The 72089-nt window shown below is 46.1% G+C and overlaps 1 protein-coding gene across 1 annotated transcript; it reads right to left on the bottom strand.

Moving 5' to 3' along the window:
* Positions 1 to 11763: 11763 nt before the first annotated feature.
* LOC115480811 (angiopoietin-related protein 4-like) lies at positions 11764 to 51582 on the bottom strand. Its single transcript, XM_030219734.1, has 7 exons — positions 50988 to 51582; positions 44709 to 44819; positions 41005 to 41104; positions 18040 to 18153; positions 17857 to 17952; positions 13855 to 14130; positions 11764 to 13361 (listed from the first exon to the last, which is right to left on the bottom strand). The coding sequence occupies exons 1-7, from the start codon at positions 51441 to 51443 to the stop codon at positions 13180 to 13182; spliced, it is 1335 nt and encodes a 444-aa protein (XP_030075594.1). The 5' UTR covers positions 51444 to 51582; the 3' UTR covers positions 11764 to 13179.
* Positions 51583 to 72089: the final 20507 nt, after the last annotated feature.

Raw genomic sequence — 72089 nt, 5'->3', positions numbered from 1 at the left:
TGATTACCCCCGTACTAGTGAAATATTCTATTTAGAGATGGCGTTAGATTTGAGGTCAATCCAGCCATCTTGGGGGTTCTCTCTGCCACTGGACAGCTGAGCTCCAGTACCAGACAGAACCTAGGGGTCTCTGAACCCCAAAACAAAACACCCCCAATTGTATTTACCATACATGTTCCTCATTCTACCACAATACCACCCTGTAATTGTTCATACCGGAATCGGCTAACGCCGTTTACGGTCTATGTAAGCCACATTGAGCCTACAAATAGGTGGGAAAATGTGGGATACAAATGTATCAAATAAAATAAATAAATAATGTGGTTTCAGCAGGATTTGTGCTAGTATTTTATAAAGACACATAGGTACATATACATCTTTATAAAATAGGCAAAAAAAAAAACCAAGTAAACAGGAGCTTTCCTGCCCTATTAGGCCTAGGGGCTCCTGCTATAAAGTTATCATCACAGAGCAGGTATAAGTTTATCTAATAGCAGTGATGTACCTACCTTAGTTGCAACCTGGGGCAGAGCACCCCCATCCCAGCAGAGCAGCCTCCTTCTCCAATCAAGGGAGTGCATCAAGCAGGCACATGACTGTCGGCTCTGCTGGCCCCTGCCCTGGAACAGGAAGCTGACATCAGAGGGGTCAGGGGACCGACAGAGCCAACATCTGTGCCTGCTCAGTGCACCCCCTTGCTGCCTGCACCTGGGGCAGACTGCCCTTACCGCCCCGCCCTTGGTACGTTACAGTCTGAGAGAATTTGCGTACTATAAGGGATAGCTCTCAGCACCTATTTTATAAAGACACACAGAGGCATGTTTACTAAAGAGCATAAAGTTTCTCCGCCCGATATTTATCGCTGTTTAGCCGTTCAGGACGGATGCTGACCGGTTAAATAGCGTTTAACCAGCTATCTGCCAATATTCAGTGGTTAGCAGCTGGCAGATAACCAGTTATATCAAGTGATATAACTGTTCTGTCCTCTGACAGCCTTTCACTAGTTTATAAGGTGATTCTAAAATGTGTGTAATGCTTTTACTGTTATTCTCATTTCTAAGGACCTTCACTGTTGTAGTTTCCTCTGCAAAGATATGTGAGCAAGGCATTGTGTGTAATGTAGTTCACAGGCAATGCAACCACACTTGTCTGTATGAATAAGAACGGTTACCACTGGTTGTGAGGCTGTCCAAACCTCTTTTCTCTCTCAGCTAAGCCTGGCTCCTGTGTCTACCTGCTATCATTTCCTGTTCAGTCTTACTATCTCTGTCCTGAGAGGTCAGCCAGGTATGACCTTTCCCTCCAATCGAGAGCCGTCCTCTAGGACCACCCCTTGCTACCCGATGGCAGGCTCTGTCCCCATTGGTCTCTATCTGCTCCTCCCTGAGCCTGTGTGAGGCTCAACACCCCTTTGTCCCGTCAGCCATGAGGCATTCCACCATCTTGCTAGAGACATGGAGTATGCACCATCTTATTCCAGACAGCTCTGTCCTGCTGAAACTCCCTGCAATGAACTTGGTTTTTTACCTTGAAAATATCTCCTCCCTAATGAGATATCGCACATTCCAGTCACCCAGCTTTGAACCACTTCTACCTCTTCAACTATCTTTCTCCCCTGCAATAAAGCTACCTCTCCTCAGATCTCCACCTTCAACAGCTCTCAGATTACGAAGTCTCAGTGCCCTGGAGCAGCACTTCTGAACATCTGTCTGTGAGTAAATTATCTGTGATTTATTCAATAAAAGAGACTTCATAAAAATAATAGACTCCAGGTGTGACTGGTGTGCCAAGGTTATACTCTAAGATATCATGACTTTACAGTAATAAGTCTATGAGAGTCTTAATAATAACAGGCTATCCGCCGATTTTTAAACTGGGTTTGGCGGTCATATTTTGAAAGCAATAGTCAAGGTAAGGTTGCACCATGGAACGATACAGAGGCATTATAATAATCTTGGTCTTATTTACCATCACTTTCCTAATAATTTCTAGCATCCTGTTTGCTTTTTTGGCTGCAGCCGTACACTGGGCAGAAGATTTCAGAGTATTGTCTTCAATGATACCATGATTCGGATTATTCTTTCCAATGTGCATCACTTTGCATTTCTCCACATTAAGAGCCAGATGCACAAAGGCCCCGTTAAGAATCCGTCTGCGTTTCCAAATTGGTAAAAATTGACCAATGTAAAAACACAGAGGGATTCACAAAGAGAATCACATGCAAATGAGCTGCTCATTGCTTTTGCGACCCAGCTCATTTGCATGCGATATCAGGAAAGCCAGTCAGCAAGCTGAGCATGCGCAGAACAGTCAATCGCTATGCGTGACTGCTCTGCGCATGCTACAGGCGGCTCTCATACATGCAGACAAGCTGTGTGTATGAAAGCAGTAGATGTAGCCCTTTTTTTTGGCAATCACATAAGCATGTTTTTTGGGGGGGATGGACAGACCTGTGTTGGGGCTCCCTGCCTTCCCACTGTTGGGTATTGCTTGCTGATGCTCTCACTCTGGGGAATCAGCATCAGAGCTTGGTTCCACCCCCAGCTGTTCCTGCTGCTTCCTTCTATTGGCCGGCTGACATTCTGGAACGCCCATCTCCCTGAACATGGACTCTCATTGGCTGGCTGCTGTCCCAACTCCTCCTCCCTGCAGGGCTTCCCTGATGACATCACTAGAGCTGTGAGCTGATTGGATCCGAACTTCCTGGTGTCCCCCTCCAGTAGTGAGTGGGCGGGACATCCCAGGCTGACACTGTCCAATTGGTTTAGCCCCTCTCTGTTGTGCTTCTAATTATAGGGGGATGCTTTATCCCAGCAGAGGTTGTTTGACCCTTGTCTTCCTTGCATTTTTGGTAAGTCACCATTACTTTTATGCTTTACATTTACTGCCCCTCCCCCCATTTCTTGCCAGTAAAATGTCGTTTGAGAAAAGAATCACGGCACGGCTTTCATACACTCAAAGAAGCTGCGTGTAAGCCGGTGTACATTTTTTTTGTGTGTGTGCTCCAGCTTCCCTGCCTTGTTTCTCCCCTTCGCCTACTTGCGATAATGAAGAACCGTCAGGTCCAGACCTCCTGTTAAACTTTCCACGGTAAAGGTACGGACTGCTTTTGTGCATGGGGTTGGAAACGGTAGTGCATTGCATTGAATGCACATTATAATAGTAATTAGCTCATTATAATAGCTTTGCATTCCATTTTCGTTAGCTGCTACCGTGACTGGAAAATGGTTCAGAGAGCCCTTTTGTGCATGTCCCAGTTTACCACTTGTGTGCTAAACCGGCTAGAACTAGTTTAAAAACCACATTGTTGGCTCGTTTAGTGCATCTGGCCCTAAATTTCATCTGCCATTTGGATGCCCAGTCAATTTCCTATGGTCTTCCTCAGTGGTGTGCTGGTAAAATTTTAACAACAGGCTCTCTCCCCGGTCCACCTCGGCGCCCCCCGTCCACCACTGCACCCCCCCCAATCCACCTCTGCGCCCCCCCCATCCACCTCTGCGCCCCCCCCCCCAAAAATTGCAGAGCTAGCTATAGCCGGGGGGGGGGGGGGGGGGGGGGGGGGCAATGCATTACTCTCTCCAGGAAAAAAAAATTTAAATGATCCCAGGTTCCAATCTAATTCATGTTTAATATGGGATAAAATGCCATAAATAAGTAAATAAATATAAACTTTTAATGTTCAGCACCTGATTCTCAAAGTGGACTTATTCCAAACACTATAATGAAAATAAAATTATTTTTTTTTACCTTTGTTGTCTGGTGACTTTGTTTCTCTGATCATGCTGGCCCAGTATCTGATTCTGCTGCTCTCTATCTGTTCCCTTGACTCTGTTTCCAGGGCTTCCTTTCCATTTATTTCTTTTCTTTCCTCCTTTCTTCTTCATTTCTGGTCCTCTGCAGACTTGACTGTACAGTGGATCCAGCTTCTGCCTATTTTCTCCATCCATGTGCAGTTTCTCTCCTCACTTCTTTTCCCTCATCTAATCTCCTTCCTCTATCTTCCCTCCATGTCCAGCATTTCTTCTCTCTCCCTTCCCTCCCCTCCATCCATGTCCTGAAACTCTCTTCTCTCCCCTGTCCTCCTCTATCCATCCATACCCAGCAATTCTCTTCTCTCCCCTGCCCCCCTACCCATCCATGCCCAGCAATTGTCTTCTCTCTTCTGCCCCCCTCTATCCATCCATGCCCAGCAATTGTTTTCTCTCCCCTGCCCCCCTCTACCCATCCATGCCCAGCGATTCTCCTCCCTCCCCTGCCCTTCCCTCCTGCTCCCATCCATGTCCAGCGATTCTCCTCCCTCCCCTGCCCTTCCCTCCCGCTCCCATCTCATGTCCAGCGATTTTCCTCCCTCCCCTGCCCTCCCATCTATGTCCAATGATTTTCCTTCCTCCCCTGCCCTCCCCTCTCGCTCCCATCCATGTCCAATGATTTTCCTCCCTCCCCTGCCCTCCCCTCCCGCTCCCATCTCATGTCCAGCGATTTTCCTCCCTCCCCTGCCCTCCCCTCCCGCTCCCATCTATGTCCAATGATTTTCCTCCCTCCCCTGCCCTCCCCTCCCGCTCCCATCCATGTCCAATGATTTTCCTCCCTCCCCTGCCCTCCCCTCCCGCTCCGATCTCATGTCCAGCGATTCTCCTCCCTCCCCTGCCCTCCCCTCCCATCTCATGTCCAGCGATTTTCCTCCCTCCCCTGCCCTCCCCTCCCGCTCCGATCTTATGTCCAGCGATTCTCCTCCCTCCCCTGCCCTCCCCTCCCGCTCCCAAACATGCCCAGCGATTGCCCTTCGCCCCCACCGTCCCCTCCCGCTCCCATCCATCTTTTTTAAATACCTCCTCGCCGTTGAAGCGCCGCGTTAAAGTCCTGCTGCCCGTCTCTAGCTTTCCCTCCCTGTTTGCTGCAGTTCGCGTGACCTTCGTGCCCTTAGTCCCGCCTTCTGACGTATGACGTCAGAAGGCGGGACTAAGGGCACGAAGTTCATGCGAACTACAGCAAATGGAGGAAAAGCTTGGGCAGCAGCAGCAGGGCTTTAATGCGGCGCTTCAACGGCGAGGAGGTATTTAAAAAAGATGGATGGGAGCGGGAGGGGATGGTGGGGGCGAAGGGCAATCGCTGGGCATGTTTGGGAGCGGGAGGGGAGGTAAGCATGGCGCCCTCCTGCCATGCTTACCTCCTGCAATGGATCCGGCTCGCCCCAAACAACAACCGGCTCGCAAGAGCTGTCAAAATTTAACAAGCGGCTCTTGCGAGCCGGAGCGAGCCGGCTCCAGCACACCACTGGTCTTCCTGCAATTTTTCACAGTATGCATGTGTTTTAACAAGTTTGAATACTACTACTACTACTAACATTTCTAGAGCGCTACTAGGGTTACGCAGCGCTGTACAGTTTAACAAAAAAGGACAGTCCCTGCTCAAAGGAGCTTACAATCTAATGGGTGAAATGTCAAGTTGGGGCAGTCTAGATTTCCTGAATACAGGTATGGTGGTTAGGTGCCGAAGGTGACATTGAAGAGGTGGGCTTTGAGCAAGGCTTTGAAGATGGGCAGGGAGGGGGCCTGGCGTATGGGCTCAGGGAGTTTATTCCAGGCATGGGGTGAGGCGAGGCATAAAGGGCGGAGCCTGGAGTTGGCGGTGGTGGAGAAGGGTACTGAAAGGAGGGATTAGTCTTGAGAGCGGAGGTTACGGATAGGAATGCAAGGGGAGATGAGGGTAGAGAGGTAAGTTGGGGCTGCAGATCGAGTGTATTTGTAGGTTAATAGGAGAAGCTTAAACTGTATGCGGTACCTGATCGGAAGCCAGTGAAGTGACTTGAGGAGAGGGGTGATATGAGTGTATCGGTCCAGGCGGAAGATAAGACATGCAGCAGAGTTCTGAATGGACTGAAGGGGGGATAGATGGCAAAGTGGGAGGCCAGTGAGGAGTAGGTTGCAGTAAAGGCGAGAGGTAATGAGAGAGTGGATGAGAGTTCGGGTGGTGTGCTCAGAGAGGAAAGGGCGAATTTTTCTGGTTATAGAGGAAGAAGCGACAGATCTTGGCTATCTGCTGGATATGCGCAGAGGAGAGGGAGGAGTCGAAGATGACTCCGAGGTTGCGGGCAGATGAGACAGGGACGATGAGGGTGTTATCAACTGAGATAGAGAGTGGAGGGAGAGAAGTGGGTTTGGGAGGGAAGACAATAAGCTCGGTCTTGGCCATGTTCAGTTTCAAGTTGCGGTTGGACATCCAGGCCGCAATGTTGGATAAGCAGGCCGATACTTTGGCCTGGGTTTCTGCAGTGATGTCTGGTGTCATCTGCAAATTTAATTACCTCACTTGTCATTGTGATCTCCACATCATTTATAAATATGTTACATAGCACCGGTCCCAGTACAGATCCCTGCGTCACTATTCACCCTCCTCCATTGAGAAAAATAGCTATTTAACCTCTGTTTTCTGTCCAATAACCAATTCCTAATCCACAACAGAACATTGCCTTCTATCCCATGACTCTTTAATTTTCTCAGAAGTCTCTCATGAGGAATTTGTTAAAAGCTTTCTGAACATCTAGATACACTACATCAACCAGTTTACCGTTATCAACATGTATATTCACGCCTTCAAAGAAATGAAGCAAATTGGTGAGGCAAGACTTCCCTCAGCTGAAAACATGCTGACTCTGCCCCATTGAACCATGTTTGTCTATGTGTTCCGTAATTTTATTCTTTATAATAGTTTCCACTATTTTGCCTGGCATTGACGTCAGGCTTATCGGTCTGTAATTTCCCGGATCACCCCTGGAACCCTTTTTAAAAATCGGTGTTACATTGGCCACTCTCCAATCTTCCAGTACTACAGACAATTTTATTTATTTATTACATTTGTATCCCACGTTTTCCTACCTATTTGCAGGCTCAAAGTGGCTTACATAGTACTGTAGAGGCATTCGCCAATTCCGGTATGAACAAATACAAAGTGATGTTATGGTAGAATAAGGTTCATATGTAACAGACACATTAGGGAATCGTAGAGAGGAAGAGTTATTATATGTCCACTGTGAGCTTTGGTTTCGTTGTGTTGCAGGGAACAGGCATTTAAGTTGGGTCGGTAGGGTATGCCTTTTTGAACAGGTTAGTTTTTAATGACAGGTTACATATTACTAACAGCAGATCAGCAATTTCATGTAATCCCAGTATCACAGCATCCCATTGATTACCTTCCTTCCATTGAGCCTCTGAGATGCTTGTTATGTCTACATGTTCCTTTACTGTCATACATTATAGCTTAATTCAAGTGTACATATAATTTATCATCAGTTTAGCCATCCATTTATCCCAATGATTTTGTACTAACCATCTTGACCTGTCTATGGGGCTCATTTTCAAAACAGAAAAACATCCAAAAAGCAGCACAAAACTAGATTTGGCCATTTTATTTTTCACACAATGTCCAAATTACTAGTTTTGAAACATATTTTAAGGGGGCATGTTGGGGCGGGATTTGGGCATTCCTAATACTTGGACATTTTTCTGCCCTAATGGAACAAAACAAAAACATCCAGGGCTAAAACCTAGATGCTTTGGGCTAGACCTGCTTTAATAATGACTGTCATAAAAAGGTGCCCCAAATGACCACTGGAGGTAAAGGCATGAATCCCCAGTTCTGTCCATACTGCGATCAAGGACTCGAACAAGTCCTGAGTGGGGTGGGCAACGTACCTCCGCCTGGCCTGTTTTACCCTCCTCTCCATCTGTACCACCCTCTGCGCAATTTGCCGATTCCTCCTGCTGATGTATGCTATCACTTCCCCCCGCATTACTACTTTTGCAGTAGACCAAAAAAGGCCTGCATTGCCCACGTGCTGCACATTATTGGATTGAAAATCTGCCCACTTATTACGTGTTGGCGAACTCAGATATTTGTCCATGAAGTGCTGGACTCTGTCCTATGCTGTTTTGGGGGAAGTTGTAGGCTGATAATCCCAGTTTAAAAGCAAATTAAGGAGCCAGGGCCCAGGAGATCGCGGGACCATGTCTTCCTCTCTTCAGAGCATCACGTGACCCCTTACAGTGTTTTAAAAATGTTTATATTTCTGATACCGTATTATATTAGTCGTATACTAGGCTTCAATTTGCCTTTTCTAAGTTTACCTCACAGATTGTATTTATGCTTGTATTTGATCATTTTACTACTGTAATGCTATTAATAAAATTGTAAATGTTAATGTCAAGCTATACCTGCTGTACACAGATTGGGTGCAATTTCTTCATAAAGGGAAGATAATAAAGTCCAATAAATAAATAAACAAACAGTTCAATCATACTCATGTTGCTTGGAAATTCTTTTGTGCTCTTATTGGACACCTAGTAATAAAGAAGTTGACACTATATATATATATATATATATATATATGTAAAAGATAATTCAGCTTTTATTGAAAGACATCTTTTACAAGAACACTCAGCCTTTAGTGGTATAAAAACAAAATCCATAAAAAACCACAACCAGCTGACACTGCCACAGACAACATCCATAAATTACAATAATATACTTAAATACCAAAACAAATCGCACCAGAAGATTAGTATGTGCAGAATTAAGTAGTTAATGAGTTATTGCAGGTTAAGTCAATGTGACTCAAGTATTGGCAGGATACCCTAGCTCACTCCAACTGTACCCACCCGGGGTAGCTGGTCATGGTTTTATCCCACCAGTGAGCATGGAGATATGGTTCTCATTTCCCCAAGAAAAGCGTAGCTATGCATGCCAAGAGGTAAAATCAAAAGTGAATTATTAGAAAACAAAGCACAGATGGAGCCAGCTGGTACCTTTGGTGCTTTAAATCCCACTCCTCCTATTAAGTTCTCATAAGAATCCGGCCCTGGTTTTCAACTCCTAAATGGACAAACTAGGGCTAGCTCTAGGTTCTGACCTGCCGAAAGGCTCCAGCCCAGCAAGGATGTTTGCCAGTCCTGTGTTTTATCTAGAAGGTGCTGGGATTCACCCTGTATCTGCCAGGCAGTACTTCAAAGCCCAGAGTGCACAGTTGGCACAAGGTTATAAATACACTTGGGATTGCCTTGGCTTCTCAAAAGGGCCTCTCCCAGTGTGGTAATGCCGACAAAGCCTATTCACTTTGAATGGGCTTTGTCGGCATTGCCATGTGATAAAAGAAGCCCAAAGTTTAATGGCAATTTAGCACAGCCATGTGGCTTTCCATTCTATACCTTGCAGAAAAAAAGAGGCAAGCGTGAGCATTAGATTTCCGTGTTCTACTTTTTACATTTTTTATACGCGTGAGCAGCGTATGTGCTGAATGCTTCTCTCACCATTTTACAGGAACTGAACCAATTTAAAGCAGCTTTTGGTTAGCGTTACCATATGGCTCCAGAAAAAGGAGGACACATTGATCCAGTCCGGGTTTTGCTTCCATTGAACGCAATGGAAACAAACTGTAGACTGGCTCAATCTGTCCTCCTTTTTCTGGAGCCATATGTAACCCTACTTTTGGTCATTGAAAAACATTATTTTTGTTTGCTTTGCTTCTTACATAGAGCACACATTAATGAAATCCATGGGAAACCAGACTGTCAAGGCAGTGTGGATAATTTTAATACTCGACCTTTAGGAAAATATTTGCAGTGGTCACAGTAATTAATATTAACAGCTTTGCCAACCTGACTCCCATGTTACCAGAAGCTTCTAATTTGGTCTTGGGTTTCAACTCCCACAGCACAGCAGGACCCTAAAGTCCTGGCAAGATTAGTTGGAAAGTGGAAACTAAGGCTGAATAGGGTTGTCAAGTGGATCCAGATTTGTCTGATAGGGTTGATTCAATCCTGAGTTTACACCACTGAATACAGGGACATTTAGTTCTGATTTCCCCATTGCATTCCTAAGAAAAGCAAGACTACAAGTGCCTGCATGCAGTGGGGTAAACCCAGGACTGGATCATCCCTGTCAGGCAAATCTGAATCCAGTTGGCAACCTTAGGGCTGAAGCAGGATGGGGTTGGCTTGGCAGCGCTGTCATTGCCGAGTCTCCCAAGGACCCACTTTATGAGTTGGTCTTGGGGAAGAAGGGATCCAGCCAGTAAACTGGGATGCGGTTTTAAAAGTCTTTCAACAAAGAAATGTCAACGGTGTCAGTAAACCACACCAGTTTAAAAACTGAGACATTTAAAACAACCTTAAAGCGTACTTTAAAGCCACAAAGCAAACAGCCAATCATCAAGTCTGCTGTAAGAACCTGGGCCATCCAGCCAATTAGACTGCTGGATTCATGGGGGGTTTCACTGCCTTGCTCTCTTAATGGACTGTACCACTATCCCTTCTGCTCTGCTCTCTTACTCTCCCCCTATAAAAGCCAGAAGAGTGGTCAAGTCTAGTAATGATGATACAGAGAAAGCCCAGGGAAGTGGCTTGATCCCCCTCCCAACTTCAGTGCATTTATCAAAATGAGCACCTAAATCACACACACACAAAAAAAAAGAAAAAGGGATAGGCTGAAAAAATTGCTGTAAAGGAAAAACAAAACAAAACCCTGAGATCACAAACCCAGAGCTCTCCCCAGTGAATAGCCCTGCTGTCCCAGAAGCACTGTGAAACAGATTCCAGGCCACTGCTTTGGTCCTGGCTGTTTGCAAGGCTTCTAGTCATTTAGGGACAAGTCAGCCAGCCCTGGTTTCCAGTTTTGACATTTTACTCACACAGAAACTACTTGACTAATATAAAACAGGTTGGTGGTGGTGGTGGTGGGGGGAGGGGGGGGGGGGGGAGAAGATACCAAGACTGGCTCAGTTGTTCTTTCTGACAGAGCCAGGGGGTGGGTGAGTTCCAGCTGGCAGAATCCATAGAAACTGCCCAGCCCTATCTGGTGTGCTTAGCAAAGCCAGGGAGCTTCATTCACACCTGTCTGCAAAACTGCCATGTTATCCAGTTCCAGGAATGAGATTTTAGTATAGTCCTGGATGTCTGACAACCCCATCCTGATTCTGTATGGAATCTGTTAAATCGCAAGAGGATTGTGAAAAATTACAAGAGGACCTTCTGAGACTGGGTGTCTAAATGGCAGATGACGCTTAATGTGAGCAAGTGCAAAGTGATGCATATGGGAGAGAGGAACCTGAATTATAGCTACATAATGCAAGGTTCCATGTTAGCAGTCACGACCAAGAAAGGGATCTAGGTGTCGTCGTTGATATGTTGAAACCTTCTGCTCAGTGTGCAGCGGCGGCTAAGAAAGCAAATAGAATGTTAGGTATTATTAGGAAAGGAATGGAAAACAAAAATGAGGACATTATAATGCCTTTGTACCGCTTCATGGTGCGACCGCATCTCAAAAAAGATATAGTGGAATTAGAAAAGGTGCAGAGAAGGGCGACAAAAATGATAAAGGGGATGGGACGACTTCGACTTCCCTATGAGGAAAGGCTAAAGTGGCTAGGGCTCTTCAGCTTGGAGAAAAGACGGCTGAGGGGAGATATGAGTGGAGCGGGTAGACGTGAAGCGTCTGTTTACTCTTTACAAAATAGTAAATTTAAAATTAATCGGAGAAACTTTTTCTTCACTCAACGTGTAATTAAACTCTGGAATTTGTTGCCAGAGAATGTGGTAAAGGCAGTTAGATTAGCGGCGTTTAAAAAAGGTTTGGACGGCTTCCTAAAGGAAAAGTCCATAGACCATTATTAAATTGAACTTGGGGAAAATCCACTATTTCTGGGATAAACAGTATAAAATGTTTTGTACTTTTTGGGGATCTTGCCAGGTATTTGTGACCTGGATTGGCCACTGTTGGAAACAGGATGCTGGGCTTGATGGACCTTTGGTCTGTCGGCAATACTTATGTACTTATAATTTGAAGGGGTACAATTAGGGACTATTGGATATCATACTGTTTTGGGATGTGTGCAGCAAGCTGTGGTAAGCCTTGGGATCAGTTTCACTTGCTTGTTTAGCATTTTTGTACAAAATGTTTCACATGGTTCCATTGGTTGATACTGTACTTGTATCAGAGCTTCCAAGTAATCTTGTTTCAGGAAGGAGATTTTAGGCCAGTCCTGCATGTCTGACAAACTTATCCTGAAGCATTATGGGCCCTGCAGAACTGATTTCAATGACTAGAATCACGGACTACAAATCCAAAAGCAACTGGACTAAAAGTCTCCCTCTCCTGGAATTGGGTAACTTGGCAGACCTGCTTGTATGTGTATATAAGACTCTCCTTTAAGATGGTATTGGACTAATTTTCCAGAGCTATCTATGTGCTCCTGACGCAGACGGTCATGCCAAAATGTTGGGCTTGTTTTGTACTACTAGTCTCCTGGACCACCTTGGATGATTTTTATAATTTTAATAAATAAATGTTTTAAACCACCTACTAGTTCTGATCTTTGTTGCAGTCGTCGATTTGTGTCTGGAATTGCCTCTTTTAAAAGTTAAGTTCAAAACCAGGACTCACTGATATCTTGCCCCATGAACTGGTGGATAACTTGGCAGCATTGTCTGGGGTATTTCTCCCAGTGATCCCTACCACAGGCTGAGGAAAACGGTTACATTTTACGTAGGAACAATGACACGAGAGTATTTTCACCCCATTAGGTATGCATCACTAATTAACAATACCCAAGACTCCTTCAGTCCTAGTTTACTAAGAAATTAAAAATCCAGACTTAACTTCGTACCCTTCACGGTTTGGAGTTGAAAGAAGGAAAAAAAAAAAATACAAGGCCCAATGGCATCCCTGTATAACTTAACTGGGTGCAGCCTTAGTTCTTTGGTTCAATGTTGTACCTGGGATACATCAAGATGGGATTTAGAACACCCAGGACTGAAGCCCATGTGGGCTGACCCGGAGTAAAACTGGGCACTGTTCCAGTACCCAAGAATGTACTATATATAGTAACAAAAGGTTCTGCTACATGTCTGTGGGAACAGCTCTCTGCTGTGATTTCACAGCCTGCTATATGTGATACCCTTCATGTAGGACAGTGGTGTCATGGAATGGAGACACTGCTCAAAGGCTGTACAAGTCTCTCTGATTTCCACCTTCAGGAGCTTCCTTTGTGGTTTTCTTGTTCTATTTAGAACATTAATTCTTGCATTCCTTCTTGCTGTGTAAACAGTACAGTCCTGGAGCCCACTGGAGTCCTCCATCGTGCCAACAGAAGTCTCTGCCAGGAGCAGCCCAGCGGGCTGGGCACCAGGATTAGGAATCAGACCCAGGCTCCATGGTCCGCATCTTGATGACGGTAGCCTTCAGAGGGTAGTATCTTCCTTTCCAGGTCTTCCAGAAGATTCCCTGCTTCCTCTCATGCCGCTGTCGTGGGATGGAGTGAAAATACCTTCCATTCAAATTGGTGTGACCGCAGGAACTGAACCACCAGCCACCTGCAGAGAAAGAGAGCTCGGCTATTAGTGGAAGCTTGAGAGAGAAGAGACTGTACTGCCCTTATCAGGAGCAGGAAAAACAAAGAGAGAAACAGTTGTCATCATTAAGGAGGGAGGAGAGGCAGCCACACTATTTCACAGAGCAAAAAGGGAACAGACACTGCTCTAATTTCAAAGAGCGAGAACACTAGAGTAGTGAGGAGAGAAAATTTTGGCCATCTTTGGTGGGTACAAAGAGGGAAAACTACAGAGAAGAGACAGCTGCAATCACTGGAAGCAGAGAGAGGAGAGAGAGAATGCTGTCATTCTCAAGATTAAACAGTTGGCTGTTACTCAGAGACAGTGAGGCCTAGCAGAAAAGTTCTTATGGACTGTGAGCTGAATGTGGCTGGTTTGTATTTTATCACAAACTACAAAGAGAAGGTTCTGCGAATATAAGTGTTGTGACAATGGGGATCATGAGCTGTGTGTGGAAGGTCAACTGGAACTCTACCTGAGAGGTGCTTGGCACAGTTGATGTCAGGTTTCAGGTCCTGGTCCCGGTCCCGGGTGGAGAATCGGAGAGGTTCAACCTCTCTCATAGCATTATCCAGATTTCCAGAGACTCTCCCATGGAGATATAGGGTGTAGCCTGTGTCCTGCCCTCCCAGGCTGAAGAGAAACTCAATATACCGAGACTGCCCTTCCCAGTCTTGCAGTTCAATGCGAAGGAGACCTGGTCTCTGCTGTGCAAGATGAAACATCTTCTCTAGGCCCAGCCAGAATTCCCCTGAAAGAACAGTGACACTGCTTAATGTGTGCAAGAATTATCACCCACAAAACACACAGGGCTTAGTGAGACACTCACACAGTGGCCCAGAGTGACAAGGCCATGCAGGAACACCAAAGTACAGAATCACAAGGGCTCAAAGTGACAGAGCCATGCAGGTCTACAGTAACATTACCAAATATTGCCTGTGTTTTGCTCTAGTTAAAGTCAGTCTTCAAAAGCAGCCAATAAGGGCTGGATTCGATATAAGGCATAGCGAGTAGTGTGTGTTACACTGTGGCGTGGCCAATTTATGCGCACTACTCAATTGAGTAACGAGCCAATTAGGGATGATAACTGGCTAATAACAAGCAATTATCACCTCTAATTGGCAATGATTGAAATATATGTGTGCTTCTTTTTAGGCATATTCTAAAAAGAGACGCATGTGGCTCAAAAGGGAGTGTGTATAGTCATGCACAAACGATATATATTCGATTACTGTTATAACAAATCTAAAGGTATCTTCAGACCTTCTGTTGGCGGTACACCGCTATCAATTTGTCATGCGGCAGTAATTTCCACCTTTCTCGTCATCGGTCATGATAAGAAATTCCTTTCAAAACTATTTTTGTAATATTTTTCCTTGAATAGCACCATAGAATTTAAAGTCAGAACTACTGTGTACTTATCTTCTAATGGGTTATTTAAACCTCCTTTAAATCTTGCAAGGCTAGATTTCGGGGCTGCATACCAACACGTGTTTCGCTACTGCTTTATCAAGGTATGCCCCTTTATGTTTCAAGAGATCTTGGCGGAAGGGGTGAAGACTCAGTAATTCTTGAGACATAAAGGGGCATACCTTTTCAATAGCAGGTCAACAAATTTGGAATAATTTGCCAGGTTATTTGAGATTGTGTAGAAACAGGAATCAATTTGAAGACATAGTTGTTCGAACATGCCTGGAGCTGAATTTGTGTTTTTACCCTTTCAGCACCTGTGCTGAGAGCAATGATTGTTGATCTGTTTGATGTGTCAGCTTTCTATTCTATGTTTACTGTGTATGTTGATTTGTAATCCGCCTAATTATAAGCGGAATAGAAATTTTTGAATAAATAAACAAACCCCTGAGTTAGCCCAATAAAAAAGGTATCATCTTCTTTGTTTTGTTTTATTTCTATTTATTATCTTCAAAAGTCTACCACATCGCTTTATCTATTTCATTTATTAAAAACATATTTATTTTGTTGTTCTTTACTTGACTTTAGAGCAACACCTTTCTCAGTAGTAGCTTAAGGTGAGTTGCATTTAGGTACAGGAGGTACTTCCCTGTCCCTGGAAGGCTTACAATTTAAGGGGCCCTTTTACTAAAGCTTAGTCCGACCTAAGGTTTTGTAAAAAAAGCCCCTAAGTTTGTACCTGAGGCAATGAGGGGTTAAGTGACTTGCCCAAGATCACAAGAAGCAGCAGGGGGATTCGAAACGGGCTTTGCTGGTTGTCACTCTGGTGCTCTAACCACTAGGCTACTCCTCTAAAAGTCATTCACAGCAGTTTACAGTATATAAAAACTTTTAACAAATGTAACACTTATTTCACAGGGCTTGCTTGATATACCGCCAAGTGCTAAGTAAGGCCTGTGTTGATTGTAGCCAGATGACAGAGAGGAGGAAGTTGTAGAAGTCTAGTGTTTGTAGAATGGAGTGAGCGAGGGGGAGGTGTAGGGTATGAGCAAACAGGAGAGATAATCTGGAGCCAAGATTTGAAGACTAGAACTAGGAGTCTGAACTGAATCCGTGCTGACAAGGGCAACCAGTATTCTTGATACAGCAGAGGAGTGATATGATCAAACGGCTTAGCCTTAGCGTAGTGGAGAGGGCAAACTGCAGTGGATTGAACTAACTGAAGTCTTTATAATGAACAAAGTGGAAGCCCGGCATTTAATGAGTTACAGTAATCAAGGTGAGTGATTACTAAAGACAGCAGGAGAGATCAAATCGTGGCAAGAGGAAAGAGAGAATGAACAGCGTGTATGCGATACAGTGCAAAGAATGAGGATTTAACCACAGCGTTATCTAGTTTCTGAAGGCGAGTTGATTGGCGAAGACTACCCCAAAGACCGTGACTGATTCTTGAAAGACAAGAGGGCCTTTGGTCAAGAACGGGAAAAGAAGGAGTGGGGGAATGTGGGTTAGGGAAGTGAATGGCCTCACACTTGTCTTTCTGTGAAAATGCTCGACCTCACCTCCTGAAGAAGAATACAAAACAGGGGGGATCCCTGTCCGAGCTGAAAGATGACTGTATAAAGAATTGCTTGTGGTTATTTGGGTGCTTTCAAGTGGTCCTACAGTTGTGAAGATAAGTGTATTGAGCACATGGAGTTTTTTAAACTGTTTTTGGTATTGCGTTTTTGTATGTGGGTAGTGCTTGTCGATATGTTAATTCACCTGTATTAATATGTGGTTGGCTGTTTGGTTTTTTGGAAACACAGTTTTTTCTCTGTTCTTTTTTTCTATTAACACCAATTGAAACCTGTAATAGCAGCCTTGGGGCAGTTGAAATTTTATTTATTTAATTCTGCTAGTTTTTTACAGGGTACTAACATCCATAGGCACTTTGTAGCAATTATTTTTTTGATATTTAGTGTTTGAGGTTTTGCTACCATTTTGTTTTGTACCCAAAGTTAAGTACTAGGAAGCCAGTATTTTGCAAAGGGCGCTGTGCGAGAATGACCTTTATAGAATACCTGCTTAGCACGTATCTCATGCCTAACATTGGGCACATACACCTGCCAAAAGCTGGTGCCTAACTAATGGCAGTTGGGCGGGTAGATGACATTCTTCTAAAAGTGTGCCTAAATCCTGGGAAGGCCCCTGACCTGCCCCCCCAATGGCCATGCCCATGACCTACTCATGCCCCTCCCATGGCCACACGCCTGACCTGCTCATGCCCCTGACCTGCCCATGTTCACACCCCTGACCCACCCATGGCCACACAGAAGTGATAAGTAGTAGTAGTCTTAAATTTCCCATGTGGTATATAGAATACGCTGAGCGCCTCTCCACACAACTAAATTTGGTTATCTGTTTAGGCCATATTTTACTTGGAATAAATCCTGACGCCTAAATTAGGCACAAAGCAGGTGTATTCTATAATAATGAGCATAGGTTTTCAGGATATCCTCCTTGGGATGCCAACCTATCTCATGTATATTCATTGTGGATATCCTGAAAACCTGACTGCCTGGGGTTTCCTGGGACAAATTTAGGAACTGCTGCTGTAGCAACTGTTTATCTGACACAAGCCAAGTAAAGCATGTTGTAATAATCCAATACGCTTTGCACCATCGCCTGCTTGACCGTTCAGAAATCTTGGAAGGGTTTTTTTAACCGAGCACAATCTGCCAAAAACTATTTTAGAAACCTGGCACAAATGCTGTTGTCCTACTCCCTTGATCTTTGCTTCCTGTCCTTGAGGACCACCAACAGATCAGCTTTTCAGGATACCTCTGTTAAATATGCATATCTGCACAAAATGGAGGCAGTAAGCATGCAAATCTCTCTCAGTCATATTTAATAGGGATATCCTGAAAACCTGACCTTGCTGGCAGCCCTCGAGGATTGTAAGTGAAGACTAAGACCCTCCTTTCTCCTGGTCTAGCCAAACACTTAGATCCATCAAGTGGAGCCGAACCAAGGAAGGAAAAAAAATTACATATGAAAAGAGAGAGAGCATAGAACTAATACTAACCATTAAGATTCCCAATTCCCTTCCTGTATGCCTCCCACAGCTGGTCAAAATCGACTGAGCCATTCATCCGCCTCTGGATCACTGTCCACCCACCATCTGTAGAAGAAAAAGGAACAGGGATGAGTTCTCATCCTCACAGGAAATAGGCTTCAGATGCTCAGGCACAGCTGGAGAGGGTTTTACCTGCTGCCATGTCACAGAACACTTCCAGGGGAGGCGACCTGGCAGGCTGCACCCAGGATACACCGCTGCTTCTTTGCCCTGCCAGAAAGAGCTGGTGACAGTCTGCTGAGAGTGCTGCAAAAGAGGAGTGACATGACCCGTCACTGATACGGCAGAAAGGTCAACTATTTAGCTATTGACATAATACTTATTATGCAGTACTGTACAGCAGGGGCGTATCTGCGTGGGGCCTCAGGGGCCTGGGCCCCCGCAGATTTTGCCCTGGACCCCCCTACCGCCATCAACCCTCCCCCGCTGCCGTTCTTACTTTTGCTGGCGGGGGACCCCAACCCCCGCCAGCCGAGGTCTGCTTCCACCTGCCGCTGCCTTCAAAACTTCTTCTTCAGCCGGCGGGGGACCCCAAACCCCCGCCAGCCGCCCCGCGCTGTTTAAAATTCATCTTCGGCCTCCGTGGCCGTGCTGCTGGGATAGGCGGCGCTGTTGAAATCCACTTCGGAGTCTGACGTCGCAGCACGTACAACGTACAACGACGTCAGACTCCGAAGTGGATTTCAACAGCGCCGCCTATCCCAGCAGCACGGCCACGGAGGCCGAAGATGAATTTTAAACAGCGCGGGGCGGCTGGCGGGGGTTTGGGGTCCCCCGCCGGCTGAAGAAGAAGTTTTGAAGGCAGCGGCAGATGGAAGCAGACCTCGGCTGGCGGGGGTTGGGGTCCCCCGCCAGCAAAAGTAAGAACGGCAGCGGGGGAGGGTTGGCGGCGGGAGGGGGGTGGAGAGACTAAGTCATTGGTGGCGGTGGGGGCTCGGCGGTGGGGGCGGCGGCGGCGGCGGCGGCGGGGGGGGGGGGGCGCTAAAATGTGCCCCCTCTCTCTGGCTCTGGCCCCCCCTACCGCCGGAGTCCAGATACGCCCCTGCTGTACAGTGGTGATAAGTATTGAGGTTCAACTATGTTCCTGTCCCAAAGTGCTTAAAATCTAAGTGGCTACCTGAGGTAACGGGAGATAAAGTGATTTGCTCAAGGTTACCAGGACTGTTAGAGGCAGAAGCAGGATTTGAACCCTGGCTTCCTTTAGGACACTGCTCTAAAAAGTAGGTCACTTCCTCTCTCACAGAAAGTCACCAGAAGGGACAGCTCACCTATATCACACAGACAATCAAAATAGACAGTTCATATGTACAGAAGAGAGTCACCTACAGAAAGAAGAGATGGTCAGTCTATTTTACTGCAGAGGGAAACTGTCACCCAATGATCTATGTGCCACCAAAACAGTGACCATCAATCTAAATAATTCAGAGACAGGTAACTTTTTGTTCATTACTGCTAAGATGGTACCCTTATAGCAATGCTTTATTAATTTTCTGTGGCCCATGACTGCAAACAAATAAAACTGTGTGATCCCCCGGAGGTGCAGAATAATGATGCATGTATGGAAAGCCCACACAAGTTTGTGAATAGAGACCTGTACGGGAACAGGGTTTGTGGGAATCCCCTCTGGGGCTGAGTTCCTGCGGGATGGAAATAGTTCCTGCTGGGTTCCCGTGGAAGTGTAAGCTGCACCTGCGCCAGCCTCTCACCTACTAAGTACCAAGTTCTTTGAATGCCACCTCCTCTTCTTTGCTTTTACAGCACAGATGTGGAAAGTCTTCCATTAAGGAGGTGGTAGAAACACAAATGGTGTCGGAATTCAAAAAGGAGTGGTATGAACACAGAGGATCTCTAATTAGATACGCATACGCGGGCGTATTTTTAACTTACCCACTGCGATATGGCAGCATGATTGAGGTCTCTGCGGCTCGATGTAGCCGATGTTTTTAACCCTGATGATGCTCTGGCGAGCGAAACACGGACTGTGTAGGGTCATGTCCTAAATGGATTGATAGTACTGATGGTTCTGGACTCATTTAAACAACAGTTCATTGCGTGTGGTGGGAAGCACTAGTGGAACGCCTTGGGAGAGTGTGTGCTTCTAACAGCAATTCCTGAGGATTGACTTTCACGCTGCTCCACTGACTGGGTTTGCGCCTCGTGGAAGAGTATGATTTGAAGATCTTGGTGATAAAATAATATGGCTACATATTTGACAGTGAGATGGACGATGCTCAAGATAAGTACAGAGATTTCTACACTCCAGTACTGGTTCCACATTGAGGAAGAGGATTTATGTGTTTGTTGTTTTAATGACAGTATGAGTGATGCTGTGTGAATATATGTTTGAATTATGAGCACCAGTGTGTAGAAGGTTTCTAGGTTTTATTCATTTTGTGAAGAATGTTTTGATATAATAAAGATTTACAATTAATCGTAGTTGTTATTATGAGTATAATTAGAAAATGGAAGTTATACAAAATCTAAACTTAAATGGCTGTATGTGTGTCGATGATGGCAGATGGTGACTCCGGCTGTGATCAACTAGGGCCAATACTGGGTAGACTTGTACGGTCTATGTCTCATATATGGCAATCTAGTTTCGGATGGACTGGAAAGGGCTTTGACAGCAACGTCAGTGGCTGGAACCTGAGGACAATGCTAGGCAGGCTTTTACATTTGTGTCCCACAAATGACAAGACAGATAGGCTGGAGTGAGCTTCGATGACAGATCTAGCAGTTGGAACGTAAGGCCAGGGCTGGGCGGACTTCTATGGTCTATGCCCCAGAAATGCCAAAGAAAGACCATAATCAAGTATATAATATCAATGTTCATTGATTGATAAGGAGTGTGATAATTGGGCAAACTGGATGGCCCATTCAGGTCTTTATCTGCCGTCACTTACTATGTTACTATTAATCCGCTCTGCTCTCGGGCTGATGCGCAGACCTCAGCTCTGATGCAGGCATGAGCATCAGAAGTAACTGAATCAGAGACAAGTCTTACATGTGCGCACCAGAGTGTTCCAAGTTCCGTTCCTTCCTTGCCTGCAGTGCTGCGGCTCGAATCCAGAGAAAGACCAGGAGAGGCGACCAGAATTTTTGAATATGTACCATTACATTTTTGCGGGAGTGTTGGGGACAAGTTAAATTCATGCAGGGACAGATGGGGATGGGTAAGATTCCAGCGGGGACGGGTGGGAATGGGTGAGATTCCAGAAGGGACGGGTGAGGACGGGTTAAATTTCTGTCCTCATGCAACTCTCTATTTGGGAAGCTCTGCTACCTTATAGAAAGGTCACATCACTGGTTCACCTCTGCTGCACTGACAGAGATACTGTCAACCAGTGGCCACTGTGTGCACTATAGCTGTATACTTCCTTTTGTTTAATTTTTCCTTTAAAATTACTTCCACAGGTATTGCAAATAAGAAATAGCTACAATAATTCTACCACCAGCAACAGAAAAAACTGTTCCAATTCTTTCTCCACCTACCTCAGAGGTATCTGCTTGTGTGCTGTTAACAGGATACAGCTATCTTAAAACCAGAAGCCTTTGCTAAATCTTCCCTTAAGTACTGCATACCTGCAACTCCCTGCATTATCTACATTAATCCACCCTTAATTTTCACCTCCACAGGGATAAGGTGTTCGGCCCTTCCCACCCAGCTCCCTTCACTCTGTGGCCAGCCAGCATCCCAAGCAGTTCATGGAGCTATTTTTCATATCTTGTCATAGGTTTAAAAAAAAAAAAAAAAAAGGTCAATCTGTCTGCTCTTTGAACCTTGTCCTGCCTTTGCTTGCCAGCATGGCAGCATTTGCACAGGCCAGCTAAAGTCCATTCAGGAAATGACAACAATGAAACTACACTCTCGCAGCTATGCCTCAGACTCTTGTGAGTCCCTGGTTTTATGAATCCATCAGGGGACATCCTCAGAGAACAGAGGGCTTCCAGTATGTTGAGATTTGAGAATATGGGGACAGTGACAAAGTTCGTTCCAGTGTCATTTTCTACTTTGAAGCCTATTAATGAACTGGACTGTTATTTATATTTGAGTGATGCAGACAAAGATATTTTAATTTTTTGGAAAAACAAGCAAACATGCTGGCCACAATTAGCAAAATTTGCATGGGGAATCCTGTACATTACTGATATCAGCACATCTTCTAAGAAGACAAAGTTGCTCTTTTTTTATTGTAGTTTTCCATTTGTGATTTAGAAATAACAGTTGCACAGCATATTGTTCCTTTTTATACCTTAATAAAAAGATTTAAATATAAAATCGTAAGTGTTCAAGGCTTCTGCAGATGAGCAAAGAGCCAGGGGGATGGAGACAGGGACAAACTTTGCCCACATGCCATTCTCTAGCTGAGATTCTTCTTCTGTATTCTCCTATGCAGAGAAGTGGCACCTTGAACTCTGCCTAGGAGAATGATTTGGGGTACCGTGCTCCAAGCTCACTACCCTCAGTTCTGTACGCCCAAGCAATATTTCTGCAAATCCTACTTTCTTACCACCACTCTTGTAATCCTAAGATGTTTATACTGCAGGGAGCATTCGTTGAACGTACCTGCAAATTCCCAGTCTAATTAAAAACAGCCATAGGTTTGTTAAAGTCCCTTTTCTGCCTAAATATAGCTTCTCTCTTTTTTTTAAAGGCGAATCTGAATTCAAACATCATCGTGGGATAGTGAGGAATTTGGGGCTGATGGATTTCTCATTATCTTTTGACAGTCAAGAATGCTACGTTGGTTAAGAGAATGTTTGCTTGGGGCTGGCCCAGCCATTAGGCATGACTGGGCAGTTGCCTAGGGCAGCAGCTGCAGTCAAAGGAAAACAATAGATCCTGACAGCCACATAAATTAAAAGAATGACCAATACTTACTTTTGCCAGCATGAAGAGTAGAAAATGTTTCAAATAGCCAATATATCTGGGTAAACAACTCTTGGAAACTGCCCTCATTATATATTTATTTCCTATTTATTTATTAGGATTTATTTACTGCCTTTTTGAAGGAATTCACTCAAGGCAGTGTACAGTAAGAAATGTGTGTGTTATGTTGTGTGTATGTGCATCACACACACAAGGCCGGTCTTAGGCAGGGGCGACAGGAGCGGTCGCAGAGGGCCTTGCGCCTCCAGGGGCCTCGTGGCGCTTCCTGTCGCTCCCTGCCATTGATCCTCAGCTGCTTCCCTTTCAGCTGCCCTGCGTTTAAAAAGTCGCAGTGGTGGCAACGAAAAAGCAGGCTCGCCTCTAGCCTTTAAGCCTTCCCTTTCTCTCTCAGCGTGCACTGTGCCGCCTTCGCGGAAAATGGAAATTGCATCAGAGAAAGGCGGCACAGTGCACGCTGAGAGAGAAGGGGAAGGCTTAAAGGCTAGAGGTGAGCCTGCTTTTTTGCAGACGCTGCACCTGGCGCCGCTGCGATTTTTTAAACGCAGGGCGGCTGGAAGGAAAGGAGGGCTGTGGAAAACTGAGGGCACAGGTGGGGCTGGGGACTGAAAAGGGGGGTACTTTGGGGCTGGGGCGAGTCACTGGACATGGAGAGGAGGGGAGGGCAGAGGAGAATCGATGGACATGGATGGGATGGGAGGGCAGGGGACTGAGGAGAATCACTGGATGTGGATGAGAGGAGAGGATAGGGGGCAAAGGAGAATTGCTGGACATGGATGGGAGGGGAGGGCAGATGAAAATTGCTGGACATGGATGGATGGAGAGGGCAGGGGTGAGAGGAGAGTTGCTTACTGGACATGGATGGATGGAGGGGAGGGCAGGATAAATGCTGGACATGGATGGAGGTGAGGGAAGACAGGAAGGAGATGCACATGGATGGAGGAGAAGGAAGAAATGCTGGACATGGATGGGAGGGGAGGGCAGGGGACAGAGGAAAATCACTGGATGTGGATGAGAGGGGAGGACAGGGGGCAAAGGAGAATCGCTGGACATAGATGGGAGGGCAGAGGAGAATTGCTGGACATGGATGGGTGGGGAGGGCAGGGAAGAGTTGCTATAGATGGATGGAGGGGAGGGCAGGAGAAATGCTGAACATGGATGGAGGTGAGGGAAGACAGGAAGGAGATGCACATGGATGAAGGGGAGAGGGGAATTTCTGGGCATGGATGGAGGAGAGGGGAGAGTTGAAATGCTGGACATGGATGGAGGGGAGGGAAGATAGAGGAAGGAGATGCACATGGATGAAGGGGAGAGGGGAATTTCTGGGCATGGATGGAGGAGAGGGGAGAGTTGAAATGCTGGACATGGATGAAGGGGAGGGAAGAGAGAGGACGTGAGATGAAGGGGAGGAGAGAGAGGAGAAATGCTGGACATGGATGGAGGAGAGGGAAGATAGAGGAAGGAGATGCATATGGATGGAGGGGAGGGAAGAAAGAGGAAGGAGATGCATACTGATGGAGATGAGGGAAAGGGAAAAGAGGAGAAAAACTGCACATGGATGGAGAAAATGGGCAAAACTGGATCCACTCTATACCTCCTCCAGTCAAGTCCACGGAGGACTCAGGTTTTACCTATGGATGTAGGGCAAGAAATGAAGAAGAAAGTAGGAAAGTAAAGAAATAAATGGAAAGGAAGGCCTGGAAGTGGAGTTAAGGGCGCAGATAGAGAGCAGCAGAATCAGAGATTGGGACCAACGTGATCAGAAAAACAAAGTCAAAACAACAAAGGTAGAAAAATCATTTTATTTTCATTTTAGTGTTTGGAATATGCCCAATTTGAGAATTAACATCTGCTGTCTTATTTTGCAATGTTCTGTTTTTCTGGTATTGTGCTGAATGCAGAATCTGTATGCTAATTTGGTTTATAATGAAAAAACAAGTTATTTTTCTTCTCCTGTACTGGTGTAATATTTTCAATGATAACTGTTTATATGCGCCATGGCTGGTAAAAAGGTGTGGCTAAATGTGCCAGCATTGTCCAGTTCAGCACACTATTAGCAGCCAAGTTCATACAAAGTTAATTATGTTCAGTGGAAAATAAATCTGTTGTCTCAGGCTGCTTGCTATCTGAATATTCAATCACTGTTTTATTGTTGCTACCAAGTATTACATATTAAGGGGATTCGTTTTAATTCATTTATCTAGTCCTTACGTGCACATGGTTTTGCTTTTTAAACCCAAAGGTTTCCTAGTATAGCATTGTTCATGTTTGAATTAGTTTTTGTATACAAGTTTAGCTTGATTTGTCTTTATTTGAAATAAAAGAACATGTTTAAAACATATCTTGTCAACAAGGGGCTGGGTGGGGGGCGGGACTGGGGGGCCCCAGCGAACTGGTCTGCACAGGGCGCCGCAATTGCTAAGACCAGCCCTGCACACACATATACACAGTTCAATATTTAATTAGATTTACTTATATACTGCCTGCAAGCCTAAAAGCTATCGAAGGGATGAACATTCAGGTGCAGCAGGCATTTTTCTGTCCCTGGACGACTCATAATCTAAGTGGCCCTTTACCAAACGTTGGTAAAAAGTGGCTTTAGTGCACCCTTAAGTGGGTCATTCCTGCTTGCTAAGGCCGTTTTTTCCGCTGGGGTAAAATGGCCAGTTTTCCAGTTTTTCGTACTAGTGGCCACACACTCCAGAGCTAAAAAAATAAATTTTATTTTTAGTGCATGGGTAGCATGTGCACATCTCAAAATTATTTCTTTATTAGGATTTATTTACCGCCTTTTTGAAGGAATTCACTCAAGGCGGTGTACAGTACCGTGGGATGCCTTAGCATGCCATGCGGTAAGCCATTTTTTTTACTGTGGGAACCAAATGCTAGTGCTTACCGCAACTTTGTAAAAGGGTCCCTAAGTTTGGCCCTCATGCACTGTGAGACAAATTAGGGTAATAAACAAAAAAAGGAAATCAAACCTTCCATGGATAAAATAATACAGAAACATGACGGCAGACATGGCCATCCAGTCTGCCCATCCTCAGTAACCACTAACCCCTCCTTTTCCTAAGGGATCCCACGTGCCTGTCCCATGCTTTCTTAAATCCTGACACAGCCCTCGTCTCCACGACATCCACTGGGAGGCCATTCCACGCATCCACCACCCTTTCTGAGATTCCTTATAAGTGTATTTCCTCTAAATTTCATCTTATGCCCTCTTATTCCAGAGTTTTCTTTCATTTGACAAAAGGCTCCGCTCCTGCATATTAATGCCACTGAGGAATTTAAGCATCTCTATTATATTCCTTCTCTCCCGCCTCTTTTCTAGTGTATATATGTTGAGATTCATAAGCCTATCCCTATATGTTTTATGCAGAGGTGTACCAAGGGCAGGGCGGTGGGCGTGGTCCGCCCCAGGTGCACGCTGCAAGGGGGTGCAGGGAGCAGCCGTGTGGCTGTCAGCTCTGCCGGTTACCTGCTCCCTCTGATATTACTTCCTGTTCCTGGGCAGGGATCTGGCGGAGCCGACTGCGCCGACAGCTGCACAACTGCTCCCTGTACCCCCAGGAGGTAACAGCGATGCACTTGGAGGGTGGAGGTCGTGATTCTCCGGGGGGGCACAGCGGCGATCCGCCCTGGGTAGCAGCCAACCTAGGAACACCACTGGTTTTAAGACTGAGAGCAAGAGAACAGAAGGCACCAAGAAAACTTGTCAGGATTGCCGAAAAAGGCTCAGTTTATTCAAATAAAACTCCAGTCTTCCAGAGAAAAGTATATGCAAAATACCACTAAAGCAGTATACAGAAGGTACTTCAAATAAAGGAAACCCAACACTGCAGTGTTTTGGCAGGAAGAATTGCCTTCATCAGGGGTCTTTATAGAAGTATATCAAAACCTTACTGTACTGCAGTGGGATATATAAACTCATTTCTCTCTGAACTCTGTAAATTGCAATAACAAGCAGCGTGAATGCTTCATAACAACAGACAGCATCCTCCAGTAACAGAGGTGAGAGAGAAATGAGTTTATATATCCCACTGCAGTACAGTAAGCTTTTGATATACTTCTATGAGGACCCCTGATGTACCTTCTCTATATTGCTTTAGAAATTTTCCTTTGGTGATATTTGTATATACTTAAGATTGAAGTTTTTATTTGAAAAAAACTGAGCCTTTTTGGCCATCCTGACACACTATCTTGATGCCTTCTGCTCTTTTGCTTTCATTTCATGAGACAAATTAGGGGCCAGAAATTTAATTCTGTGTGTTGGAGGAGGGGGAGGGGGGAGCATAAGGTTAAAAGTTTGCGTAGGGTACACTGGCCCTGTATAGATGGAACGGCAATTGACAGCCTGAATTTGGAGAAATGAAATACAGGGGTGTAGACTTTGATCTCGACGCATCTCAATTATTCTAACACACTGTATGTCGAGACTTCCTGGTATGGCACAACATTGCTTGTTCCAGATTATAGGGAGCTTGGTTATGAGAGACAATCAGGCTCATTTTTGAAAGAGATGGACGTCCAAAAAGTGACATAAATCTGCACTTGGACATCAATCTCACAGAAACGTCCAAATCGGTATAATCGAAATTGCATTTTGGACGTCTTTCTCAGAAGTCTGTCAGAAGGACATCCAAATCTCAAGGGGGTACACTGGAGGCTTGTTCAAGGCGGGACTTGGGCGTTCCTAAGACTTGGACGTCATTCAGTCGTAACAGAACAAAGCACAAACGTCCAGCACTAAAACTTGGATGTTTTGAGCTGAACCTGTTTTTGTTATGAATAAGGCACAAAAATGTGCACCAAATGACCAGATGACCACTGGAGGGAACCAGGGATGACCTCCCCTTACTCCCCCAGTGGTCACTAACCCCCTCCCACCTCCAAAAAGTGTGGTGAAGAACATTACTTGCCAGCCTCTAATGTCATATTCAGGTCCATGACAGCAGTATTCAGGTCCCTATTACACTTGTGCAGGAAACTGTGAGCCCTCCAAAACCCACCAGAAACCCACATATAGGTGGCCCCTTCATCCGTAAGGGCTATGGTAGTGGTGTACAGTTGGGGGTAGTGGGTTTGGGGGGGGGGGGGGTTGGGGGGCTCAGCACACAAGGTAAGGGAGCTGTGTACCTGGGAGCATTTTATGAAGTTCAATGCAGTGCCCCCTAAGGTGCCCGACTGCTGTCCTGGCACATCAGGGGGACCAGTCTACTAATAATGCTGGATCCTCCCACGTCCAAATGGCTTGACTTTGGACGTTTTAGACATGGACGTCTTTGTTTCAAAAATGGCCGAAAATCAAAGACATCCACATCGCAAAACATCCAAATTCAAGGATGCCCATGGTATTTTCGAACACAAAAGATGGACTTCCATCTTTTTCGAAAATGACCTTCTCCCCACCTCAGAATTGGACATCTTTGTAAAACGTCCAAATTCTAACTTAGATGTTTCTTTTGAAAATACCCCTCAATGCCTCTCATAAGAACGTAAGAGTAGCCATACTGGGTCAGACCAATGGTCCATCTAGTCCAGTATCCTGTTTTCCAAACAGTGGCGAAGCCAGGTCACAAGTACCTGGCAGAAACCAGCTGCCTATTGTATTTCAAGGAAAGTTTAAGATGCGGAAGGCATTTTCACTCACTGCCTCAACTATTTGGAATCCTTACTTTAAAGTTAAGGGTCAGAAGGACTTGCTGCATTTCTCTAAGCTTGTGTTTTCATCGTGTATAATGATGAGTAACATCGAAGTATCGGGTATTGTAAGATTAGACGGTGTTATTTTATTGGGAAATTATTGGGGGGGGGGGGGGTTACTGTATTCTTATGCTTATATTTGGTCATTTTACTATTATTATGCTGCTAAAACTGTAAGTTTTATGTCAAGCTGCAACTGCTGTACACCACCTTAGGTGACCCTCTTCATACAGGAAGGAAGGAAGGAAATAAATACATTTTTTACATGATTGTGTGTGGTATTATAAAATGGAATTAAATTCATTAATGGAAACTCCTGTGACATGCTTCCTTTGTTTCCCAGGTCTGCAATACCCCACAGCAGGATGGATTCTGGGGCTCTATCCTGAGGCTGTATACAGTCCTTCAGCATAAGCTGACTGCACACTTGGATGTAAACATGAACTATGCCCTACTCCCTTGGGCTGGCTGCTGCATACCAGGCTCAAAGGAATGCTCGACACCTCCCCTGCATTGTGATACTCAAGCCAAGAAACCTCATCCTTCACATGGAGCAAGTTAATGCAGAAGTTGCAACATGTGAGGCCTACACACGGCCTCCTGCCTGCTGTATTATCAATCATAACCAGGGAAGCCTGGCTCAAATCCCACTGTTGCTCCTTGTGATCTTGGGCAAGTCACTTAGCCATCCATTGCCTTAGGTACAAATTTAGATTGAAAGCTCTCTGGGGACAGGTTGATATCTAGTGTACCTGAATGTAACTCATCTTGAGCTACTACTGAAAAACGTGTGAGTGAATCCAAATATATAATATCTGGTGTGCTGTATACAGTTTATCCTATAGAAATCTATATATAATAAAGAAACACCACAGTATAGGGTAGGGCTGTCTTCTGTCCATTCACACATATAAAGTGAGGGTTGCTAGAACAGATTTTGGGGACCATGGGTGCATTTTTTTCTGCCATCAGCAAACCCTACTGGAGGGCTGCAAACCAGTCTAGATTTCGAGATATCACCTAATGAATATGAATGAGATATCTGTATACAAAATACATCTCTTGAAAGGTGAAATTAGGCCTTACCTGCTAATTTTCTTTCCTCTAGACCCTCCAGACCGGTCAAGACGCTTGGGTTATGCTCGCCTACCAGCAGAGGGAGACTGAGAACACTAACTTCAAACTATGTACATATAACCTGTGCCTAGCCTTCTGTCGTCAGTATACACTTAGCAAAGCAGAAACCAAAAAACCTGAAACAATAAAAACAACCCCTGTACCTGGAAAACCCCTAGTCAAACACCAACAGTGTGCCTCCACAGACGGAACGTCAAAACGCCCCGCTCTGTAGAGTCATATAGTCAAAGAAATTCTCTCCGACCACCTAAACTTGAAAGGATAGTCATAGCAGAACACGGCTCAAAATCACTTCTGATAATCCACAGACTTCTGATAATCCACAGGGCGGGCTCTTGACCGGTCTGGAGGGTCTACAGGAAAGAAAATTAGCAGGTAAGGCCTAATTTCACCTTCCTCCTCAACCCTCCAGACCGGTCAAGACGCTTGGGAAGTACCAAAGCAGTAGAAACTTAAGGGTGGGATCCTCGAAAAGCAGAAGACAACACCGCCGCTCCAAACCGAGCATCCTCCTTTGCCTGAACATCAAGTCTGTAATGCTTCACAAAGGAATGGATGGAAGACCACGCCGCTGCCTTACAAATATCCTGCGGAGGACTAAAACTACTTTCCGCCCAAGAAGCAGCTACCCCCCGAGTAGAATGAGCCTTAAGCACCGAGGGCACGGCCCGGCGTTTCAACAAGTACGCCGACGCAATGGTCTCCTTCAACCACCTAGCCAGAGTAGCCTTGGAAGCTGCTGCCCCTTTTTTGGGACCTCCAAACAACACAAACAACCTATCCGATGCTCGAAAATCCTGCGTTCTGCGCAAATAAGACCGTAAAACGCGCCGTATATCCAACTTAGCCAGTCGACGTTGCGTAAGATCCCCAGCGCGATCCCCCAACACAGGCAAGGAAATCACCTGGTTGACATGAAAAGCAGACACCACCTTAGGCACAAAGGAAGGAACCGTCCGTAAAGTCACTTTCTCCTTAGCAAAAGACAAAAAAGGCTCCCTGCAAGACAGAGCCTGAAGCTCTGAAATCCTACGTGCCGAAGAAATGGCCACCAGAAAAACCGCCTTCAAAGTAAGATCCTTACATGTAATGGATGCCAAGGGTTCAAACGGAGGTGCCACCAATGCCTCCAGGACCAAATTTAAATCCCAAGGCGGGACCAACGGACGACGAGGCGGCCGAATCAACTTCACTGCCTTCAGAAACCGCCCCACATCAGGAGAAGCCGCCAAGGAAACTCCCCGAATCTTACCTCTAAAACAAGACAAGGCCGAAACCTGCACTTTCAGGGAAGAGAGCGACAGCCCCCTCTCCAAACCATCCTGCAGAAAATCCAAAACTTCCACCACCGAAGCACGCAAAGGAACATAATCCCGCTCTTGACACCAATTCTCGAAGATGCGCCACACCCGCACATACGCCAAAGAAGTAGACCTCTTGCGAGACCTCAACATCGTATCAACCACCCTGGGCGAAAAACCTTTCTTTCTCAACCGGTGCCTCTCAAGAGCCAAGCCGTAAGCAAGAACGGAGAGGGATCTGCCATCTCTATCGGCCCCTGAACCAGTCGCACCCGAGGCCCCAAGGGAATCGGATCCTGCACCAGCAACCGCATCAGATCTCCGTACCACGGACGCCGGGGCCAATTGGGCGCTATCAGCACCACTAACCCCGAGTGCTGACCGATCCGCTGCACCACGCGACCCACCAGCGGCCACGGCGGAAACACGTAGAGCAACTGCTGAGTTGGCCACGGAAGCACCAACGCGTCGATGCCCTCGGCTCGCGCGTCCCTTCGACGACTGAAAAACCGAGAGACCTGCGCATTGTCGGTCGACGCCATAAGATCCAACACTGGCCGACCCCACTGCAACACTATCCGCTCGAACACGGAGGGATGGAGAGCCCACTCTCCGGGATCCAACGTGTGTCTGCTCAGATAATCCGCACTCACGTTGTCCACCCCTGCCACGTGTCCCGCCGATAGACTCTGCAGATGAACTTCTGCCCAGGACAGCAACTCCGCCGCCTCTACGGCCAACCCGGGACTCTTCGTTCCCCCCTGTCGATTTACATAGGCGACGGCCGTGGCATTGTCTGACAGAATCCTGACTGCCTTGCCGTCCAGAAGACTCTGAAAGGCCCGAAGAGCCAACCGAATAGCTCGCGTCTCCAGGCGATTGATGGACCAACTCGCCTCTTCCAACGTCCAACGCCCTTGGGCCACCTGACCCAGACAATGAGCCCCCCATCCTGACAGACTTGCATCCGTGGTCAGCACCACCCAATCTGGAGTGTCCAACGGCATGCCCTTCACTAGATTCGGAGAGTGGAGCCACCAGCGAAGACTGCACCGAGCCACCTCCGGCAGTGAGAGCCTCTCCTCCAAACTCTGAAACTGAGGAGACCAACGAGACAACAACGCTACCTGCAACGGTCTCATGTGGGCCCTGGCCCAGGGCACCACCTCTATTGATGCCGCCATCAGACCCAGCACCTGAAGATACTCCCGCGCCACTGGCGCCCTCTGAGCTCGGAGGTGCCGAATCTGAGACTGCAGCTTGGAAATGCGGGGAGCTGTCAAAAACACTCGGCCTTTCTTCGTGTCGAAACGTACTCCCAAATATTCTAGAGACTGCGACGGAACGAGGTGACTCTTGGCCAGATTGACCACCCATCCGAGCGACCGCAGAAAAGACACCACCCGGCCGGTGACGTCCTCGCTCTCTGACTTTGATTTGGCTCGGATCAACCAGTCGTCGAGATACGGATGGACCAAAATGCCCTGCAAACGCAGCGCAGCCGCCACCACTACCATGACCTTGGAAAAAGTGCGGGGCGCCGTTGCCAGGCCGAACGGAAGAGCACAAAACTGAAAATGCCTCCCCAACACCACAAAACGAAGAAACCGCTGGTGTGCCTCTTAGATGGGAATGTGCAAATACGCCTCCGTCAGGTCTAAAGACGTTAGAAACTCTCCTTCCTGAACCGCTACAATGACCGAGCGTAACGTCTCCATTCGAAAGGAAGGAACCTTCAGAGCTGCATTGACCCTCTTGAGGTCCAAAATGGGCCGAAAGGCGTCCTCCTTTTTGGGGACCACAAAATAAATGGAATAACAACCCTTTCCTCGCTCTTTTGAAGGAACCGGAACCACTGCTCCTAAATCGACCAGACGCGCCAGAGTCTCCCGCACTGCTCTCGCCTTGCGCCTGGAATGACAAGGGGACACGAGAAAGAAATCTGGCAGAGGACCGTCGAACTCTAACGCGTAGCCGTCTCGCACAATCTGCAGCACCCACTGATCTGAGGTGATCTGGACCCACCTCTGGTAAAACAAGCGCAAACGCGCCCCCACGCGAACCAGAGGTTGGGTCCCCAAACCATCATTGCGAAGGACGGGACACACCGTTCGCTCCCGAAGCGGACCCGCGCCCTCCACGGCGACCACCTCGAAAGGACTGAGTTCTTTGGAAAAACCGACCCCTAGTCCCCCCCGAGGACCTGCCGGGCCGATAACGACGAGCTTCCTGAAACCGACCACGCACCGCGGACCCCCTAGCGGCCTTAGGGCGAAGCTCTGGAAGACGAGGAACCTTAGCATCACCAAGACCCCTCACCAACTTATCCAACTCTTCTCCAAAAAGCAAAGAACCTTTAAACGGCAGCGAACACAGCTTTGCCTTAGAAGCAGCATCAGCCATCCAGCCCCGCAACCACAGGGCCCGACGAGCAGCCACTGCCAGGGTCATGTTCTTAGCCGAAGCCCGTAACAAATCGTACAGCGCATCAGCCATGAAAGACGACCCCATCTCCAACTTTGCCAAATCTTGAACTAAAGAAGCCCTATCCTCCGGTGGGCTATCCAGCAGCCGCTCCGCCCAGCGAAAACACGCCCGGGCCACCAGACCTCCACAAACTGACGCCTGCAGCGCCAAGGCAGACAAATCAAAACTCCGCTTGAGAAACGTCTCCAATTTCCTGTCCTGTGGGTCCCGCAACGCGGCCCCCCCATCCACAGGAATAGCCGTAGCCTTAGTCACAGCCGTCACCACGGCATCCACGGTCGGAGGCCAGAGGGATTCTCTATCCTCCTGCGGGAGCGGGTACAACTTAGCCATGGCTCGAGCCACCTTACACTGATCATCTGGCGAACGCCACTCCTGGGTAATCATTTCCCTCAGATCCGCGTTCATAGGAAAAGTACGTGAAACCTGCCGGATCCCCTTAACCAATGGATCCTGCGTCCCGGCTGTCACTGGAGCTGACGCCTCAAACTTGAGAGTCGACGACACCTGTTCAATCAGTTCCGTCAACTCATCCCGGTGAAAAATGCGAACTACCGAAGGGTCCTCCCCAGGCACCGCAATCTCCTTCTCACAACCAGCCAACGGCCCCTCATCCTCCTCCAGGGGACTAAAATCGCCCTCTGACTCTGGAGGGGAAAAACTGTCCAAGTCCTCCGACCACTCTACACGTGGTCTCTTCACACTAGCCCCCCCCCCCCGTTCCCAGACTAGGGGGCTCCGCTCGCGTCGGCCCTGCCTGCCAGGCCTGGAATAAACTCCAGATGAAATCCGGCGGGAAACCCATCCGACCAGGAACGTCCCCCCCCATAAAAACCTGACAATTGACTGCCCATAGGTCCTCCGACCAACTCCGGGCCTTGCGATGCCGATTCCAAAATGGCGGCGGTTCCCGCCAAAATCGGGACCGCCGCCGCACTGCTACACTGAGACGCTGCCGGCTCTGGGGGGCCAGACGCGGGTACCTCCGCCGCTAGCACCGGCGGAGCGGAGGAAGACGCCTTCGGTTCGCCACAATAACGGCAGGAACCGCCAACCACGTCAACCCCCCGGCGCGCACAAGATTTGCATCGGAGCGGCTTTCCCGACATCGCGCGCCAAACTAACAGCTGACAGCCCGAAACCTCAATCACCCGGAGCCTTCAATAGCAGCGCCCCAAAACAGCTGAACAACTCCGGAACCCCGGAGTGCAGCTCACTTAGCTCTCGACACCGTCTGGGCCTTTGCTCTGAAAGAATCTTTTTTTTTTTACAAACTTTATTGCAGAAATTGAGCCCTGCTGCTGCTAAACTATACGGCACTCAAGGCTGCAGCACAGAACTGCAGCCGAGGCACAAGCTGCCCAAACGGGAGAGCCAGTTAGGGGGAGGGACCCGGCCACCCGGGTGTGACACCCCAAAGGGGACAATGGCAGGCCCCACCGGACCCACCAACCCCCAGCACACTAAGTCTTCCAGGCACAGGGATGAAATCTAAAAACAGATCCAAGAAACTTCTAACAAAATCTCTGAATCCTACCAGACCGGACAAGCTGCACAGGTTGCCTGTCTACCCTCTGCTGAGACTGAGAAAATACTGACGACAGAAGGCTAGGCACAGGTTATATGTACATAGTTTGAAGTTAGTGTTCTCAGTCTCCCTCTGCTGGTAGGCGAGCATAACCCAAGCGTCTTGACCGGTCTGGAGGGTTGAGGAGGAAACTTGGTTTACATTTTAAAAAGCTCATGACTTATGGGCCACTGCTAATCAGGGGCAAAGCCACCATTGAGCGAGCCTGGAAAAATGCCCAGGGATCCAATGATAGGGGCTGCCTGAAGTCATACCTTCCTTCCCTCCCAGAAGTCTGACATCCCTCCCTTTCTCCCCCCGTGCCTGGGTTTGGCATCTCTTCATCAACTCCAACCCCTAGCATCTTTCTAGCTCCTCCCCCCCCCCCCCCCAACTCCTCAAAACCCTGCAGCAAGTTGCTGGCCAAGGGAGCAGTGAACACTGGCTCTCTCTGGACAATGGAGCCTTTGCTCTGCTGCCTCCTGCACTTCTTGTGGGAAAGACACAACAGAGGAAAGGCTCCGCTGGCCAGTTTTCACCACTGCCTCTACCAGCATTTCAGGGAAGAGGCAGTGCTGAATCTCCACAGGAAGAAATGGGATGAGATGCCACACCTGTGGAGAATACAGAGAGATGATGGACTCATGGGGGAGGGAGCAGAAGAGAGAGAAAGGAGATCTGAACTAAAGGGGAGGGGGAAGAGAAGGGGCAGATGCTGGACTAGGGGGGGGATGGAGGAAAGAGAGGCTGGATTGGGGGGGCACAGACCCTAGACCAATGGAGAGAAGCAGAGAGAGATGTCAGACCATGGGGGGGGGGGGGGGGGGCACAGGAAGAAGGGAAGAAAGAGGAAAGAAGCTGGATATGGGGAGAAACAGGGACACAGAGAGAAGAAATGTCAAAAATTGAGGAGACCCTAGAGAGAGTTAAGAAAAAAATCAGAGAAAAGCAGAAGAGACACTAGGACCAAAGCAATGCTCAGACAACAAAGGTAGAAAAAAAAAGTATTTTTTTTAATGAATTTATTAATTGTAATGTGTCAGCTATGGGAAATATGCATCCCCCCAGCCCCCACTCCCTTGGGAGCAATGGTGTTATATTGGGGACCCATCTACATTTTTCTGCCTGGAGCCCTTTCAGTTCTAGCTACGCTGCTAAGAGCAAATTTTCTGAAAAGCTTCTGTTGGTGTTTAAAAATCCATAAAGCAAAGGGTCACCTAGTCTTAATTAAGGTTGCTGCTGCACTGGTCCTTATGAGAGCACAGTGTAGGCATCACATATACAGCTAAAATTAGACCTTAGGTCAGGTCAATGTACAGGGCCAGCCCCACCACCAGGCAAACTATGCATTGGTCCAGGGTGACACAATTTAAGCTGGGGGGGGGGGGGCAAGGGGGACAGTGGTCATAGTGTCTACAAAACAGTAATTGGGGCCAGCACAGGGCCTTTAGCATTTGTGCATGCTCAAGGCCTACCGGTTCTTGCCCCCTCTGAAACAGGAAGTTCAGCGGCAGGTCTGCTGGTCATGGGGGAGAGGAGAGGTGCTGGAGACTCCAGGGGTGGGGGAGGAGTAGGGAAGGAGAGAGATGCTGGCTACTGAAGGGTAGTGGATATCCTAAACGTGGGGGAAGAGCCTTGATTGTAAGCTCTTTTGAGCAGGGACTGTCTTCATGTTCAATTGTAAAGCGCTGCGTACGACTGGTAGCGCAATAGAAATGATTTATAGTAGTAGTAGTAGGGGAGGGTGCAGGCACACAACTGAAGGTTTGCCTAGGATGTCAGAGACCCTTGGGTTAGCCCTGCTAGTGTATAAATACAGCACAAACAGCTGAAGGGAGACCTCAGGAGGGGAGTGACTTGCTTGCCTGCCTTAACTCAAAGTGTTGCAGGCTGGCAGCCTCACTGTTGCTGGGCTAAGCTTAAGGCTCTGTAATTTTGGACCAAATTTCAACCATCAAAGTTCTAAATTTCTCTAAATGGGCTTCAGTTTTGGTTCTTGGAAAATTGAACCTGCTGGGCTGTCCTTCCTAGAGTCCCTGCCTGGTCTGATGCTATTTAACAATGACTCTCCTAAGTAGGGTAAAGGTTAAAATTCAGCAGCCTGAGAACCTGAAGGCAGGGGCTCTGGCAGCCTTCCAGAGCAGATTCATCATAGCCTTGAAATTACAAGAGGTAATATTGTTTTATTTAAGAAATGTTGCCTTTCACCCACTTGGCTTTCACCCAACTGGCTGAGAGAATTCAGTCTCCTCTCTGGGATACTGTACATGCTTCTTTGTCAAGTTTAACTTTATATTATTTGGGCTTTTGTTCCCTGAACCAAAAATATAATGACCCCTGTAAATGTTAAAATAAACATTTTCAGCTGACATATTAACAGCTGTGATGGTACACATATTTCTAGGAGCAGTGGCTCTGGATTGGGAGAGGAGTGTGGGGTTCATTCACTAAGAGGTATGAGGCTCAGGGAGACAGGCTTCCAAGTCCCAAGCTGCCTCTCTGCACCTATAGCCAGACAGTAAAGTGACATAACCTTTTTTTTATTTCTGCTGCAACCCAGTGGCATTTACCCAGTCAGGTCCCACTGGCATCTCCTGTCTTCTATTGTGACGTGGGTAACACGGCGTTCGACCTAGTTAATCATGACATTCTTCTAGATAGACTATTTCATCTAGGATTCAATGATACAGTTTTTGATTGGTTTCATTCATACCTCTTGAACAGACTTTGCATTGTTTGTTTTCACATCACGACCTTATCCGACACATTCAGGAGTCCCACAGGGCTCTATCCTATCCCCCATGTTAATCAATATCTTTATGGCACCTTTTCTGACTCAGACTCAATCTTTAGGTTTTACAACATTCGTCTACACAGACGATATTCAACTCCTACATCCTTTTGAACCTCTCTGTCCCAACTTGGTCCCTGATACTAACTCTAAGTTAGCTCACTGACAACCTGGCTTAGCATCCCGGAAAAGGAACATTTTCAGATTTGTGAGAGTTTATTCCAGTTGTTTGGGCCTTGGACTGAAAAGGTAGTCGATAAAGTATGTTCATGGAAGATTTCCCGGAAAGATGGAACTGTCAAAGGAGACTGAGTTGTCAATCGTAGGGATCTTGTAGAAACATAAGGGGTCAGGAATCCAGAGAGTTATTGAGATTCGTCAGACAGTTAGATGGGTCAGATATGCGCCTCACTGATGATAGCTATGCCATGGCGCTTGTGTAAGTGCTCGCACCTAAGTTAGGCACGTAACACCAGACTTACGCTGGTATTCTATAGCGTCAATTAAACGCATAATTGCCGATACAGAATTCACACTTAGCACACATTGTCCCGACGCCTAACTCTGGACGATCTGTAGAGAATTAGCCCTCGAATGGCTTATAACAAACGTTTATGTGCAACAATGGCCCTGAAAATGATTCTTTTAGCTGCTAGTCGAGCTGGGGTTTTAGCATGTCTGCTCAGCTTTTCCCTTCCCCCAAAGTTTGCTACTGGCCTGTTCTCAGCTTTCAGTCTGAATAAATACACAAAACCCCCTGGCAGTTACAATCTCTCCTGCTCCCTCCTTTTCAGTCCTCACTCCTAGTGCCTGGAACAGGAAACAGACTTCTTGCTTCTCTTCCCACACAAACAAAACGCCAGCGCATGGAATTCCCACCTCCAAGGGCTGAACTTTCCTCCACTTGGCAGCAAGCCAGACTCCTGAGGGCCTGCACGCCTCAGACCTCCTCTATACTTTGTAAGTGATTGGACCTTTGGCCTCAACAGCAGCTGGGGAAGGTCTTTGCCTCTCACACACTTGGCCAGCTGCCAGCAGCCTCTGATGTCTGCTCCCTGGTTGTAAAGGAGGCTATTGTCTGGAAAGCACTGCCCTCCACCACCAGTTACCTTGGGATGCATCTACACCAGACTGGCACAGAATGCACTTCAGCACCTTTACCCCCAGATCAATGTTGATTTTTATCAGAAACACAGAAAAATGATGGCAAACAAAGACCTTATGGTGGATCCATATCAACTACCGGGCTCTACATCCCCTTCTTCTCCCTTAGACATCCCCTGTGCTTGTCCCATGCTTTCTTGAATTCAGATACTGCCCTTGTCTCTATCACCTTAGATTTCTCTCTAGCAGTGGCGTTCCTTGGTCGGCTGCCACCAGAGGCAGATTGCCACTGCACAGGCCCCCCCCCCCCCCCCCGGGGTACATCGCCATCCGTCCCCCTCGGCGCATCACCTCCAAGCCTCCCACCCGGGTGCATTCTTCTTACCTGCTGGGGTCCGTCGCTGGTTCCCTGCTCCCTCTGCTCCGGAACAGGAAGTAACAGCAGAGGGAGCAGAGAACCAGCGGAGGCGACAGCTGCGCGGCTGCTCTCTGCACACTTCCTGCAGAGTGCACCCGGGGTGGACCGTCCCCACCGCCCCGCCCTCAGTACGCCACTGCTCTCGTCTACTTCCCTTCTCAACCTTATTCTGGGTTAACAGAAAGCAGAGACACTACCTAGGGAAGGGACCACAAAGCTCCATCTTTAAATAAAGACTTGGTAATCTAAAGAAGCCCAAAGTCAGAGGATTCCATTCTCAATTCAAACCAATCCCTCTGCTCTGGTCCTAATTTCCTCAGTGGTGGCCAGGTGGCATGGTGGAACCTCGCTCCTGACCATACAGGTGATCGGTCTCAGGCTGAAAAGTCCAAGAGGGAGCCAATCAGAATTCAGGGAAAAGGATAGATCCAGGGACTCAACTGATGCCAAATTTGGGGCTAGGCAGAAATGTTTCACATTACAACAGAGCTGGATATGCAGGTGGCAGGGTTTTCAGTTCCCTCTGGACCACTCCGTGAGAAGACCAGCTTCAAGGGACCTTTGCTTATCTTTTAACCTAACTGGCTATGGTGCTGTCCTAGTGGCCCAGAATCAGGTTGATAGTGTTGTTATTCCCACATAAACTTTAGCTGGTTCTCAGTGTACACAGCACTGCAAAAGAGAGGACTTATGGCTACCAGGTCTCCTTACCAGGGGTGTAGCCAGGATTCAATTTTTGGGGGTGGACTTGGGAGTGGGGGCAATGCATTTTATCACTACTTCCCCTCCCACCCCCTTGTCACGTTAATAATTTTACATTTGCTAGCAGGGATGTCCAATCCCTGTCAGCTAATGAGATCTGCTGCCACAAACTGCCCCAGTGCTGCCTCAGCAGCGAAGAAGTCGGCGGTCTCCTTTCCAGCCGCTGGCACACCTTGCACATGCTCAGTTCATGAACAAACTGAGCATGCGCGAGGAGTACCAGTGTCGGCAGCTGGAAAGGAGGCCGCTGACTTCTTCGCTGCTGAGGCAGCACTGGGGCAATTGTGAGCAGCGGATCTTATCGGTTGGCAGGGATTGGACACCCCCGCCAGTCATTCAACAGGTACTTCGTATTGTGGAAGCCCAAACAGGTACTTCGTATTGTGGAAGCCAGCTTGAGCCCAAACTGGGGGGAGAGCCCAGACCCCCCCCCCCCCCCCTCCCCAGTGGCTACGACACTACTTCTTACACTGGCACACATAGATAAATGTATTTATCTGAATTTAATATACTACTATTTCATGTTTATTTATTTATGACATTTCTACCCCGCTTTTTCCCACATACAGCAGGTTCAGTTCTGCTTACATAGTAAAAGAAAGCATCTTACATGGTAGAGAATAAAGCAAAACAAGGAAATGCTGGCATAAAACAGTGTATAATCTAAGTACAGTCAGTATAAACTAGTCATAAAATAACACAACAATCAGATATTAATAAATCAGGTCTTCAGGATTCCCACAATGAATATGCATGAGATAGAGCTACATACCTGTACAATGGAGGTAGTGCAGTAAATTTTCCTCATGCATATTCATTGTGGATATCCTGACTGACTGGGTATGAGCTGAAAACCCCTGCTGTAGTGTGTCCAATACCATGCAGCACTCACTCTCTGGGTAAAGTCATGCAGAACATAGAATAAGCCGCAGTACTCACCGTGTGTAGGCACAGTGCTGACGCTCTGGTTTTCAGAGATGCCTTTACTTTGTTTTTTCAACACTGCATGCCAGGCCTGGCCCTGTGTCTTGTCCTGAATCTGAAACAGAAAGGATGGTAAGTGGCCCTGGCAGAGAGGCAGCAGAATTTTAGGAGCGTCTAATTTTTATTGGTGCTTACATCCCACATAATCCAAAATGTTAATTATTCAGTTCTATGTGGCTTATAATAATTAAGACTAGAAATGCATGCAATATATTTTTACAAGTATGAAGAAAACAAACAGTGAGATTTTGAAAAGAGCAAACAACTAAAGATATCATAACATATGCTGTTTAGTTCATTGCCCAACAATGCAAAAATTTGCTAAAAAGGAATGCCTTGAGAAATTTGGGAAATATTAGAGAGTTGGTAATCCTTTTTATCTCACTAGGGATGGAGTTCCACCATTTTGAACCTGTTTGTGAGAAATCTCTGTTTAATATGGTTATATATCTGATGTTTTTATAGCTAGGAAAGTGTAGTATGAGACAGTTTCTTGATCTAATAGACAAATTGAAGGTAGGTAAATCTATCAGTTTATCATGTAATCTGAGCTCATGCCATAGATAATTTTGTAGATGAATGTACACGTTTTAAAGATGATTCTGGCTTTGATTGGTAGCCAATGTATTGTAGATAATAGCGGGGATGCCCCATCGAATTTTGAAGCTTTGCATACGAGTCTAGCAGCAGTATTTAGGGTAGTTTGAAGTTTTTTTGATGAGGGATTCCTTATTCCCTAAGAGGCCCTTTTACGAAGCAACGGTAAGCCCAATGTGGGCTTACCGCTCGCTAAAAGGGAAGTACCGCTGGGCTACCGCAGCAGCTCTGTGGTAGTTCCCTCCCCCAGTGTGTGCCATTTCTGGCACTGCAAAAATATTTCAATTTTTGTAGCGCTGGTGTGTATCTGACGGTAATCGGGCCACGTGCTGCATGGTTACCGCTGGGTTAGCACAGGAGCTCTTACCGCCACCTCAATGGGTAGCGGTAAGTCGTCCCCCCACCCCGAAACGGCTGCACGGCCATTTCTTTTAAAAAAAGGAAACTTGCCTTTTACCCGCTGCAGTAAAACGGGGCCTTGGCACGCGTCAAAAACATGTGCTGATGCCAGCGCAGGTCCCCTTTTGCCGCAGCTTCATAAAAGGACCCCTAAATAGACTAATAATTTCAATACCTCATCTGACTGATGACCAAGCAGTGCCGGTTTCTCTCATGGTGCTTCCCAGCACCAAACATGTCGCAACTCAATAATGCAGTAGATAATGACATAAGAAGGCCAACTGGTCCAGGGGCTGATGAACAAAGCTACTGCAAGCTTTCTGGATGGCCAAATTGATGGAATTTCTGATAAATGAACTATTATAATCCTTTCTAGAATATTTTAATGCTTTACATTATACACAGTATGGTTTCAGATCTAGACACAGTACTGAAACAATGCTTCTGTCTGGTTCTCACTTCAAAATTTAAATCTGAGTAGAGAGGAACAAGTCACTCTGCTCCAGGTTGATATTTCTGCAGCGTTTGATGTAATCAATCATTCTAAAGTTCTTGGGATCATTCTGGACTCTAATTTGTCCTTTGAGAGACAAATTAATGCATTTTTGTCAGACTATCAGGCTTATTTTCGAAAGACAAGGGCACCCATCTTTCGACACAAATCGTGAGAGGGGCGTCCTTCTCACAGGGTCACCCAAATCGGCAAAATTGAAAGCCGATTTTGGGTGTCCTCAACTGCTTTCCATCGCGGGGACGACCAAAGTTCACGGGGGCATGTTGGAAGCAAAGTGAAGGCGGGACTGAGGCGTGCCTAACACATTGGCGTTCTCGACCGATAATGGAAAATAGAAGGGTGTCCCTGACGAACACTTGGGAGCGTTTCTTGGTCCATTTTTTCTTACATCCAAGCCTCAAAAAGGTGCCCAAATTGACCAGATGACCACCGGAGGGAATCGGGGATGACCTCCCCTTGCCCCCCCAGTGGTCACTAACCCCCTCCCACCCTCAAAAAAAAACTTTTTAAATATTTTTTCCCAGCCTCTATGCCAGCCTCAAATGTCATACCTAGCTCCCTGACAGCAGTATGCAGGTCCCTGATTGCTGTGCAGGGTGTAGAGAAGCCGTTACAGGCGACACTGTGGTATGAAAAAAAATATCGAGGGTATGAAATCCCGGGTGCCAGGATAAAATTTCTAGGCACTACGGCGATCTGGTGCCTGGAATTTGTTGAACCCTGGTCTAGGGCACCCCTCACCCATTACCCCTCCCTCCCCGGACTAAAAATATATTCCCTGGTGTCTAGTGGCACCCTTACCTCCCACTCTACCCACCCACCCCTGCCCACCCTTTGAAAAATAAAAGTCCCTGGTGCCTTGTGGGGACCTCCCCAACCGACCTTCACCCGGGCCCCTCCAGACTTCATACCTCTACATGCGGCAAGATGCCCACTTGCTCCTGCCTCTGGCACTCTCAATTCTCAAAATTGCGCAGCCCTGTCCCGTGCAGTGCATTTTAAGATACACCACACGGGGCAGGGCGCTGCCACTTTGCAGATGCCAGTTCCCACTTAGCAGGCGCAAGTGGGCTTCATTTCTGCCTTGGCAAGGGGGGGCACCCACTAGGGCCTTTTCTTATTAGTTGGGTTGGGGGGAGGGAGGAAGCAGTGCCACTAGATACCAGGGATGGTGGCCTGTTATGTTGCCACGGCTCAGGCACTGACAGGAAAGATAACATTTATCAATGAGTGTCAGATTACTGACATGATTTTAACATGGAAGTAATTTACATGCTCATTCATTATAGCATGCCTTGGTATTTTTTTCTGGTATTTTGCGCTAGTGTAGGCTATACTGCAAAGCTTTTTGCGTTCCTCCTCTCCCCCTCCAGTCTTTCCAGTTAGTCCTAGGCACTGACATAAAGTTCTTCACTATAACTCAAAATCATTGTTAATACCTTCTACCTCAACTACCAAATGATAGGGTCATTGAGATCCTAAACACTAGTTATCACCCAAACACAAATCTAAGGAGCACACAAAGAAAAGACAAAGATTTTAATCCCATCCATTCCTCCACCTCCTGTGATAACAAGTTCAAGAAGACAGATAAAAATCTTTAGACATTGAGCAGATCAGAGGCAAAAAGCCTCTCCTCCCCCCCCCCCCCCACCTTCTGGACTGACCATAAATCTATGACAGAAGGAATCTTGGATAATCTATGCCTTTGGAAAAGGTGTGCACAGACAGATTAAAAGATGAGGTGCTATCCAAGACCAGTCTGACTTTCTAAATAGGGTTCTCTCACTTACATAATCCCAAAACCCCAGTATCATTTGAACTCTCAGGCACTGTTTGTAGAATATAGGGAGAAACTGAAAGGGAGAAAGGACATGAAGGCACAGGAAAAAGGGAGAGATGGGGTGGGGGCAGAAGCCTTAGAGGGCTACAGAGGACAGAATTCTGATAGACTTCCAGACCCGATGGGCTCCAGCCATACCCCCTCCCACCCCGATTCTCAAGTGGGACGTTCTGGAAAGTCACCTCTGAGAAGCAGTGAACTGTGGGCAACCCTTCCCTTTGCCCCCAATCCCAGATTCGTAGGCATCAGAAGTGGGAAGCCCCATGCTCCCCCTTCCCCACCAAAGGATCCAGACGATGAACTTACTTTGCTTTGTAGGCTTTTAATCTGCAGGTTCTGCTTGTCCAGACTGTACTGCTGCAGCTTAACCTGACCCAGAAGCTCATCAATTCTTTTGTTCTGAGCATCTATAAAGGACTGGGAAAAACAAAGCAGAAAGGCACAAGATGAGATATTTTCATCCCCCAACTCTGTTAGGTTGGACAGTGATTGCTTCCCCACCCATGACAAACTAGTGGTGAAGGATGAAGATTCCTCACACACTCTATTTCAGCCCATCTTTCACAAACAAACTCCTCTAACACAATAGTAAAAGATCCCTACCCCATCCCCACCAGAGGGCTCATTTAAACTAACACTGAACATTCCCGTCTAGAGTCCCCTGTTAGTCAGATGTGTCTATATAAGTGTAATGCATCTGAAGAGGCAATGCTCAAGCCCTTAGAACATGATGGGATAAATCAGACACCCTCGACCCTTGGTCCAAGCCTAAAGAGACTGGATCAGACATGTGCACCTAACTCCCAATCCCCTCTCACACATCCTCAATGCTGAGTGGATGGACTAGACATATGCTCTGGCTTCTGTTCTCATCCTGCGTCTAGGAGTTTACACCCACCATGGGGGGGGGGAGGGGTGTTAGTGGCACTTTAAAGCTTCAATTAGCTGCAGCTAGAACTAGCACCCAGAACTCCAACCTGAAATACAGACTCACTCACCCTTACATAAAACAAAGTCCTTGCACAGCTCACTTCCATACCTTCTTATACAAAGTGGAAGAGCTATAGCCCCTCTCCCACTACACATACCCACAACAGCACTATAGCCCCATTCCCATTATATGTACCTACAAAAGCACTATAGCCCCACTTCCACTACACACACTCCCATTACACATACCTGTGGCAATGCAATAGCCTCACTCCCACTACAGGTATCTGCAGCAGCATTATAGCCTCTGACTTCCACTTTTCCTTACCAGGGGCTGGGGAACCCCGTTTTGGATGGAGGCGCTAAACAAACCAATCTCTGGCTCCGCCTCCAATCTATTTGCTGATGCTGTGTTGAGTGAAATATTGGCAAGGCCCCAGTGACCTATCCCCTTCTGCTATGATCTCTTCACCCCTGTAGCCAGTATTCTCCAAACCTGACTCTCTTCCTACCTCCTTGGCCAAGAATCTTCTCAGGACAACGAGCTTGGAGTCTAGAGCTCCTCCAGGTGGACACATAGCCCCTGTTATAAAGCCAAGTCTCAAGGGACTGAGAGGCTCCAGTTACTTAAGGGCCTCATATAATTAAAGATCCAATGAGGAAAAGAAGAAAGACCTACTAATGGGACAACCAAGCACCAAGACTCCACCTCTCTAAGGCTCATCTGGAAAGTTTCCAACATACCAAGATTTATCACAGGCTCCCCTGAATTTATTATAGCTTCCTATGGTTTTTACAAGGCTTCATCCAATGCAAAAAAAGTTGCCAGATTTACGAAACTGTAACTCCCACTACTCCGGATACTTTTGGACAGGAGCTATATTAACAACATCTGCAGTTCAGAAAGTACTTGAGATACTTGGGGCTAGATTTTATATATTATGCCTAAAAAAAATCGGTGCTGAAAAAAATACACCTACATTTGGGCGTCGTTTATAGAATACACCTACATTTCCATTCGGTTTATAGAATGCGCTGAGCAGCTGTCCATGTGACTAAATGTAGTCGCGGGCAGTTACACCAAGTAAAACTTAGGTGTATTCTATAACAGTGCACATAGATTTTAGAAACACCCACAAACCGCCTATTCCACGCCCCTTTTCAACTATGTGACCTAGAATTTACACACATTACGTTACAGAATATACATAGTTGTGCGCATAAATTCTAATTAAAGCCAATTGGTGTCAATAATTGCTTGTTAAGTGGCAATTATCAGCGTTGACTGGCTTGTTAACTAATTAAGTTGTGCACGCAAATCCAGAATACAGCTGAATTTGAGTGCAAAACTTAAATCATGCTATACAGAATCCAGGGGTTAGAGGGCATTTCCATGACTGGGTGCCTGCATTTACCTGCCCCTTGTGTGTGTAAATTTACCGAATAGTAGCACACACGTGTTGGCGTACCTTACCTGTGAATGTGCCAGCAAGGTGCTTAAAAGCTATTCTGTAATGTCCGAACGTGGCATAGTGCATAAATACAAGGGGAACACACGTGGGCGAATACGGGCAGGACACAGGTGCATCTTCCACTTTTGCATTTACAAATGCACTCAATCTGCAGCCCCTCAATACCTCTCTACCCTCATCTCCCCTTACGCTCCTACCCGTAACCTCCGCTCACAGGACAAATCCCTTCTCTCAGTACCCTTCTCCACCACCGCCAACTCCAGACTCCGCCCTGTCTGCCTCGCCTCACCCTATGCTTGGAATAAACTCCCTAAGCCCACACACCCTCTCCCTATCCATCTTCAAATTCTTGCTCAAAGCCCACCTCTTCAATGTCGCTTTCAGCACCTAACCATTGTACCTCTATCCAGGAAATCTAGACTGCCTCAATCTTGATTGACTGCACTTTTTGTCCTTTAGATTGTAAGCTCCTTTGAGCAGGGACTGCCCTTCTTTGTTAATTGTACAGCGCTGCGTAACCCTAGTAGCGCTTTAGAAATGTTAAATAGTAGTAGTAGTGCATGTCAGTTACATGCACCAGCAGTCACACCAGCTCTATGGCTGAAGGTGCATACATGTAAGATGCACTGATAGCGGTTTATGCAAATATTCTGGATGCCCTCCTTGATGCTGTGCGCCTAGAAAATCTGCCTAAGGGTATTCCATAAGCGGCACCTAGATTTAGGCACGTTATATAGAATACGCTTAGCTGATATCCCAGCACCTAAAACTACGCGTCTCCATTTACACCAATGAAAACGTGGTGTCAATTCCGGCATGCAGAGGACCATATTCTATAACAACGCGTGTAAATTTTGGAACACCCACAAAACGCCCATTTTCATGCCCCTTTTTGCCTGCATGCATTAAAATCTAGGCACAGTGCGTTATAGAATGTGCTTAGGGAATTGTGCGTATAAATTCTAATTATTTGCTAATTAGTGCTCATTATTGCTTGTTAACAACACTAATTGGCTTCTTAAGCCAATTACATTATGCATGTTATTACAGAATACGACTGGATTTCAGGACAGATCTCTAGTCGTGTTATATAGAATATGGGGGATAGGGCCTGATATTCAGCTGGTGGCAGGCACACTGCATTCGCTGTCTGCCGCTGGCATCAAAGCTGAATATTCAATGCTGGGTCGTATCCGGTGACCGGTGTTCAATATCTGAGTTTATTTTGGCCACTAAAATGTTAACCAGCTATGCCGATATTCAGCGCTAACCGGTTAACTTTTTAATGGTCAAGGATAGGCCTGCTGTTTAAGCAGCTTATTTTGACTGCTCAGCATAGCCAGTTTGGTGCTGAATACCCCGCCCAACCAGCTATGTCACACAATATAGCTGGTTAGTGGCTCAGCTGGACATAACCGGTTACCTGCAGCTTAATATCTGCAGCTAGGGTTTACATAGTTTTGAATATCAGGGGGGGGGGGGGGGGGAAGAGATCAGTATCCTGTTTCCAACACTGGCCAATCCAGGTCACAAGTACCTGGCAAGATCCCAAAACAGTACAATACATTTTATGCTGCTTATCCTACAAATAAGCAGTGGATTTTCCCATCTTAATAATGGCTTACGGACTTTTCTTTTAGAAAACTATCCAAACCTTTTTTAAAACCCGATAACTGCTTTTACCACATTCTCTGGCAACGAACAGAGTTTAATTATACGTTGAGTGAAGAAATATTTTCTCTGATTCGTTTTATATTTACTACTTTGTAGCTTCACTGCGTGCCCCCTTGACCTAGTATTTTTGGAGAGAGTAAACATGCGATTCACGTCTACCGCTGCTGGCGTTAATCCCAGATATCATTGCTGGGTCATGCCTGGACTTTAGCACTGAATATCCGGTTTATGCAGTGCCAGCTAACACATAGCTGGTTAAGCCGATCTTCAGAACTTAACTGCCCATGAGTTGCTGTGTTTTATGGGATCCCATTTATGAAGCTGCTCTGGCCACTTTAATTTAATTTGGCATTTATAACCCGCTTAACCAACAAATTCTAAGCGGTTTACATTTAACAGTATGTTATCAAAAGATTAACTAACATTAATTAGTAATAACTTGCAGTGGAACTGCTCAGGATACAGTAAACAATATTGGCACTTAACCAGCCACGTGCCAACTCTGCCCCTCAAAACAGGTTTTCACTTAGGCGCTAACCACTAATTTTCAGCAGAAATAACTGCTCAAGTGCTGCTGAAAATTAGCGGATAGCCCTGAACAAGCAATTTAACCCATCAGCACCTGTTTCTGGCTGGTTAAATCGTTTTAAATATCGACCAATATATGTATAATTTTTAGATACAAAGGTTGCATCATATAGGTACTGATGACGGTCTAGTCCAGTGGTGCTGGACGTACAAAGTATATAACATACAGACTATACCAGCCAGAGCTACTATTCCATGTTTCCTACTTTATATGTCGCGCGGTTGCTAAATATAGACATACAGATTTACATAGAACTATACATATACCTGGACATCTCCGGACTTTTTTTTTTTAAACAAATTTTGACCTAATCTCTCTATATATAAAACGCACCTCCAACGTTCTAATGAAGCCTCAGCCAGAAACTTGAGATGGCATAGATATCCGGTTTAATGTCTGCCCCGCCCTCGCGTCACAACGTGATGACGTCGAGGCAGGAGCACTGACACTGAACGAATGGCATCGCCTCGCCAACCCGTTGCTCGGCGGCCTGCAGCGGTGAGGGTGGCTCTGCGCCAGCGAGGGGCAATGGTCTGCGTCCTCCTCTCCTGCTCCGCTGTCTCCTGCAGCCGTTACCATGGAGGACTGTCAGGCAGACGAGAAGCTCTACCGGGCCGAGTACGCCAAGAGCGGTCGAGGTTCGTACAAGAAATGCGGGCACAGCATCGCCAAGGACTTGCTGTGACTGCCCATCATGGTGCAGGTAGGCGCGCGCACTGCAGCACATGGGGGCGGGGAGCAGGGCTCGCATACCGGCTCAAAACCTTGCTAGCGCCCGTTTCATTGCTTTCTGAAACGGGCCTTTTTTTACTAGTGTGATAGAAGCACTCAGAGGCATATTCCCTTCCAGCTGCTGCTCCCCAGTGACAAGTAGAAATAAATGGGAATTGAAATGCATAATGAGAGATTCCTCTCAGTATACAGCGATCCCTCCTTACTTCCAAAATGATTGGGGGTGCTAAACACAATGGAAGCCCCTCCCTAGACACAGTCAAAGAGTTTGCTCAATATTGCAGCACCCATAGAGCTGGTTCCTATGCTGGAAATGTCTTTTTTTCCTCCTGCAGTCATCCTCGTAGAGTACTTACTCTGCTCTAAGCACAGCAGCCGACTTTTCAAAATTGGGGGTTCTAACCTTAATGCAAATGGACTCTCCCTGGACACAGCAGAGTTACTTGTCCAATTCTGGAGTACTCAAGCACCCACATACAGTGGGTACCTAGGGCTTTAAGGGGCCCTTTTACTACACAGCGGTAGGGCTAATGTGCGGGTTGAGTCCGCCAAATCTGCACCACCACTGGTGAAGTGCGGGCGCCCAGTGCTAATTCTGAAGTTACCGCACACTGTTTGCCACAGTAGAAAATATTTTTTCCCTTCTACTGTGGCGGCATTCCCAGCGCGGTCACATCGCCACATTCTACCCGATTACCGCACGAATAGCGCGTGAGCCCTTACTGCTAGGTCAATGGGTGGCGGTAAGGGCTCAGGCAGTGAATAGCCATGCTCTACTTTTTTTAGGGCCCTGTTTACTAAGCTATAGGCGCACTGACGTTTTTAAGTGTGCGCTAACGCTAGAGACACCCATAGGAATATAAATATACACCCATTTACTGCCCCCTTAAACAAACCTTTTTTTCCCTGCCGGAGTAAAAAAAAAATGGCCCAGCACAAGCCAATTTCACCGTCCACTTTTTACCGCAGCTTAGTAAAAGGACCCTAAGACCCAACTCCTTGTACCGCCTACTTAAAAAAAAAATTAGAGATGCTACCAACATAGTTCACTGGACACACACACACACACACACACAAAAAAAGGAACCTGCTTAATTGGGGGGGGGGGGGGGGGGGGAGGTCCCTGCTGAACATGCGCAGCACCCACATAGCTGGCTGTGAGATCTGTCCCGCTACCACCAGCCTTACCTGCATCCTGCCCCATTCCTCGGCAGGAGGAGGGTGCAAAGCTCTCCCGATCCGACCCTCGATGCTCTGCAGCCGCCGTTCCAGGCTCTCCCTGCCCCGGGCCGCCTCCTGCAGTTCCTGCGACAGGTTATGGAGCCGATCGTGGCTGCCCTCCATTTTGCCCCGCAGTTCCCGGTCCTCCTGCTGCAGCTCGCCCAGGGATGCGTTGTGCCGGCCCAGCTGCCCCGCGATCTCCCGCAACTGCCCCTTTGTCTTGTCCACGTGCTCCTTCAGCCCGTGACCGAGCTGCAGCAGCCCGTGGGCGATTACATTCACTTCGTCCCACGAAGCAAACTGCACTTTTTTCTCTTTGCCTAGAGGGCTGGCGCCCCCGTTTCTCCTCTCCGACAGGAAGGCGCCCACCTGCCCGGCCAGCAGGGAACTGCACAGCACCACTACCACATAGGACCATTGCATCTTTCCTTGCAAAAAAAAGCTCGAGCAGCTCTCCTCTGCAAGCTCTGATCGCTCTCAGGAGGTCCGATTGCTCGGAGGAGCTTCAGTGAAAAGTTTTGATCGTTCCCGGGAGCTTGGCTAGGAAATCTCACTCACTACTCTTCAGACTCCCAACAAGCTTCCCTGCAACAAGCACCGACCGAGTCCGACGACCTAGTAGTAGTGCTGCTGCCGGCTGCGAGTGCGACAAGCTCCTTTTATATAGCGTATCAGGCAATCGCACGTGCCCTCTGCCCCCGCCCCTGCCTTTACATAGTGACTGTACTCAATGGGATTCAGGTGGGGGGAGGGGGGGGGGCTGAGTCGTTGCCAGTTTCGTCCTTTACAGTAAAACGAAGAAGCTATTTCCAGTCAGAACACAAGCTCTGGCTTCTCTTCCATGCTTCTGCAGTTGCAAATGCAGCTGGCCAGAATGACTTCATACGCCTGGAGCTGTTCCCTTCCCTAGCGAGTAGACTAAAACTTGGGACTTAAGGACTCCAGTAGGGGAGAGGAGAGGTGGGGTGGTGGGATATTTTATTTATTAGAATTAATTTATCGCTTTTTTTTAAAGAAATTCTCTCAACCTAGTGTTCAGCAAGAATAATAAGCAATACACAATTATAACAAAAACAAAACATTCAAATAACAGCACACTATGCAATAGTATGCTACTGAAATGCCAACACAATACACTGTAAAACAGTGTAAGGGACGTTAAATATAGATAGGATAGAAATAAGGGTGATTTAAGGAACAATTGCATGCGGAGTCAGAAAAGCTATGTGAAAATTAGCTCAGTTGGAGTTAGTGCACAAGGAAGTCCTGTTACAGTATAAACTGGGATGTGTCACCCCCCCCCCCCCCCCGAAAGGATGTTCTCTACAGCAAGAGAGGTCATAATAAAAAGACCAGAGGACATAGACTCGGGAATGATCTTTTCTTACTACTACTACTTATCACTTCTATAGCGCTACAAGGCATATGCAGCGCTGTACACCATACATGAAAAAAGACAGTCCCTGCTCAAAGAGCTCACAATCTAAATAGGACAAACACACAGATAGAACAACTAAGAGGTAAGGGAATTAAAGAGAGATGGGGATAAAGGGACAGGGCAAGTGAGTAGTGGTTAGGAGTCAAAAACAACGTTAAAGAGGTGGGCTTTTAATCTGGATTTGAAAACAGCCAAAGACGGGGCTAGACGTACAAGCTTGGGAAGCCTATTCCAGGCGTGAGGTGCAGCGAGATAAAATGAACGGAGCCTAGAATTAGCAGTAGAGGAGAAGGGGACAGATAAGAGAGATTTATCCACAGAACAGAGTACCTGAGGGGGGGGGGGGGCGTAGGGAGAGACAAGAGTGGAGAGGTACTGGGGAGCGGTAGACTGAATGCACTTGTATGTCAGTAAGAGAAGTTTGAATTGAATGCGGAAACGGATAGAGAGCCAGTGAAGTGACTTGAAGAGAGGGCTAATGTGAGCATGGCAACTCTGGCGGAAAATGAGTCGTGCAGCAGAGTTTTGGACTGATTGAAGAGATGGCTAAGTGGGAGACCGGTGAGAAGCAGGTTGCAATAGAGGAAGAGACGGATTTTGCTGATGTTATAGAGAAAGAAACGACAGGTTTTGGCAATCTGCTGAATGTGAGCAGAGAAGGAGAGAGAGGAGTCGAAGATGACCCCAAGGTTACGAGCTGATGAGATAGGGAGAATGAGAGTGCCATCCACAGAAATAGAGAAAGGGGGAAGAGGAGAGGTTCCTCCAGAGGAACCCTGTCTAAGCCTAGGTGTGTTATATATAGACACGCTCATTGTATATAGACTGACTCTCTCTCTCTCTCTCTTAATATCTATAATGACCTTAGATGGCTTTCCCTTGTTGGCAAAGATTGGTGGACTTGATGAACTATTTTTTTTTGTTACATTTGTACCCCACACTTTCCCACTCATGGCAGGCTCAATGCAGTGGGCAATGGAGGGTTAAGTGACTTGCCCAGAGTCACAAGGAGCTGCCTGTGCCGAGAATCAAACTCAGTTTCTCAGTTCCCCAGGACCAAAGTCCACCACCCTAACCACTAGGCCACTCCTCCACATGTGGAAATCAACATCTTGCAAAACAGATTGTGCACAGGTCCTGGGGTCAGACTGTAGGGGCAAAGACTGGGGTTAGGGAGTCCATGAGAGGTGAGGGAGGAGGAAAAGGATTCAGGGAGCGAAATAGGGTCATGAAAGGGAGAGAAGGGGCAGGGGAAAATACTTGAGAGAGAGAGGAGTAGTCAGCCATACAGATAAAGTGACCAATGGAAGAAATGGGTAAGGGGAGAGATAGGTGAATGTTAACTTAATCACTTGCTCACTTAACCCTCCATTGCCTCAGGTACAAACTTAGACTGTGAGCCCTCCTGGGACAGAGAAATATCCAGTGTACCTGAATGTAACTCACCTTGAGCTAGTACTGAAAAAGGTGTGATCAAAATCTAAATAAATAAATTGTGTGGGGGCAGGGGAACAGGGATGAAAAGTCAGATGGGGAGTGATACTAGGCAGAGGGAGAAGGGGGATAAAGAGGAGGGGGCATTTGACTACAAAGGCTCCTTTAAATGTTTTTGTGGGTGTCAGCAAGTGAGAAAATATTTATCAAAAGGGTAGTGGATTCATGGACCTCCTAGGGAAGTCTGGGAGGAGCACAGAGAAGCCATAGTTGCAACACAAGAGAAATCTTTCGCTTGGTGGGGGGAGGGGGCAGTCTCTCCATATGCATTTGTGAGGTTGTATTAGGAACCAATCTGGGAAGATTAGATAGACTTTACGTCTTTATCTGCCATCAAATTCAATGTTTCTGTTGTACACATAATCCTTTTATCAGTCTAGAGAGCTTTGTAAATGTGTTAATCTCATAAAACAACTCAGGGGCAGAGGAACACCATTTTGGTTGGAGGCGCCAAACCCAAAGCTTTCTGGTCACTGATGCTGTGTTGTGCAAAATATCGGTCAGGCCATGGACCACCTCATTGCGCTGTCTATGATAACAACTTGGCCCTAGTTGGCTATTGTACTGACTTTCCTTCAACTAATTTTATTGTTAGTCTGGTAACACACTGTGGGACCCTTTTACAAAGTACAGCAGTGTCTACGCGCATGCAGCATGCGCCAAAATGAGACTACTGCCAGGCTAGTGCACCCCCTGGCGGTAATTTCAGATTTGGCGCGTGCCCATACCACCGGGAAGATTTTTAAAACATTTTTATTTAAACGTTTCTGGCGTTAATCAGCAGTTGGCACATGCCAACCGGTCACCGTGTGTGTAATGTGTGCGCCCTTACCGCTAGATCAATGGGTGGCGTTAAGGACTCAGGCCATAAATAGGCACGTGCTGGTTTCAATTTTACTGCAGGCCTTTTTCCTGGCCCATTGAAACAAAGCCCTTTTTCCCAAACACGGTAAAAACTGGACTGGCTTGCGCCAAAAATATGCGCCCACACTACCGCAGGCCACTTTTTGCTGCGGCTTAGTAAAAGGACCCCTGTGTTTGGCCTCTCTCCTTCTGAACATTACCAAAATTAATTCTGATTCCTAGTGTCAGCCCAAGGCAAGATGCCCCCCCCCCCCCTGCAGGCCGAGATGCATTTACCTGTTTCGCTACATTCCAAACCTGGCAGCGATTCCCATATGCTGCCCTGCTGCCGGCACCCGCCTCTTCCCTTTACTGTAGCTGCCTGAGCCTCTAACAAAACAGGAAGTTACATCAGAGAGGCGGCCACTGTAAAAGGAAGAGGCGGATGCTGGCGACAGGGCAGCGTATGGGAATCTCTGCCGCTGCCGGGTTTGGAACGTGACTGACGAAACCAGTAAACACCACCAACCCCGCTCCCCGAAGAGTGCCACCTGAGGCATCCGGTGGCCTAATGATTGGGCTGCCTCTGCTGATTCCATTAGGGCAAACATAAGTCATTACTTCAGTGGTGGTTTTGCTCTGGATACAGGTTCCAAAAGAAGTTGTCAGAACTCTGCAAAAAAAAAAAATGGACAGCAAAAAGAAGCAGTGTGACTATTTTTAGATTCCTTGGCAGTATAAACACTACTACTCCTTCTCCTACTACTACTACTTATCATTTCTATAGCACTACTAGATGTACACAGCGAATTATTTGTAGCGCAATGCAGTGTATTGAAGTGTATTATTTTCTGCTACAGAATTCCTTCAAAAAGGCGGTAAATAAATCCTAATAATAATAATAATAATACTGGGCAAAATACCTCATGACAAAAGTTAGTAACTTACCTGCCTGTGCAGAAATTCCTGGCTCTGATCTTGCAAAGAGGAAGAGGGTTTTTAAGGATATGAATTGCCTTTTCCAAATCTCAAGATGAGTTATGTATTCAAGTACAGTAGATATTTCTCTGCCTAAGGGACCTAAGAGCTGATGCAGAAGGCTGCACATTAGAGCTGTGTGCTGATGATGGAGCACACAATTTCTGACGTGAACATAGTGCTGATGTAGTAAGCTAACCGTATGCAAATTTGAAGCACGCAGAACTTGTGTGCTAACTGGGGTAAGCCTGCTGGACATATCAGCACAATGTTCTGCACCGAGAGCAGCAAGATTTTTGGATGATACTTTCCACCTATAAGGCATATTGGGAAGCTACAGGGCCTTTCTACAAAGGTGCATGAGGGCCTACACAGGTGCAGTGTGCATCAAATCGGCACTACCACCCAGCTAGCGTGTGCGCCTGGCAGTAATTCCAAGTTTGGCACGCGCCAAAAACCCACGGTAGAAAATAATTTTCTATTTTCTACTGCGGGGGCATTCCCGGCGGTAATCAGCAGTTAACACACGCTGGACGGTTACAGCGCAGGTAACGTGTGAGCCCTTACCACTAAGTCAATGGGTGGCTTTAAGGGCTCAGGTCATAAATAGACATGCACTGGTTTTAATTTTGCCGCAAGTCCATTTAGGGGAGATGAGAAATTCTGGACACAGATGGAGGGGAGAGAGTTGAAATGCTACACATGGATGGAGGGGAGGGAAGAGAGAGGAAGTGAGATGAACATGGATGGAGGGGAGGAGAGAGGAGAAATGCTGGACATGGATGGAAGAGAGAGGAAGGAAAGGAGATGCATATGGATGGAGGGGAGGGAAGAATAGGAAGGAGATGCATACTGACAGAGATGAGGGAAAGGGAGAAGAGAAGAAAAACTGCACATGGATGGAAAAAATAGGCAAAAACTGCATCCACTCTATACCTCCTCCAGTCAAGTCTGTGGAGGACCCAGCTTTTACCTATAGATGTAGAGCAAAAAATGAAGAAGAAAGGAGGAAAGTAAAGAAATAAATGGAAAGGAATCCCTGGAAACGGAGTTAAGGGAACAGATAGAGAGCAGCATAATCAGAGACTGGGACCGACATGATCCGAAAAACAAAGTCACCAGACAACAAAGGTAGAAAAAATCATTTTATTTCATTTTAGTGTTTGGAATATGTCCAATTTGAGAATTTACATCCGCTATCTTATTTTACACTGGGTATACTGGCGCTGTAACATCTTACAGAAATTATTTATAATGAAAAAAATCAAGTTATTTTTTTCTCCTATACTGGTATAATATTTTCAATGATGCCTGTTTATATGCACCATGTTTGGTATAAGGGGTGTGGCTAACATGGGTGTGGCTATCATAGGGACGGAGCCATAGGTGGTGGCCCCGCCCATAATGAGTACCAGTACCTTTTTTCCTACAAAAAAAGCACTGATAATAGTAATAATAATAAAAAAACTTTATTTATAACCCCCTATATCTTTAAAAGTCTAAGCGGCGAACAAGTCACATAAAATATAAAAGGACAAAACAGTAAAAGTTATTTCTTTGCTCAACAAACTATACAAAAATTACTATATCACTCTTACAATAAAACATACAGCAAATTAAATGTACATGGTATTAAAATAATATCATACATCAAAGGAACCAAAAGCCTGAAGAAAAAGTACTGCAACTATAAATATTTATGTTTGTTTGTATATTTATTAAATTTGATACAGAAACCAGAGCAGACCAGGAGTCCAGAGAAACCTTTATTGAAATAGGCCCGACATGCTATGTTTTGGTAAAGAGGCTGCATCAGGGGATTATTGACACATTAACAAGGGGCTAGAGCGGTGAACTCTCCCTTATTGCCTAAATAAAAAGTGCACAGCAAAGCAGAGTAACAGCATCTACACACCACAAAAAAGCAGGCAGGTTTCTCTTAATAATATAATATTTGCTGTGTGACCTCCATCTTGGGATCTGCTCTATTATTTGGCTTGTGGCTGACTTACGGTTCCATAGCGCCTTTTCTATTTGGACTCCCACAAACATTTTTGAAGCTCTGGATTGGGAACAATAGATAGCTGTGAGAAATATCTGTATTTTCTGTGCATTCTGTTGGCTAAGCGCATTTATTGTACGAAATGTTCTGTTTAAAAGAAAATTTCAATAAAAATTGTTTTGAAAATAAATACACTTGCTGGAATTTGAGACAATGACTACAACTACTGTTAACATTTTTAACCTTGATGATTCAATCCACTTGTTTGCTTTTCGTAAAACTAAGTTTGAAAATGACTGTCAGTCACGTGGGTGCGCTTGTGAGTCATTATTAAACCAGCACAGCTAAAAAGGCGTTCAACGACTGCACTAGCAGGAAGTGGAGTTTTCAGTCTAATAAAAAGTTCCTTCAAATCAGGCTGTAACACTACTGATGTTTATTTAGATTTTGCTCATACCTTTTTCAGTAATAGCTCAAGGTGAGCTACATTCAGGTACTCTGGATATTTCTCTGTCCCAAGAGGGCTCACAATCTAAGTTTGTACCTGAGGCAATGAAGGGTTAAGTGACTTGCCCAAGATCACAAACAGAAGTAGTGGGATTTGAACCAGCCACCTCTGGATTGCAAGACCAGTGCTACTACTACTTATAACTTCTATAGCGCTACAAGGCATACACAGCGCTGTACACCATACACAAAAGACAGTCCCTGCTCAAAGAGCTTACAATCTAAGTAAGACATAAGTAATGCCACACTGGGAAAAGACCAAGGGTCCATCAAGCCCAGCATCCTGTCCACAACAGCGGCCAATCCAGGCCAAGCTTCCCATATGTGCAAACATTCTATACATTTTATTCCTGGAATTGTGGATTTTTCCCAAGTCCCATTAGTAGTGGTTTATGGACTTGTCCTTTAGGAAACCGTCTAACCCCTTTTTAAAATCTGTCAAGCTAACCACCTTCACCACGTTCTCCGGCAACGAATTCCAGAGTTTAATTATGCATTGGGTGAAGAAACATTTTCTCAGATTTGTTTTAAATTTACTACACTGTAGTTTCATTGCATGCCCCCTAGTCCTAACAAACAGGTAAACAGACAGAACAATTAAGAGGTAAGGGAAATAAAGAGGTGGGGTAAAGAGCAAGTAAGTAGTGGTTAGGAGTCAAAAGCAGCGTCAAAGAGGTGGGTTTTTAGCCTGGACTTGAAAATGGCCAAAGACTGTGGATATTCAGTGGTATTACCTGGATAGAGTCGCTGAAAATCTATATAGAACACTTTGCCACTATCTGGATAGTGCCAGGATGGTCTATTGGCAGTGCTTGGGCAAAGTTCACTGTTCTCCAGTTAGTGGCGATATCTAGTCAGCTAATCAGATAAGTACCTGCATAAAGTTATAATAATAAAAAAGCTGTCCAAATATCACCACTTGTCAGTTTCTGCAGTGCATTCACCGTTTTAGTCACACTGTACTCGCATGCAATCTATTTATTTTATAGCACTGGGCACTGTGCCCTGTCTCCTTCCTGCCATGAAGTCCTTTCATGCTTGATGAACTGTACCTATAGGAAACGTAAAAGCAAAGTGTTCACCCTACATGGTGTGACTGGGTCTGTAGGTATTGATCAAGGGAATCTTTGTCTGAAATGCTTGACTTTCTTATAGCAAAGAATGTTTTATCATCATCATCGTCATTATTATCTGCTTTAGAAGTAATCAAATCATGTGAAGATTTATTAGGAACCATATCAAGGAGGTGTCTGATATGTTGAAGACCCTTGTTCAAAGTGCTCTGACTGTCAGTCCATCCTGTGCGAAACTTGGGATGCAGGATTGCTGCTGCAATTGTTTCTGAATGATCAAATAGATCAGAGAAGCACTGCTTAATTGCATTTATGAGGGCAGTTTTGTACTCTTCTCTTAGCTCAACAGCACCTTTTCGTTGTCGGGGTTTTCTTTTTGTTTTTTTTTTAGAGATTCACTCAATCCACTAGTAAGTCCTGCTTCACTGCTTTTGCACTCACCCTCTGGAACTCCCTCCCTTAAACCTTCATTCTGAAATTTAAAGCACTTTTCAAACTGCACTATTTTACTAAAGCATACCCATCAGCTCAATTGGATACTAGATCCTGATTTCTACAACCTATGAGGCCTGCTTGCTACCCCGTTATGACATTTGGCACTTTAGTCTTTGCACCTCCACCCTTCTTCTTGTATCTTATAATTTAGTACCTCCCTTCACTTCCTTCTCTTTACATTTTTGAATTGTAACCTAGGTTCCCTTATTGTGGTACCCCTTTTTCTTTACTACTCTTGATTTTTTTTTTTTTTCTTTTGTAAACCACTTAGATATCCTTATTATTTGCAGAACAACAAATAAAGGTGAACTATGAGAGAGTGGAGATGCTAGATGGAAGGGGGAGAGAGAGCAGTGAGATACTGGATAGAATATGAGAGAGAGAGAGAGAGAGAGAAGATGCTGGGAAAGAGAATATACTAGATGGGGAGAGAGGGGAAAGAGGAGATACTAGATGGAAGTGGGGAGAGAGGGGGAGATTCTGGATGGAAGGGGAAAGAACAGATGCTAGATGGAAGTGGGAGTGAGGGAAGAAGAGAGAGAGAGAGGAGATACCAGATAAAAGGGGAAGGGGGGATTTTGGATTGAAAGGGAAGGGAGATGCTGGATGGAAGAGGGAAGAGAGAGAAGAAATGCTGAATGGAAGAGGGTATAAAGAGACAGAGCAGATGCTGGATGGGAGAAGAGGAAATGGAAGGTGGAGGAGGAGACAAGAGATGCCGGGGATGGAAAGGGGAGGGGTGAGAAGAGATGCTGGATGGAAAGGGAAGAGAGAGAGAGAGAGGAAGGGCGAGAAGAGATGCTGGATGGAAAGGGAAGAGGGAGAGAGAGAGGGATGTGTTGGATGGAAATGGGGTACAGAAAGAGGGGAGATGATGAAAGGGGGAGAGGATAGATTTAGTGAAAGACTGGGGAATAAGAGGTAGGAGAATGGGATAGCTGAAGAGAGGGAAAGAGATGGAAAGCTGCAGGTAGATGCCATAAAAAGAGGGAAATTGAAGGCTGGATAGTAAGAATGAATTAAATCTGGTCTGCAAGGTGGAAAAATAAATGGAAGAAAGCTAAAAGGAAAAGATCAATGTTGGAAATAGATGTAGTGAATGAAATGAAGACAAGGGGAGAGAGAGAAATGACAAGGACAGGAAACCCTGTTAAGAGAAAACAGAGAAAAATCAGAAACCTTGCAACATAATCAACCAAGAAAGTCAATTCTCCTGCATTCAGTCTTGGAACTTCCAGTTTAGGGCAAACAGCATCAAATCTATCGTCACCATGCTGATGGACCAATCGAATAAGTCTTTCAACTTCCAGGTATACAGAGTTTCATTGTGTCTGGTTTGTTTTCTTGAAACCCAGTCCAAATGAATCAGTTACTCCATCAGCTGCCAATGTAGATTATCCATATTTAGTCCAAAGTCTTTGCATTTGGCAAAAGCACTTTGAAATATTTTCTTGTAGGCCAAATCACTTTCAGCATTGTCAGCATCAGTAGTAGACACCACGTTTAATGTATGGCAGGCACATCGCTGATAACAAAGAAGCTCGTAGACATTATTTCCACTAGACATCCAATGCCCCAACTTCTTTGCCATCTAATTCATCACTTGCATCATCATCTTCATTATCATCGTTAGACTGTCCAAATACAGAGAAGGCTCTCACGAAGTTGGAGCCATTGTCTGTTGTCGTTCTAACAATTTTCTGTCTAATGGCAAACTCTATATGAATGTCTTCTAAAACTAATGCCAGAATGTCAAACGTGTATGAACCCTTCAATCTTCTTAAGGTCAGAAAAGCAGACCGTCTCTCTAAAGACTCTTTACCAATTCGGTGGACAGTTACTCCAATGTAAGATTTTCCATGGGATGACCAGCAGTCTGTTATGGTAGAAACATATGTCTGTTCATGAAGAATCGCAAGCAGCTTCAGCTTCATCTCCGCTGCAGAAGCACAGAATTTCTGCTTCAACATGACCCGGCCGACTCATCACTGTTCTGTTTGGCTGAAGACCAGTAACCAGTTCGACAAATGCAGGCTGTGTTCCCTGGACAGCACAATTTAAGACAAGATGATCCATTGTTGTTTGTGTGATGAGGTTTGCATTAGCAAAAACTCTGTTCCAGTTTTTGCTGCTTCATTCGGTTTACCGAATCATTCTTTATTTCTTGCTTCCACTTTCTCACATTCAATGTTCATTTTTCATATGTTCCCACTTGGTTAGGATGCACTCTGTGTACATGTTTTTTTCAAATTTGATGGTGAATTAGCAAATGCTCGATATTCCATGTATTTTGGTGTGCATAATAATCATACAAGGATGACAGTATTTCCATCTATACTTTTCAGCTTAAACACTGATGTCAAATATGGCCATGGATGTCCCATATTTTCAAATTACTTTGAATCACTCATTATTAACCTGCGGGAGGAAGGATTCAAAGAGAGATATATAGAGATTATGCAAAAAAAAACAATCAGAAAACCTGAGCAGTCAAACTGTAAATGTACAGCAATAATAGAGAAATAGAAACTAAAGATACCAGATGTTGAATAGAGGTAGGGAAGATACACATTTCTAAAGGCCGGCATATTCCAATTCATAAATTCAAAACAAAATATTTTTCTACACACATCCAGGCAACAACAACAACAAAATATTCTCTTCAATAAAAATAAACAGGGGGGAGAAGGGGGAGTTTGGGGGGGAGGGAGTGGGGTAATAGTTAAAAACAACAGGTTGATGATGGTTATGTCATGCTAGTGTTACTTTGTATGCTTTGCTAATAGGATTCTTTGGTTTCTGTATATGAACATATTTGTCATCAATAAAAAATTGTTGAAACATAAAAAATAAACAGTTAGACCCCATAGAGTAGTTTTGTAATGCTTATGGAAAAATATGGTAACATGCAAGCTTTGGCATCTATCCTGCCCTTCCCAATCCCCCATTCCCAACCCCACCCAGAAGCACACTAGCATTAAATATAAAACTTTTTTTTAAATTTGGGCACTGCAGAGCCCACCTCACCCAGAAACCCACTAATATTAAATTAATAACATTTTTTCTTTAACCTGGGCAGTGCAGAGCCCATTCCCACCCAGAAGAGAAGCCCACCAATATTAAATAAAAACCTTTTTTCTTTTTAACTTGGGCAGTGCACAGCCCACACCCACACAGAATAGACTTCTGTCCTGGGTGGGGGTGGGCTCTGCACTGCCAACTTAAAAAGAAAAAAGAGTGAATATTTAATATTGGTGGGAAGCCCAGTAGCCCACCAACAACATTAAATATAAAACTTTTTTATTGTTTGTTTTTGCCTATTGAGCTGAGGGGAGAGAGGAGAATCGCTGGACATGGATGGGAGCGGATAGGGGCAAAGGAGAATCACTGGACATGGAGGGTAGGGGAGAGAGGATAGGGTTAGGGTTAGGATGGATGGAGGGGGCAGGGAGAGAGGAGAATTGCTGGATATGGATGGATAGATGGATGGAAGGCAGGGGAGTGCAGAATTGCTGGACATGGGTGGGTGGATGGAGGGAGGGAAGGGCAGGGGAGAGAAGAGTTTCTGGACATGGGTGGTTAGAGGGGAAGGGAGAGGAGAGCTGCTGGACATGGGTGGATGGAGGGGAGGGCAGGGGATAGAGGAGGGTTGCTGGACATGGAAGGGAGGGCAGGGGAGAGAGAAGAGTTTCAGGACATGGATGGAGGGGAGGGCAGGAGAAATTCTGGACATGGAAGGAGGGGAGGGAAGGAGATGCACATGGATGGAGGGGAGAGAAGAAATTCTGGACATGGAGGGGAGGGAAGACAGAGGAAGGAGATGCACATGGATGGAGGGGAAGGGCAAGAGAAGAAATGCTGGACATGGATGGAGGGGAGGGAAGAGAGAGGAAGTGAGATGAACATGAATGGAGGGGAGAGAGGAAAAATGCTGGACATGGATGGAGGGGGGAGAGAGAAGAAATGCTGGACATGGATGGAGGGAAAGAAGGAGATGAGATGAGGGAAAAGGAAGAGAGGAGAAAAACTGCACATGGATGGAGAAAATAGGCAGAAGCTGGATCCACCGGACAGTCAAGTCTGCGGAGGACCCAGCTTTTACTTATGGATGTAGGGCAAGAAATGAAGAAGAAGAGGAAAGTAAAGAAGTAAATGGAAAGGAAGCCCTGGAAATGGAGTTAAGAGGACAGATAGCATCAGAATCAGATACTGGGTCAGCATGATCAGAAAAACAAAGTCACCAGACAACAAAGATAGAAATGGAATATGTCCACTTTGAGAATCAGGTGCTCAACGTTAAAAGTTTATATTTATACGTATTTATGGCATTTTATCCCACATTAAACATGAATTAGATTGGAACCTGGGAGCATTTAAATTATTTTTCCTGGAGAGAGCAATGCATTGCTCCCCCCAGGCTGTCTCCCCGGCTGTAGCCAGCTCTGCAACTTGGGGGGTGAGCACAGAGGTGGATGGGGGGAGGCGCAGAGGTGGATGGGAGGGGCGCAGAGGTGGACGGGGGGGGGGGCACAGAGGTGGACCGGAGAGAGAGCCTGTTGTTAAACATTTACCAGCACACCACTGGACAGACCGAAGGTCCATAAAGCCCTGCATCCTGTTTCCAACAGCGTCCAATCCAGGTCACAAGTACCTGGCAAGATCCCAAAAAGGCACAATATATTTTATGCTGCTTATCCTAGAAATAAGCAGTGGATTTTCCCCAAGTCCATTTTAATAATGGTCTATGGACTTTTCCTTTAGGAAACCTTCCAATCCTTTTTTAAACCCCGCTAAGTTAACCGCCTTTACCACATTCTCTGGCAACAAATTCCAGAGTTTAATTACATGTTGAGTAAAGAAAAAGTTTCTCCAATTCGTTTTAAATTTGCGTGCTCTCTAGTCCTAGTATTTTTGGAAAGAGTAAACAAGTGATTCACGTCTACCCATTCCACTCCACTCCACTCATTATTTTAGAGACCTCTATCACATCTCCCCTTAGCCGTCTTTTCTCCAAGCTGAAGAGCTTTGGCGGCTTCAGCCTTTCCTCATAGGGAGGTCGTCCCATCCCCTTTATCATTTTCGTTGCCCTTCTCTGTACCTTTTCTAATTCCACTATATCTTTTTTGAGATGCGGCAACTAGAATTGAACACAATATTCGAGGCGCAGTCACACCATGGAGCAATACAAAGGCGTTATATAACATCCTCATTTTTGTTTTCCATTCCTTTCCTAATAATACCTAACATTCTGTTTGCTTTCTTAGCCGCCACAGCATACTAAACAGAGGGTTTCAACATATCATCAACAACGATGCCTAGATCCCTTTCCTGGTCGGTGACTCCTAACGTGGAACCTTGCATGACTTAGCTATAATTCGGGTTCCTCTTTCTCACATGCATCACTTTACACTTGCTCACATTAATCGTCATTTGCCATTTAGACACCTCTCTCAGTCTCGTAAGGTCCTCTTGTAATTTTTCACAATCCTCTTGCAATTTAACAACTTTGCATAACTTTGTGTTGTCAACAAATGTAATTACCTCACTAGTTATTCCCACTTCTCGATCAATTATAAATTTGTTAAAAAGCAGCGGTCCCAGAACAGACTCCTGGGGAACCCCACTATCTACCCTTCTCCATTGACCATTTAACCCTACTCTCTGTTTTCTATCTTTTCACCAGTTTTTAATCCACAATAGAACACTACCTCCTAACCCATGACTTTCCAATTTCCTATGGCGTCTTTCATGAGGTACTTTGTCAAACGCCTTTTGAAAATCCAGATACACAATATTGACTAGCTCACCTTTATCCACTGGTGTAGACAATACTCTGTTACAAGTAAAAGTGCTCAGTCTTATCATGCATTCAGTAATGAGTAAAAGTATTGAAATGTTTACCTAAGTATTGAAAATCCAGATGCACAATATCGACTGGCTCACCTTTACCCACGTTTGTTCAACCCTTCATAAAAAATGTAACAGATTTGTGAGGCAAGATTTCTCTTCACAAAATCCATGTTGGCTTTGTCTCATTAATCCATCCATTACCTGTCCTATTAGTGTTATTTTTGTTTCCTTTACATTTAGCTCACACTTTTTTCAGTAAATCAAAGTGAGGTACATTTAGGTATGGTAGGTATTTTGCTGTCGCTGGAGGGTTTTCTATTTTAGGGTCCCTTTTACTAAACTGTGGCAATAAAGTGTTTCTCCTATGCGCTAAGGCCATTTTCGCCGCAACCATAAAATGGCCGATCTTCCATTTCTTCTGTACATGGCCATATGCTAATGTTATTAAAAATTCTTTTATATGTATTGCATATGTTTTCATATGTCTTTTGTATTTCTCTTATCTGTTTATTAAAAAATTGTTATATATGTCTTATACATGCTGCTTCATGTTTATACAGACTCCTGAGGAAGGCACTTGCCGTGCCGAAACAGGGTACCTTGTTGAATCTCTAGTCATTAAAATATACTTCCAACTTTGAACGTCTCCGGTTTGTTCACTGAAGAGCCTGGTTCTGTTCCCACTTTAGCATGCAGCCATAAAAAAAAAATGGCCGCATGAACATTTACCACCACCCATTTTGTAGGTAGTAAGGGCTCGCGTGGTAATCCTGCGCTATATGCTCTGATTAGCACAGGCACGCCCTCTCCAAAAAAAAATAATTTAGTGTGTGGATTACCATGCGCTGAGTTGGTACTTACCACAGGACGCCTGAGCATGTTAGTGCCTAATGCAGCTTAGTAAAAGGACCTCTAAGTTTGTACTTGAGGCAATAGAGGTGACTCGCCCAAGGTCACAAGGAACTGCAGTGGGACTTGAACCGTCTTTCCTGGTTGTCAGCCCACTGCTCTAACCATTAAGATACTCCTAATGAGTGAGGGCAGAGAAATCGTGAGGACACGAGGAGTGGCCTAGTGGTTAGAGCACCGGTCTTGCAATCCAGAGGTGGCTGGCTCAAATCCCACTGCTGCTCCTTGTGATCTTGGGCAAGTCACTTAACCCTCCATTGCCTCAGATACAAACTTAGATTGTGAGCCCTCCTGGGACAGAGAAATATCCAGAGTACCTGAATGTAACTCACCTTGAGCTACTACTGAAAAAGGTGTGTGAGCAAAATCTAAATAAATAGCATATGCTACTTATGGGGTGAAGCAGAGGCAGCAACACTCAGAGGGAGAGGGGATTGGGCAGCAGTAGCACAGACACCTCAAAGCTGCAGTAAAGCTATCATGCTCTCTAAAACCTCATATGTTACTGGACTCAGCTTAAAATCAGGCAAGCCAGGTTTGGTCAGTTCAGGTTATGCTTGCTAATAATTGGTCCTGGAGACCCTTTTCTTCATAGAGCAGTGATTTTGTACCTTTTATCATTTTGTTGCCTCTCTTAAACCTATTCTAGGTCCACTATCCTGCTTATAATCGAAAGAGAAAAACGCCTATATTGCGACCCAAATCGGGAGATGGGCGTCTTTCTCCCGTGGGCGCCCAAATCGGTATAATCGAAAGCCGATTTTGGGCGTTCCAACTGCAATCCGTCACGGAAACAGGTAAAGTTGATGGGGGCGTGTTGGAGGCGTGGTGAAGGCGGAACTGGGGCGTGGTTATCGGATGTTTTTGAGCTGGGCGTTTTTAGTTTCCATTATCGCTAAAAAAAAACAAACGCCCAGCTGAAAAACGTCCATTTTTTCGAAAATACGGTCTATCCCGCCTCTTCACGTACCTGTTTTTGGACATAGACGCTCATGGAGATAGGCGTTCGCGTTCGATTATGCCCCTCAACGTCTTTTTTAAGATGGGACAACCAGAACTACACATAGTACGTGAGATGTGGTTGTACCATGGATCGAGACAGAGAAGTAATGATATTCTGAGTTTTGTTCTTTTTTTTCCTGATGCTCACAGTTGTCAGTGACTTTTAAGTAGTTAGCTGTGAGCCTTTAAAATTTTATTCCTTCCTTACAAAAAGCTATTCTCACCACAAACTTTCAGTACAGCTAAACAGAAAGTTCTTTTACAAGCATCAAAGTACTGATTTTTCCACAGGAATGAAAGAAAGATATACTTGTTGTAGAGCATGGAATCAGTATGGTTTAATTTGCTTTAACTCTGTTCTGCTTCCTTAGGAAAAGCCTGTTTAGGTAGCTGTTGCCTTTGCTGCTCAGCTGCTGTCAATTTGCAGTGGATCTGTCTGTCCCAACTGTGCTTGCCAGCCATCTGGCTGAGGATGAGGAACTCAGGTGCACTTATGCCAAAGAGCCCCAGGCCTGCTTTCTCTATAAATATCGCTCCTTCCCGCTTTGACCTTCGAGGTTACTGTGCAAAAGTTCAGCAGTATCCGAGCTGTAACCAGTTCCAGATGGGCCTAATTCCAACTAGACAGAAAAAAAATAAAACAAAAAAACAGAAGGTGTGATTGTGAAATGAAAGCCAAATAGCTACATGATTCCAAAAGATGATTTATTATTGAGGTTAAGCTTCGAGGGGTGCAGGGACCGGGGCGATTCTGCTGGATGGAGTCCATGCCCAACATTGAAAGGGGAAGGGGAGGGAGAGGGATCATTACCCCCTTCTAGAGAGTGAACAAGGCAAAGCCTTTCTAGATGTTGTACTGGAGATATTTTCACAGAGCTATCAAGTGAGTCAATTTCAGGAGGGAGACTTTTTGGCCAGTCTTGGTTTTGAATTTATATCTCAAAGCAGTGTGTGGTATTCATAATCCCTGATTCTAACCACTGAAATCAGGGCAGCAGATCCCATAATGCATCAGGATTGGACTGTCAGACATCTAGGACTAACCTAAAATCTCCCTTTTGGAATGGGATTACTTGGAGGCATATTTTCAAAGCACTTAGCCTTCCAAAGTTCCATAGGTTTCTATGGAACTTTGGAAGGCTAAGTGCTTTGAAAATATGCCTCTTGGTAACCCTGGATGTGCCACATACAGTAACTCCAGAATAGAAACTGAATTCAGGGGCAGGGTTAAAAGTAGCAGCACAGAGTCCAAGGCAGTTGCCCTGATTTGCCTCTCTCTACAAGGATGGCCTTGTTTATGACTTTTGGAGAAACATCTGTACAAGATGATTGTATGGGTTTGCAGTGTCCCTTCTCAGAAGAGCTTACAGTCTATGGGGCTTAAAGGATTTCTCCTATTTTGTGTCTGTGGAGAAAAATGCTTAGTACCCATTTCTCTGAGCACAGATAATTTTTTAAATTTATGTTTATTGTATTCATGAACACAACAAACTGTTTCCATAATAACAACAACAGCCCTGATAAGCATTTTAATACAAATCAAAAATGTTTAGGCATTCAGGTAAACAAAATTATCTATACTGTTGCTAAAAATCATAAAGTCCTACTTTCAATCCACATTGATTTTAGCTTTTCTTGAGAACCCCCTTCGGTATCCAGAGGCATTATCCAGTCAAATCAGTTTGAATATCAACCCCATAGAAACTGATGGTAAATAAAGACAGACCGCCTGATATTCAAAAGGGTTTAACTGGGCAGATTAAACCCCACTAAGTGACTTGGCACAGGGGAGGAACATAGGTGGAATGCCTACTTACCAACCGGCTGAGTCGCTTCATTGGCTCCCTATCCGTTTTCACATCCTGTTCAAACTTCTTCTACTAACCTATAAATGTACTCACTCTGCTGCTCCCCAGTATCTCTCCACACTTGTCCTTCCCTACACCCCTTCCCGTGCACTCCGCTCCATGGATAAATCCTTCTTATCTGTTCCCTTCTCCACTACTGCCAACTCCAGACTTCGCGCCTTCTGTCTCGTTGCACCCTACGCCTGGAATAAACTTCCTGAGCCCCTACGTCTTGCCCCATCCTTGGCCACCTTTAAATCTAGATTGAAAGCCCACCTCTTTAACATTGCTTTTGACTCGTAACCACTTGTAACCACTCGCCTCCACCTACCCTCCTCTCTTCCTTCCCGTACACACTAATTGATTTGATTTGCTTACTTTATTTTTTGTCTATTAGATTCTAAGCTCTTTGAGCAGGGACTGTCTTTCTTCTATGTTTGTGCAGCGCTGCGTACGCCTTGTAGCGCTATAGAAATGCTAAATAGTAGTAGTAGTAGTAGTAGTAGTAGGGGGTGGGGGTGGTGGTGGTGGTGCAGCTTCACTATTAAATTTTCAATAGTGAGGGACAGGAAGCTCTGCAGGACAGTGGCGTTCTTAGGGTGGCTGACACCCGGGGTGGATCGCCGATGCGCCCCCCTCCGGGTGCAGTGCGACCCCCCCCCGGCAAAATGACGAACACACCCCCGGGTTACTTCCTGTTCCGGGACAGAGGGAGCAGGGAACGAGCGTTGCTGACAGATGCGCAGCACCCCCCCCAGCGGCGAAACGACGGACACGACCTCCCCCCTGGCCAAATGATACCCCCCTCCGGGAGCATCTTTATCTTCTGGGGGGGGGGGGGGGTGCCGCGCGCCTGTCGGCTTTGCTCGTTCCCTGCTCCCTCTGCCCCAGAACAGGAAGTAACCCGTTCCGGGGCAGAGGGAGCAGGGAACGAGCGTTGCTGACAGACGCGCGGCACCCCCCCAGTGGCATGCACCTGGGGTGGACCGCCCCCACCGCCTTGGTATGCCACTGCTGCAGGACTCTAGGGAACCTGCATGACCCTATTGATTGAAAACACAATATTGAAGCAGTGCCCCCCACTGGAAGCAATGCAGTTGGAGGACTCTCACTCAGCTAAAGGGAAGCTGGTGCCCGGTTAACTTTCAAGTGACTGCTGATAGTTGGATATTCAATGCTGGGAGTTGTACATGCCAGGGTCGGGTCAGCCTGCGGCTGTGAGTGGCTCAGATGCCACATACCACCAAGGGCTGAATATCGGACCCATATGGTTTATCCAGTCTAGCCATCCATATCAACTCCTAATCTCTGCTATCCCTTCCTCTCCCTCAAAGATCCTCTGTGCTTGTCACATGCTTTCTTGAATTCAAATACAGTCCTCATCTCCTCATCTCCACCACTTCCAACGGAAAGCTGTTCCACACGTCCACCACCCTTTCTGTAAAGAATGAATGCACACAGGCAATCAGAACAGGAGTTTAGATCTCACAGAAAAGTAGCTAGCTGCTTCTTTTAACTTACAGAACAGTTGAGATGAAGGTAGGGACATTGGTAGGTCTTTTTTCTATTCTCAAAAAAAGATATAGTGGAATTAGAAAAGGTACAGAGAAGCAGGGCTGTGCCAACACGGTAAGCGCGGTAAGCACCGCAGGGGGGCGCCTGCCTTCAAGGGCGCCGTGCTGTCGAGTTGTATTAGAAAAAAAACCTTACTCTTCCGCTCCATCCACGATTCCCCGGCGCTTTAAATTTATCTTGCTCCACCTCCGACGTCTGCGCAGTGTCAGTGAAAGCGCTGCCTGTCTGACGTCTCTCCACCAGTCTTCCCTTTGCTCGTTCGTTCCCTCTGTGTCATAAGAAGGCGGGACACAGAGGGAACGAATGAGCGAAGGGAAGGCTGGTGGAGAGATGTCAGACAGGCAGCGCTTTCACTGACACTACGCAGACGTCAGAGCCGGAGGTGGAGAGAAGTAAATTTAAAGCGCCGGGGAATCGGGGATGGAGCGGAGGAGGCTCAGGCTGAATGAGAAGTATGCTCAAAGCCTCCTCTGCAGGCCAAACCCAGCCATTTCCTCCATCGCGCCCCAGTCGGCAGCTTGGGGGAGCAGCGCTCAGCTCTTTGGCACCGCCCAGCTCTTCCACGCGCCTTGGAGCCAGGCAGGTCTGGGGGGGGGGGGGGCGCGCCAACTGATAGTCTGCAGGGGGGCGCCAGAGACCCCAGGCACGGCCCTACAGAGAAGGGTGACGAAAATGATAAAGGGGATGGGACAACTTCCCTATGAGGAAAGGCTTGGGCTCTTCAGCTTGGAGAAAAGATGGCTGAGGGGAGATATGATAGAGGTGGAACGGGTAGATGTGAATCGTTTGTTTACTCTTTCCAAAAAATACTAGGACTAGGGGGCACACAATGAAGCTACAAAGTAGTAAATTTAAAATGAATCAGAGAAAATATTTCTTTACTCAATGTAAAATTAAACTCTGGAATTCATTGCCAGAGAATGTGGTAAAAGCAGTTAGCTTAGAAGGGTTTAAAAAAGGCTTGGGTAGCTTCCTAAAAGAAAAGTCCATAAGCCATTATTAAGATGGATTTGGGGAAAATCCACTGGTTATTTCTAGAATAAGCAGCATAAAATG

This window comes from Microcaecilia unicolor, chromosome 11 (assembly GCF_901765095.1).
Source record: "Microcaecilia unicolor chromosome 11, aMicUni1.1, whole genome shotgun sequence".
Classification (NCBI taxonomy): domain Eukaryota; kingdom Metazoa; phylum Chordata; class Amphibia; order Gymnophiona; family Siphonopidae; genus Microcaecilia; species Microcaecilia unicolor.
The sequence above is the reverse complement of the archived record's forward strand: the minus strand, read 5'-3'. Positions and strand labels throughout refer to the sequence as shown.

Bases quoted from the DNA above. Each gene is read 5' to 3' on its own strand.
- LOC115480811 (XM_030219734.1), bottom strand. From the start codon at position 51,443: ATGCAATGGTCCTATGTGGTAGTGGTGCTGTGCAGTTCCCTGCTGGCC. The intron at 44,820-50,987 runs GTAAGGCTGGTG...TGTTTTTCCCAG, and splicing joins AGGAATGGGGCAGGATGCAG to TCCTTTATAGATGCTCAGAA. The intron at 41,105-44,708 runs GTAAGTTCATCG...TTTCTGTTTCAG, and splicing joins TTAAAAGCCTACAAAGCAAA to ATTCAGGACAAGACACAGGG.